At 41.8% G+C, this 72,089-nt stretch overlaps 2 protein-coding genes across 4 annotated transcripts in view; both read right to left on the bottom strand.

Moving 5' to 3' along the window:
* Positions 1-15,701: 15,701 nt before the first annotated feature.
* Positions 15,702-48,387, bottom strand: KCNMB4 (potassium calcium-activated channel subfamily M regulatory beta subunit 4). Its single transcript, XM_034771404.1, has 3 exons — positions 46,945-48,387; positions 28,802-28,929; positions 15,702-16,796 (listed from the first exon to the last, which is right to left on the bottom strand). Exons 1-3 carry the CDS (start codon positions 47,278-47,280, stop codon positions 16,628-16,630), a joined length of 633 nt encoding a protein of 210 aa, XP_034627295.1. The 5' UTR covers positions 47,281-48,387; the 3' UTR covers positions 15,702-16,627.
* A 17,251-nt stretch (positions 48,388-65,638) lies between these two features.
* CNOT2 (CCR4-NOT transcription complex subunit 2) overlaps positions 65,639-72,089 on the bottom strand; it is a 129,348-nt gene continuing 122,897 nt past the window's right edge. For all 3 annotated transcript variants that reach the window (XM_034771379.1, XM_034771389.1, XM_034771369.1), the window contains one exon: positions 65,639-67,290. In XM_034771379.1, coding sequence (XP_034627270.1) covers positions 67,204-67,290 — 87 coding nt within the window. In that variant the 3' untranslated portion in view covers positions 65,639-67,203. The remainder of the gene's footprint in view (positions 67,291-72,089) is intronic.

Below are 72,089 nucleotides of genomic sequence, written 5' to 3'. Positions count from 1 at the left end.
TTGGGAGGACTGGATTGCTCAGAGGCTTATAAATGGGCTATGGCCTATTTTGCTGCTAGATCACCAGTTCAAATCCGTTTGCATGCACATCCAAGGGAAGAACTTGACTCACAATGTTTTTTTTATATATATATATATACACATACATACACACACACACACAGCAGACAAACATTCCCTTACCTACACCTCCTCATTTTCGTTTCTTCTCTATTACTTAACTGTGTAATTAAATTATGCAACTCAGGAAAGTGTTTTGGAAACCAGATGGTATGCAAGATGCTATACAAAGTAATGTTGTATTTTAAAGTTTTATTGCAGGCCACGCTCTCCAATCTGGTTGGTATATGGCCACGGAATGAATTGCTTATTAAAGGCTGCTTGTGTGATAGTTGTCTGCTAGAGAAAATTAATAGCCCTTGAGCCTCCAACTTGATATTCAGAACTGAATAATCAATCACACATTTCACAGAGTACTGTTGCAAATCTTGTTCTGACCGCACAGAACAAGGGTCCAAGCTTGAAGTCGATGCTGACATCCAAGGCATGGCAGATGTCATGACAAAGAGGAAAATTGGTTCTTAAAGCAAGAGCTCACTGAGCCAAAGGACAAACCACATGTAAGTCTGGAAAGCCAGGGAAAGGCCCAGCAAGTGAGGATAAATAATATGAAGTGGGAGAAGCTACAGTACAGCTCTGAAGGTGAGACTGTAAATTCGTGAGCCTTTCCTTGGGTCCTCCATGGGCTTTTAATTTATAAAGCTGAAATTCATTAGGAATAAATTTATAAATCTATATTGTAACTACTCTTTTATCATTTGTTTTCTTCTGTGCAGAGAGGGACTATAGACCTCTAAATACTGGTACCGTATTGCATACAAAAGAGTCTCCCTTCCCCCACCATTCTAAGCTTTTCTTGACATTAGACTGATTTTCTTTACATATATGAGCACTGGAATAGTTCCATTGGGGAGAGCAACAGCAGGTGAGCTAGCGTAAACCAGTTGCCCATATCTGTCAGCATTAAAACACCTTGTCAGCTAGACCTAAGTACGAAGATTAAAATGCTAGTGAGCCAGCCAGGCTTCCACCACTGATGGAGCTGCACCAGTGGCAGCACTGGTGGGAAATTAAAGAAAAAAGTCTACCAGATTCACAGCCTAGGAAACGGACCCGTTGCTGACATGAACTGTCAGCACCAGGTCCTCAGAATCAGGGTTAAGAATATAGATGGGCCAAAGCTCTTTTCAGGACCCATACAGTCTACCAATTTGCACAAGTTTCAGTCACGCTGTCTGAAATGGTGCTGTAAACTGTTCTCTGCCCTCTCTACAACAGTAGTTAAAACAATGTCCGTTTTAGATGGGACCCACTATTGACAACCATTATCACCAGCAGGTCAATTTCCTAGCATAGATGGAGCTAAGCTGACTTCAGTCTCAGAGAGGCTCATGTGCAGAGAGAGTTTAAACAGCTAAGCTAAATAACAGCAGATGTTTAGAAAAGGGATAACAGACAAATGTGTGAGTCATACAGTGCATGTAACAAACATCATTAGACAAAAAAGGAAAGGCAGCATTAGACTGAACGGTAAGAAGGGAATAAAATAAAAGCAAAGGAAGCGTACTGTCTTCATTCCCTACGAGACTGCGAGTGCCCCCCTGGCTAGTGTTATGAATACTGCAGTTTCAAAGTCAAAGCCACATACATATATAAAATGCTGTGTTAGATGGAGCTTTTGCTCTAAGGTGAAACTGGCAAGCTGGGGTGTTCTGCTCCTTTGGGAGTAGCACATCTGTGAATAGGGCAGGTGTCCAGTGAAATGGGCTGGGCACTCCACAGCGACACTCGGAGGGCTCAGGGGTTGGGGTGCACCAGTTGCTAACCTGTAGAGGGACAGCTCAGCCTGCATGTGCTTGTGTTGCCTGCGGCTGGAGTTGGGAGGCTGACACATACACAAAGCTTCCTCACGCTAAAGGCAGGTTGTAGCAAGATGCCTTGCAAACCTGGGTACCCTTGGGAAGTGTCACACGGTAGTAGCAGGGCTTCTTTAAATTGAGATTATGCGTTTTTTTAAAGAGATCCAAATCATCAGAATTTCTTTGTGATACAGTAATTAATATTACCAATGCCATTGTTTAACTCAGTTTGAGAACGCTGCAAACCAGTGAAGCATAACGCTTGCATAGAATTTTAAATTGATCAGTTAAAATAGATTTTTTGACAAATTTTAAAAAAGAATCACTAATTTGATGTTTGATTTTTTTTTTCTGAGACATCACTAAAACTCAGCCATCTTGATAACCAACCTAGAAAACATAACCTAAGGGAAGAGGATTATTAGACAGACATGGCAGATAGAGAAACAATACAATGAGGAGGAACGCAACTTGGTACAGAATGTCTTAGTGCTTGTCTTCACTATGGGGGTAAGGCGACCTAAATTATGCTACTCCAGCTACGTTATTCAAGTCGACGTAATTTAGGTCAATTTACTCCGGTGTCTTCACTGTGCTACATTGACAGGAGCCGCTCTCTGGTCGACTTCCCTTACTCTTCTCCCAGAGCTGGAGTTCCGGAGTTGACTGGAGAGCGCTCTGCCATCAATTTAGTGGGTCTTCACTAGACCCGCTTCATCTATCCCTGCTGCATTGATTGCAGCAGCGTCAATCTCCCCATAGTGAAGCGAGCCCTTAGATAAGAGGTGGGCAAACTATGGCCCGCGGGACCCTCCTACCCCGGGAGGCTAGCCCCCAGCCCCTCCCCTGTTGTTCCCCCTCCCCCGCAGCCTCAGCTCGCCTCGCTGCTGGTGCAATGCTCTGGGTGGCGGGGCTGTGAGCTCCTGGGGCAATGCAGCTGCAGAGCTGGGGCCTGACCTGGTGCTCTGTGCTGCACGATGGCGTGGCTGGCTCCAACCGGGCAGCGCGGCTGCCTGTCCTGGTGCTCTGGGTGGCGCGGTTGTAGCGCCGCCAGTGGTGCTCCAGGCAGCGCAGTAAGGGGGCAGGGAGCAGGGCGGGTTGGATAGCGGGCAGGGGAGTTTGGGGTGGTGGGGTCAGGGGTTGGGGATGTGGATAGGGGGTCGGGGCGGTCAGAAGGCGGGGACCAGGGGGCAGGGGTCCCCAGGGGGCAGTCAGGAAGGAGAGGGGGGGTTGGATGGGGCAGTGAGGGGCAGGGGTTACGAGGGCAATCGGGACAGGGAGGAGGGGTGGTTGGATGGGGCAGGGGTCCTGGGGGCAGTCAAGAATGAGAGCAGGGGTTGGATGGGGTGGCGGGGGGCAGTCAGGGGCAGGGGTTCTGGGGGCGGTCAGGGAGAAGGGGTGGTTGGATGGGGCAGGGGTTCCAGGGGGAGAGTCAGGAATGAGAGGAGGGGTTGGATGGGGTGGCGGGGGAGTGGTCAGAAGCGGGGGTTCCAGGGGCTGTCCGGGAACAGGGAATGGGGGGGGGGGTTGGACGAGGCAGGAGTCCCAGGGGGCTGTCAGGGTTGAGAAACAGGAAGGGGCAGATAGGGGGCGGGGGCCAGGCCACACCTGACTGTTTGGGGAGGCAGAGCCTCCCCTAACTGGCCCTCCATACAATTTCAGAAACCCGATGTGGCCCTCAAGCCAAAAAGTTTGCCTGCCCCTGCCTTAGATGATTAACAGCTAATTATCAAGACAGACAGAACTCAGTATCAATGAATGCAGAATGTTGAGGAGTTTGGTAAATCTTTGCCACACCATTCAGTGTGTGTGTGTGTGTGTGTGTGTGTGTGTGTGTGTGTGATCAGTATGATTAAGAAAGAAACAACAAAGTGAAAGGGGAAAGATGTGCGTTATAAATGAAGGAAGGAAGGAAATGAGACTATTCTCAATCCATATAATTAAGAGACATAATTAAAGTTGCAACCAGCTTCCATTATAAAGTCCTAGGTTTGCACACGTATCACTTTGGCATGGGTTCTAAACTATCACATTTACTCTAAAGGTAAAAAGAGAGAGAAACTTTCTTAAAACTTTGCAGGAACAAACCATTTTTGAGTAATTGGTCATTCAATATAACCCTGATTGGAAATGCAGACTTTTATCTAACTTTCTTTGTTTCAGTTTTGCTCAAAAATGGCTTGTTATTGCTCAAACTTCCCATACAGTGAAAACTCCTTGACAACTCCTGCACCTACTGTAAATTAGGAAAATAGGTTATAATCGAGCACATTTATTAATGATTTCTTTTTGTGAATAGTTTTGGGTCCCAACTGATTTCAATGGGAGTTAGAGACCCTGTCCTGAACTCTTGGATGTCAGTTGGCAGTTTTCTGCCATTGGATTCAATCGGAACAGGAGCAATCATTACCCTGGTCTACAGTTTTTGATAAGTCGTCTGCTTCAGAGATAAAATGTGCTATTTATTATGTATTTTGATGTGCTGAATTCAAATATGACAATTAAAACAACTGATTGGCTACTGTTTCTAAGATATTTAAATTTTTACATTTTATGTCTATGTATATTGTGTAGATAGTAGAGTTTTAATCATAAATTGTAAACCTAGGTCTTCATGTGTTTATGGTTGCTTTACATGATAATATTTCACCTGTCCTGTTTATGTAACACTTTAAAAATCAGCAAAAGGGTTATATAAATAAAATTTATTATGAAACAAAAGGCAAAAAACTATTATGTACATAGTTTAGTCCTATTCAGTGTCTACTCAGCGCTTCTTGGCTCGTCGCTTGTATTCATTAAATGGAGCATCTTTTGTCACTGTCCAGCAATAGTCTGCAAGCATTGATGGGCTCCATTTGCCCTGATAGCGTTTCTCCATTGTTGCAATGTCCTGGTCAAATCACTCGCCGTGCTCGTCGCTCACTGCTCCGCAGTTCGGTGGAAAAAAATCTAGATGAGAGTGCAAAAAATGTATCTTTAGTGACATGTTGCAACCAAGGTTTTTGTATGCCTTGAGGAGGTTTTCCACCAACCACCTGTAGTTGTCTGCCTTGTTGTTTCCGAGAAAATTTATTGCCACTAACTGGAAGCCTTTCCATGCTGTCTTCCTTGCCACGTAGTGCATGGTCAAATGCATCATCTCGAAGAAGTTCACGAATCTGAGGACCAACAAAGACACCTTCCTTTATCTTAGCTTCACTTAACCTTGGAAATTTTCCACGGAGGTACTTGAAAACTGCTTGTGTTTTGTCAGTGGCCTTGACAAAGTTCTTCATCAGACCCAGCTTGATGTGTAAGTGTGGTAACAAAATCTTCCTTGATTCAACAAGTGGTGGATGCTGAACACTTTTCCTCCCAGGCTCCAATGACTGTCGTAGTGGCCTATCTTTCTTGATGTAGTGCGAATCTCTTGCGTGACTATCCCATTCGCAGAGAAAGCAGCAGTACTTTGTATATCCAGTCTGCAGACCAAGCAAGAGAGCAACAACCTTCAAATTGCCACAAAGCTGCCACTGATGTTGGTCATAGTTTATGCACCTCAAAAGTTGTTTCATGTTGTCATAGGTTTCCTTCATATGGACTGCATGACCAACTGGAATTGATGGCAAAACATTGCCATTATGCAGTAAAACAGCTTTAAGACTCGTCTTTGATGAATCAATGACAAGTCTCCACTCATCTGGATCGTGAACGATGTTGAGGGCTGCCATCACACCATCGATGTTGTTGCTGGCTACAAGATCACCTTCCATGAAGAAGAATGAGACAAGATCCTTTTGACGGTCACGGAATATGGAAACCCTAACATCACCTGCCAGGAGATTCCACTGCTGTAGTCTGGAGCCCAACAGCTCTGCCTTACTCTTGGGTAGTTCCAAATCCCTGACAAGGTCATTCAGTTCACCTTGTGTTATGAGGTGTGGTTCAGAGGAGGAGGATGGGAGAAAATGTGGGTCCTGTGACATTGATGGTTCAGGACCAGAAGTTTCATCCTCTTCCTCATCTGACTCAAGTGAGAATGATTCTGATGCATCAGGAACCGGCAGTCCTTCTCCGTGGGGTACTGGGCGTATAGCTGATGGAATGTTTGGATAATGCACAGTCCACTTTTTCTTCTTTGACACACCTTTCCCAACTGGAGGCACCAGGCAGAAGTAACAATTGCTGGTATGATCTGTTGGCTCTCTCCAAATCATTGGCACTGCAAAAGGCATAGATTTCCTTTTCCTGTTCAACCACTGGCAAAGATTTGTTGCACAAGTGTTGCAGCATATGTGTGGGGCCCACCTCTTGTCCTGATCTCCAATTTTGCAGCCAAAATAAAGGTGATAGGCTTTCTTAACCATAGTGGTTATACTGTGCTTTTGTGATGCAAAAGTCACTTCACCACAAACATAGCAGAAGTTATCTGCACTGTTCACACAAGTACGAGGCATCTCTGCTCACTTTGGCTAAACAGAAATGTGTCCCTTTGCAAAAATCAAACACTGACAAATAAGAGAGCACGACACTGTACGATTTCTAGAGCTGATATAGGGCAATTTGTTCAGCAGAGTGATGTAAGCTTCGTTATGATTGCATCATCCATGACTTCTAGGAATAACATGATGTAATTCATATCAGTATGATGCAATACCAGCTTCAGATTGCATCATTCATTGTTTTGCCTAAAAAGCAAGTACTGTCCAAACCCAGTCATAGATTTATTCATAGATCCAGTCAAAGATGTATTTTAGTCATTTCTAGTTTAAATTGAGATCCCTTCCCTTTATAACTCACTTATCCTCCGCCATTCCCAAGTCAAGGGTCGTATATACTGACCCAATAGCATATCTTGAAAACTAGAGCCAATCAACAATTTTAAGCATCATTTTCATTCTCAGTGACCCAGAATTAGTAAAGTTTGACTACATTTATTTCAGAAGTATTTTGGCTGTAGAGCAGTGTTATGGATGAAATTCACCGCTGTGCAAAAGGCCAGTACAAAGTCAATGCATCACTTATTCCCACTTTATTTTCTGTTTAAAAGTGTAAGTAGGGCTTAAGTAGGATGTAAGCCTTGTGCTAGCCTACTGCACATGGTGAATTTCACACCTATATAAATATGTTGTCCTCTAGTGGCTTGTTGCAGATTAGAAACAAATTCAGAGCACTTCTAGAGGTGACAGTTAACAGAGATCGCCTTGAACACAAGGGGTAAGAAGAGCCTTTGATTTGGTTGCTAGAGGACCAAAGATTCCAGGCCTGACTCTGCAGGTGTATGCTATTTGATTATGGAGAGTTAAGGTTGCTTTCACGGTCCCATTATAAGGCTGATGTTGAGTCCTTCTCATATTCAAATAAAAAGAAGAGAAAAATCCAAATGCTTTCAAATTTGTAAGTGTTAAACCACGTAGTCAATTGTAAGGTGTTCTGAGCTCTTTGATTAAACTGAGTAAAACTCCCAGGGAAATGTAAAACATAAATGCCACGCAGCCATGCGTAATCTCTACATACACATGCAAAACCCTTTGGAAAAAGAAACATTATCCCCTTAATCTTGCAGCTGGATCCCTGCAACCCAGGGAAAGCACCAAAGTCATGGGGCTCTGCCACCTGCACAGACGCAACTGCAGTATCAATGCCGGTTAAAGACACAAGCTGATCAGCCGCAAATGCAAGCCAACATCTATCCATCATATCCTGATAACCATGTACACCTTTCCTGCCCAAACTCCAGATGCAGAACTATTCTAAAACTAACCTGTCAATTGATAGCTCTGGTAACTGCCTTCTCCCATTTAACAGTATCACTTTAAAGAAAAACATGCCAAAATTGACACACAACCACATCCAGAGTTAAGGCGTTAATAAAATATGCAAATATACTGGAAAGGCAACTCGGTTTCCCAAGAAGTGGGTGATTTCAGTCCTAGACACCAATTCTTCTACATCAGAACCATGTATAATTAGCTTTGTGCCATAACCACTCTGCAGTCTACTATCAGTCACGGCTCTTCTTTTAGCATCTCTGCCTTCCAAGTAGCTTCCTCCCACTGCGTCTGTATTTGCTGTATCCCTCCTCCAACACTTCTAATTTATTAGCTCCTATTTTTCAAGATATAAAAGGCATTTTATCTCCTGCTCCTATTGCTAACCTGTTGTGGTCTCCTTTGTATTGTCTATCACTTGATGTTCAAAACTCCTCCAGATTCTGTAGACTTTAAAAATGCAATTAATTGGCTCTTTCTGTTGCCTTTCATATAATAAAGAAAAGCTGGTGAGGCACTTCACCACACACCTTAATGCAGCTGATGTTTGCCATTTACTATTGCTTTGTGTTGACAGTTCTTCAGCCAGAACTCCGTCTTTCATTGCTCGTAGCCAACCTGATTTGAATTAATTTTTCAAATGAGATTTTGAACCACAGTATAAAATGCTAGTTGTTTTACTTCATGGATAGTCCCATTATTCTCTAGGTTGGCTGTAAAAAATGTAATCGGGTTTATTGGACAATATTTCTTCTTAATAAATCCATGCCATTTGCTGGTTGTGATTCTGTTATCCTTGAGGTATTTTCAGATTAATTGTATACGGTCCATCATTTTAATTAGGATTGAAGCTAGATTTCCTAGATCTGGATGGATTGATTTAATGTTGGTACGGCATTTTCATTTTTCCTTTCTTCTGATACCAATTTTTCATGACTTTTCAAAACCAATTGTCAAGTGTTCAGTATATTTATTAGGAAATCTTCACAATCTGGGATGCATATCATCTGACATCAATATACTGACTGGTGTATATTCAATTGTCTTCTCTGCTGTTTATAAATAGCATTAATTCTGACTGTCCAGGCCTGTTTTCTTAAACAGACTGATTTAAAGGATCAGTTCAACAGCTCAGCCATTTTAATGTCATTCAGGATTTTATCACTTTCATTTATTAAATGGGCCCACATCCTGTCTAGCATTTCTTTTCTCCACGATCTAAAAGTCCTCTATATGTTCCTTAGCCTTTTGGGCTAGCAGTGAGTCTACTTTTTTGCTGTCCTGATGCCCCCCAAGTCTTAATTGCATTCTCATTTAGCTCCATCCTTCTCCTCCATTTCTAATATGGGGTTCTCTTTTACCCTAAGACTTCGGATTGCTCTCTCATGAGGATACATTCCTATCAACAGAAGCCTAGATTTTCAAAACAAAATTCAGCAAGGTTCTAGCCTACATCAGATATTTCCTGGCCTGACTTTGGTTAACTGCTTTTAGGCTGTATCATTCTAGGGTTATTGGGTTCACAGGGGGTTACATCAATTACGTCTCTCACCAGAAAATGAGCAGTGTCTGTTTGTTCCATTGTCATGACAACACTTCAGTTCATTAATGTTTCTTTTTTATCCTTACTCACGCTTTGCCTCACAATATCAGTCTCCTTTGTTATTATTCAACTGGAAGTAATTGTCAGATATTTTTGAGTTAAGAGAAGGCTCGTACTCTATTCCCTTACGGGATCATTTAACAAGCATAGTCAATTTTGAACTTGAGGTGGCTCTCCAATTTTAAGTCTCCTCTCATCAAAGCAGACATTGCACTGCTCAGTGATTCCAAAATCTTCCTCTCTCTACCTTTGATACAGTCTTTGTTTGGTCTCAACTATCAGTTTTTCCTTTTTCACTCACAATTGGCACTGGAAAGATCTCTAAGATCATCTACTCCAATCCCATCTTCCAGTCTTTTAACCCAGGACTCAATAATCCGACACTGTTCCACCAAATCTCTCTTTGGTATGTAATGCAAACGGTACTGCTCCTATGGCATGCAGTTACAAAAATTAACTTGCGAATTTCACAATGGCACCAATAAGCTTGGCTGAGCTGGCAAATACTATCCTGCAAAATCAAAGGAAGTCATAGCCATGTGTTAAAACGGATACTCTTTAAAACTCAGCTTGCAGCCCCACAAACTGCCTGCAAAGAGGCCCAGGCTTTGCATATTAGCCTCTTGTCAAGAGCCAGAAGGTTGCATATGAATTTTATATAAATTAAAAAAAACCACAATCTATAATATTTACTTATTCCTTGAAAAAGGACTAGAAATTGCTTCTTATTTCAGCCCACCATCAAGAACACCCAGGCTGGATTTGTTCTCAGGCTGCAGTTACAAAGACAGGGAAACTTCACTGGTCTCTGAACAACCCTGCTTTGGCATTCCTGGATTTTGAGAACAAAATGAAAGTACTAACTTTCTTTGAGACCTGTTCTTCCTGAAACTCTCTTCAAACCATGAGAATTCTGTCCATTTAAACTGCTTTGCTTAGGAAATATGTCAATTTGTGAAAGCTAGTATGCGACATCGAACCAGCTTGTGAGAATTGATTTTCCTATACTATTTCTAGAGAGCAACAAATGAAACTCAAAGCCAGAATGATCCAAAAAACTATGAAAGAGCTTGGCATATATTTTATACTGCTGTATATTATTAAAATAAAGACTCTTCCTCAGCAGATCACCTTTTATATAAACAGGACCAGAGAAGCTTCTAGTAGTCTTAGGCTCCTTGCCTTTCTGGGAAATTTATTTTCAGGATGATTAATCTATGCATTGCAGACTCTTTGGAAATGGATTGTGCATTTTTTAAATGTTTATTTCACATACAGTTATACAGTATGATGAATCATTCTATTTACTTTTCTCATTAGCTATTTAAATTAGGGTTATCATATTTTAATATTCTAAAAGGAGGACACTCCATGGGACCCTGGCCCCGCCTCCTGCCCCGCCTCGGCCCCTCCCAAACTCCGCCCCTTCACCAAAGTCCCTGCCCCAACTCCACCCCCTCCCCTGAATGCTCCACCCCCTGGTCCTCCCCCTCCCCTGCTTCCCGCGAATCAAATGTTCGCGGGAAGCCTGAGGCAGGTAGGCAGCTGGTAAGCTGGGGCTGGGGCGGTGGGGGGGTGCGAGGAGGCGCGGCCCAGTCCGGCCCCCCCGGCCAAGCGGCTCCCTCCAGCGGCCAGCGCCAGCCAAGAGGCTCTGGCCCCGGCGTCTCCGGCCTGGCTTGGGCCCTGGGGCACCGGCCCCGGTTCCGACCGAGCGTGCCGGCCCCGGCCGAGTGGCTCTGGCCCTAGCGACTCCAGCTCGGCTCGGGCCCCGGCCGAGCACTCCCAGCCCCGGGCCTAGCGGCTCGGGCCCCAGTTCCGGTCGAGCAGCTCCGGCCCGGCCCCAGCCCTGGCTGAGCGGCGCCGGCCGGCGGCTGAGCACGGCTGGCCCCAGCGGCGCCGGCTCTGGCCCCAGCGGCTCCAGCCCAGACCCAAGCCCCACGCCCCCTCCCTATTTTCCCAGACATGTCCAGCTTTTTGGAATTTCCTCCCGGATGGAGATTTGAGGACCAAAAAGTCGGACATGTCCAGGAAAATCCGGACATATGGTAACCCTATTTAAATTTACAGGATGTATGCATAATGAATAGAAAATGGTTTTCTGGAGTATGAGATTGCAAACCTCCATTAGAATGATACAACTGAATTAAACACTGCACATGTAGACAATCGCTTTTGTATCAGAACATCGGTTCATATGGTACACCCTCCTACCCTCTCCCAGTTAGGCATAAACATCCAGTCTGAGCCATTCAGCAAGGCTGTGATCTTCCAAGACAGTTTGATTGATTACATAATCATTCTTTCCAAGGTTTTCTTGTTCATGTTTTTTATGCTTTCCATTGGTACAGATGATAGTTAATCTGACATTTCATCTTAACAACTTCTTTAGATGACAAAATTAGGGAAGGCTTTTGTTTTAAGTTTAATAGAGGCTTGGCAGCTGCTCCATGCTGAGGAAAGGGACTGCTGATTTTCATGGAAATTAAATATGGAAGCAAACCTACTCCATGTTTTAGATGACTTCAGCTATGAAGTTTCGGTCACTTCTCTTGGGAAACTATTCCACAGTCTAATAGGTTACTTATTATAAACCCCTCCCTGATGCTTTTTGCACTATTCTAGATAATTCCTTCTGTTTCACCTAGGTCCCTCAAATATTTGTAGACAGTTTAAAGTTTGCAAAAATGAATATTTGTTATTCAAAAACATGTATTTACAATACTGACAAAAGATCTTTAGCAATCCACTTCTTTTATAAACATGCAGTCCACGCTATCCCAGCATCTATATTATTCCCTCACTGGTATACATTTAAACATTTTGAATACATCTATTACTCTTTGTGTCATGGATAGGAATTACATCTCTTGCTGCCAGGGACTTGCACTTCTTGAAGTTTATTTAATCGCTATAAAGAATGTCCATTTGCTAGGGATTTAAAGACGTTTAACCTATTTTTCCCTTTGGCATCTCTCTTATTAAACCAAGATCTTTCCTTTTGCTCTGTCATCTGGACGCTGGAGGATAAGCAAGCTATATAGACCCTTTGTTGTACCAAAAGCAGAGATTTGTTTGATATGCCTCACAGTTGTAGGTGTACATATATGGTACTGGAAGGATAATTTCTGTATGTCTGGAGCTGAGGCAAAGAGGACAAAAGAGGTGAGAGCAGCTTTAAAAATTCCATTATACTTCCACAGCATTAGAAACTGAGAAAATCCAGTCACATCATCTTTATGGTGTCTAATTCTCACCAAAGGAATTAACCACTCTGTGAAGGTAGGAATATCCAGATGACTGTTTTGTTGTAATGCTTGGCTATCACATTTCAGTTGATTAGAGCCCAGCTCGCAGTCCACTGGAATGGGCTATAGCTCAGGCCTTTGGTGTATGCCACTTTTTTTTCTGCTGGTGAGCTTTAGTGAAGTCCTCCCTCACCAGAGATTACACTCAAGAGACCAGAATGTTGTCTAAACCGGAACTCTTTATTGGGTAACCCTGTAACAACCCAAGGCAACACAGCTCACACAGACCACTGCTTAAGTAGTTCAAACTCCTGCTGCAACCTCCCGCTGGCTCACCAGAGCTGATTTTTGAGCAGAGACCCAGCCTTAAAGAGACAGACTATGCTCTCAAATTCCAACCCATTATGCACAGAACACACATTTTACTCAAAACGGGCTATATTTACACTACAGAGTGTGCATGTTTACTTTTGAATGCTACGCAGACAGTAATGCCTCTCCTGCTCATGTAAACCGAGTTAAGCTTCTTAACATAGCAGTTAATTTTTCTAATCCACCTCTGAATGTTTATTAACTTATTACAACTACAAAAACATGCAAAACACAATGTCAGAGAAGATGGGCTCAAACAAACAAACAATGTTCAAATCATTTCATATGAGGTTTATAAAAAATAAGCATAAGAAGCTAATGGATTTGAATATTATATAAACAAACTGGTGCACATGAAAGAGAATGCACATTTTTTATAAAGCTGTGCACTGGAGAGCATGATGAACCAGAGTCCTTCAAAGTAGTGGCAATATAAATATTGATTGAAATGGAGAACCAGTCTGATCTGCTTAAAATTAGATGCTTTCTTAGCAGGAGATCTCTGGAGAATATGCAACAAGTATTGGAAAATATACTAAACCAGTGATTCTCAAACCTTTGTACTGGTGACCCCCTTCATATAGCAAGCCTCTGAGTGTGACCCCCCCTTACAAATTAAAAACACATTTTTATATATTTAACACCATTATAAATGCTGGAGGAAAAGCGGGGTTTAGGGTGGAGGCTGACAGCTCACGACCCCCCATGTAATAACCTTATGACCCCCTGAGGGATCCTGACCCCCAGTTTGAGAACTCCTGTATTAATCCAATAGGGAATCAATAAAAACAATCTTAAGGTAGGAAATCCTGAGAGGCAGTCATCAAGAGTAGGGATTAGATGGAAATTTCTATATCACCAGCGCAAAGACTGTGATAGAAGAATTAATTCTTTCCTCAACTATTCCACAGCCTGTAGAGCATGCTGGAAAAAGACTTACTGCCTTTCTTTGCTTTCCAATTGAATTCTCTGTGTTTACTCATGCTGCAACTGCTCTGCAAGATGAAAGGTGATTTAGTATCATCCTGATAACTGTGATTTACTCCCAGTGGTGTCACAATTCTAGCTGGTTTACAGTTGTGATGTCCGAACAAACTCAGTTTGACTACAGGGATTCAATTCATGCCTTACCTTTGCTCAGGGAATCAGCCACAGAATTCAGTCACAAGAACTTTTATAGCAAAGATAGAGAGGATTTAGTTAATCTGGATCTATGAGAACCAAGCTGCTGCCTCAAACTCTGGATGAATCTCACCACATTTTTCTATCTCCTTTGGAAAAAAAAAAGATATTTTAATGTGCATCAAATGAAGATTATATAGACTGCCTGTAGCGAGTCATTCCCAGTGGGTGTCAATGGAAACATATATAAAGTGGGCTTGCCACTATTTCACTCAAATGGCAAAATTGCCCAAAGACAGCAATTTTCTCTGATTTGCAGTGTGACAATAAAACCCATGGAATGGTTCAGTTTGTTGCTAAGGTAGTGTGTTGCTAAGGCAACAGGATTGCAGCACATGAAACAGAGGTCATGGAATCTAGACACTGTCACTGAATAAAAAGATATGTCCTCTGCTAACTAGCAGGCTTGTATTTTCAAAAGGTGCCAAACTTCCATAGGCAGTTTAAAAAAAATCACAACCTCCATTCATCATGGCAATTTTCCCCCCCTCAGACTCAGACGGTACCTAAAGGAGGAGGATGATAAAAGGTACACTTCCCGGTGAATGAGTCTTTGAGCAGAGCATAATGTATACACCATTTATATAGCACTTTTCACTCCTAGCTTTCAAAGCACTTTATTGAGAAGTGTAACATTATCCCTATTTGACAGAAGGGGAAATTGAGACACAGAAAGATTAAGTGACATCCTAGAGATCAAACACCAGGGGAGTGGCAGAACTAGGAATAGACTGCAGGCCTACTAAATCACAGCCCTGGGTCCTACCCCATGCTGTCCACATTGTATGCTAATTTCCAAAATAAAAAGCTATTAACGTATTTGAATATTTGATTGTTATCTATACAATAACCACTGAAAGGATAATAGACAATGGGAATCACCTTATGACAACAGAACGTTTCCTAGGGTTTAAAGTCGTTGGCTTTTTCTTGTGGAAACATTTCTACAGATAATTGTCAAATGAGCCCGGAAGCAACAAATTAGATCTCTATATTTAAATCAACACTAAGAACGGCAGAGATTAAAAAAATAAAAAGCAGGTTTAGAGTTGCAGACTTGTTAATGAAGGTTAAAAATCTACTATATTATCATATGATGAACATCAGAAACATACTGAAAAGTGGAATCTCATTAATAAGACTTGTGGCAAAGGTAGAGACAGCTTTGCATTGAACTAAAATGTGCCTCCTACGTTTATTCTCTAACTCAACTAGGATAAATATCCCTCAGGTTTACGATGCTGAAAGTTGGAAATGGCAGGGTAAGATACGGAAAGTAGATATTGAGTTATTCAGTTACTACGACATCTTATTTTTGATGTTGAAAAACATCCTTTTGCTGAGACTGTTAGCGCTGTACACAGCAATGGAGTGACTGTGACAATGGTAGTTTAGTTACATGCACTAAGGGCCTGTAAAAAGTTGAGATCTTATTCTTTTAACCATCACTTGAACAAAGTGATGTAAAGTGACTGCATGGCTCATAGAACTTTCTAATTTAAGTACACCTCTACCCAGATAGAACGCTGTCCTCGGGAGCCAAAAAATTATAGGTGAAACCGCATTATATCAAATTTGCTTTGATCCGCCGGAGTGTGCAGCCTCCCCCCTCCGCCCCGGAACACTGCTTTACCGCGTTATATCAGAATTTGTGTTATATCAGGTCGCGTTATATCGGGGTAGAGGTGTATGTGATTAGAAGTGTCACACAGCATCTTAGTGGGATCTCTACTACAAAATAATGTGTGTGTGGTTTATATCACCACTTTGTGAAGCCGATAACGCTAATAGGATAACTCACAGAATACTACAGATCTGCTAAGGACTGAATGCTATTGAGTCAATAGGATTATTCCCAGCACTGTTTTCCTCTTTCAAATAAAAATCAGTTATTTGTTTTCCAGTTACAAGAGAAAAATTCCTCAGGGATCTTAATATTTTGCAAGATAAAAAACTGAGGATGAAAGAAGAATTTTGTCTACACCCAAATTAAAATGTCAATTTCAAAATGAAACTCTCCAGTACAGTGAAGAAAAATAAAATCAGTGGAATATGTTACTTTAGAACTTTACATTAAAAAAACTGAACTGAACAAAGGTAAAAACCAAAACCACCATCCTTTATTATTTCAGAAATACGGTCTATGATAAAGTATATAATATTTTAAATATCTAATACCAAATACTAACAACAAAGATTGTTTTGCAAAGATGAAATTCACCACCTTTCAGGTTTTCTGATATTGTCCCTCAGTACATCTAAGACCTGGATAAATTAGCCATTGTTCAAGTTTAGTCTAATACAGTACAGCATATTTGGTGCAGTTTAGAATCTTTTGGTGGAATATTCTTGTTTACTGTCATAGCAGAAGAAGCAATTAGTTGATATTTCATAAAGCTGTCCCCAAGAATAATCCTCAGGCATCAGCAACACCAAAGCCCGATAAGACCCTGGCAACGGGCATGTCTGGGTGCACTAGAGGTGCAGGTATGTTGAACTTGCCACTTTCGACTTTCTTACAACTTTTTCCTTTTCCTTCAGTGACTTTTCCATTTATGAGTGTTTCCTCTTTTTTATTGCCTCTGCTTTGATGGCCAAGCTCTTTGCACAGATTGTCAAGACCACAATTAGGACTCCTACCAGGAAAGTAACCAGAGGCCAGAGAAAGCAATGCAAGAGGACCGTCTCATCGTGGGTACGCCTAAGCAGCACATCATCTGGTCTGTAAAGGAGGGAGGAAAGAGAGGAGGAATAAATTATATATATCAAACAGGCATCAATTCATCCTTCAATGGAAGGCATTTGACCTGGAAACAATAATGTCATTTTATTTGTAACAGCGGTAGAAAATGATTAAGTGGATCATTCCAGTTCATCCACCACTTTAATTTGCAAATATATGATTAACATTCATGGCATTCTGCCAGGGTGCTTCATCTGAAGTATTTTGCAGAGAAAAACCCATTCAGATAAAAATGGTCTGGGATTTTAGGTTATCATATAAAGCAGTGAAAGATAGCACAATGTAACAATGTCGGAGCGTGACTTACGAAAAGCGGTAAAATGATCATTTAATACAATAAACCAGTACTCTAATATGCAGGTGTCAAATTGCATCAAAATGGGGTAATTACTTTAAAATGTAATTTAAGCATTCTAACTCATTAACTTTTAGCTTTGACCACACTGGGCATGGGGGTGTGGAGAGAATTATAATGCTTGAAACAAAGTATTGGTAAAAGTCAAATATAACATAGGCAGGGCCTATGCCAGTTTTAATTTAACTTCCCCTTCTCAAAAAACTCTGGTTTTACTACCACCCTGATTTGAGGCTGCTTGGAGATTTCACTCAGACTGCCTCAAAGAGCTGAGGCCACCTTCAGCCTTCAGGAAGGGGCAGTGAAGGAAGAATGCCTGATGCCTACGCTGCTTGGGATTCTTGGTCAAAAGGGGTCCAGACTATGGCGTCTTCTCCCAGAAGGTGTGGCCCTGTCAGGCTGCAGTCCTAAGGCGTGGGAAATGGTGGGCACAAGCTGACACTGTGTGGGTGGAGAGCACGGAATAAGAGAGAAACCCCCTTTTTCTTTCTTTCTTTCCAGGGTAAGATTAAGAGGAGGGCAAAAGAAGACTTTAAAAAGGAGCAACAGCTCAGAGATCGAAGCAGAGCAAGAAATCTCAATCTCAGCATAAAAACCTAAACAAAGAGCAGCTGACAGAGGCACTCTGTCAATGGGACTGTGAGCTGCAAATGCGAGATATGTTGTATGACATGCCAGGGTGCAATCCAGACCAGTGAAGGGCTGTGTCATCCCTGCCCTGCAATGCTTTGCTGGTGTAGCTCCCAAGCAAGCCACTCATAAACAGCATGTAGGTCACATCCTGAGTGTCTGTGTACAGCTGCAGTCCTGGGTCAGCAATGCTGACCCCAGCAGTCTGTCAGTAACACACCAGCCATACTCTGGCTTCCACCAGCCTGGGTTACTACCTGCAGGGTGACCCCAACACACTCCCACTCTCGAATTTTCCCCAAAACTGTGTGTTCTGCACTGTCCACTCCTCTCCTGGGCAGTCCAGGTATATTAGGTCAGTCGGCCTTCTAAGGGGATCGATATACAACAGTGTGTTACCCTAAATGGAGTTACTCACACAGTTCACAACACTGGATTAGTTTTGATTAAAGAATAAAACAAGTTTATTTAACTACAAGGAAACAGCTTTTAAGTGAGTACAAGTATAAGGCATTAAAGGCAGAAATAGTTACAAGAGAAATAAAATGCTTCCTACTACTAAAACTAAACAAAGTAGACTTGGCTCCTTACCATGTGTTTCCAGTAACACTGATGACCAAACTCTAAGGCCAGGATCTGATGCCAAAGTCCAACTGCTGTTCCTTGTGTCTTCTGGGGGGTGGGGGGGGGGGGGAGATACCTTGGAGTGGCTTTGCCCCTTACTTTTATAGTTCAGTCACCCTTTGAAATGTATTTTCCTGAGGGTTACCCTAGATAAAGTTCACTGCTGCTGTGAGGTTGGTGTCAAGGAGTCTGTTGGTGAAAGAGGTTCCATGGTGCTATTTGCTAAGATGCAGATCTTTGTTCCTGCCCTCCTTCCTTGCCAAAGAATGGCCACTTGACAAGTGACTGCCCATCAGCTCTGATGACACCTGGCTAGAGGGGTCAGCTTGTCCTTAGTCTCTGAGAAACAGGTTTACCCACTCCCCAGACTTGTCTGGTAAACACATTTCAGTCATGATTTCAGCTTATGGTCATAACTTTATATATATAATGTTGCTATGCACATTTCACCATGATATTACTGACCAGCAAGTTATTAGTTTTCAAAGCTCATACCTCAACTGCTAGAAGAGGGCCTCATCCTCCCTGATTGAACTAACCTCGTTATCTCTAGCCTGACTCACTCTTGCGTGCATATTTATACCTGCGTCTGGAAATTTCCACTACATGCATCCGACGAAGTGGGTATTCACCCACGAAAGCTCATGCTCCAATACATCTGTTAGTCTATAAGGTGCCACAGGACTCTTTGCTGCTTCTACAGATCCAGACTAACACGGCTACCCCTCTGATACTAGTTTTCAAATGATATGATATCTTATGAGGCATATTTTGTACAAAGATTACAATTATTTGGAGGGTGTGAATACAAGAGTGCATTCCATCACACCTTGAAAGTCATCAACCAGGTTAAGATGGGCCATTAAATACTCCAAAATCAGGGATTAAGGAGAGGAATAGATGTATTGACCAGAAAACCAAGTGGATCCAAAGAACTGAGCAGGAAGCTGATGAGCAACAGGAAGACCCTGACGAAAGAAACAGGCAATGAAGAGAGTATTCACAACCACTAAAGATGCAGACGGGGACCATCCAGGAATGCTGGAACCTGGTGTGGGATATGCTCCAGCTGGAGAAAAGAGAATGTAACCGCAGAGAGAGAAATTTGCCAAGTGTCAAAAGGAGCATACAGCATATGAGAATTAGCTTCTGTATAGGGAGAAGTGGTGCAGGCACAAGCTGGGAAATCAAGAGACTGTGTTGCCAGCATCTCGGTAAGTGGAGATGGGAAACCAAACGTCAATTCTCTATACAAGAGGGATTATAAATTGGTCCCCAAATAGAGGAACGGGGATGTAGATGTTTTCCCGAAGGCCTTTGGAGGGGGTGTACCTTAATCTCAGGAAAAGAGCAACAAGAATGATGCTGAATTTGCAAGTCAGCTGGGAAAAGCATCTCAAAAAGTGGCTGTAAAGGAATGGAGTTTACACTACAGAGGAAATGTTGCAGCTAATGGGAACAGAACAATTTTACGAACTGTGTACCTTAGACTTGAAAACTTGGATTGGTGATCCCTACCCTGAAAACACTGAGCCAAATGACCAAGCTAACTGATCACTAAGGGCCAAACTTGGATAGCCCTCCTCACACTGAGTAATACCTTGCCCCACTAAAATCAAATTGGGCTATTACTGGAGCAAGGTTCTTCTGAGTGTGGGTAAGGCTATCACAACTTGGCCCTATGGAACCAGCTGGCTAAGATTTAACTTGAAGCTGGAGTCATGCTTTTAGGAGCTCGACTCCAACAGTGACTTTTGTTAACAAACTGCATTTTTAAGTAAAACATAATAATTGAAGCCTAGAAATATGATGTAAAAAAAAGAGGAAAACAAATAAGGGAAAAAGCAACAATTTTAGAAAGAAGATCTGAATCAGAGTTAATTAGACAAATTAATCCAATATCAAAATGTCATTAGTGATTTGTTCTGAGATTTGTCCATGAAGGTAGAATTTCAACTCTTCTCCGCTTTTGGTTATCCTTGGGCCACAGAATCAGCCTGGGATGAGACTAATCTTGAAGAAAGGCTATTTAATTATCACACAGAGATGTTCCAGTTATCACTCACTGAATAAATCTGTTGTGTGTACAAAGGACTTGGGGGGCTTGTTTTAATAAATGTGTAATACATATGCAGATTGAGGAAAGTAAAATGTTTACAATCCCTGGGGCCTCTTATAGGAGATTCTGTAATAAATGTAAGTAATAAACTCTACTTGGGGAAAACATTCGTAATGCCACTCCTGACTTTACGATCCTGTCTGGCTTGGGGGATAGAGCCGATTTACTACAGTGCTTTATTACAGTGGGGTCTACTGGCAGCACTCATGGTTGTACCAATTATTAGAATTAAACACTCCCACTACTGCATCAACTCACTGTAGGGTTCAGCAAGAGTCGACGTACTTCTTTTATGTTGGCATAAAATCCTAAATTTTGGCTCTAAGGCACGTGCAGTGGGAAAGTGGAGCTATGCTGATGGGAGAGAATTGACAGGACAGCGATGTGCCTGTATGTGTACATGTAAACACACCCACCCATGCGCTTCCCTAGCTACACAAATACAGACAAGAGATGTCATGGGGGGGAGGGGGGGAAATGTTCAAAGTGCCCCTCCACTGACACTGATGATTTGATCCTTTAAACTATTCATTTTCTTATGCAATTTTTTCTGTGCTCGTAATACTATAATAGGGGAGGAAGGATGGCCTGGAGGTCAGGGCATTAGTCTGGGACATGAGAGACCTAGGCTTGATTCATTGCTCAGCCACGGACTTCATGTGTGACCCAGTGAAAGCCACTTAGGCACTCTGTGCCCCAGCTCCCAATCTGCAAAATCGGGACAGTAATACTTCTCTACTTCACTGGGGTCCCAGAGAGGAGACAGGCACCGCTAGGAAAAAAGCAACTACCCACTAAAACATCATGAAAAAAAGTTACACACTTATGGAGTTGGTCCTGGGATACATAGACATAGGTATATGGTAGGTTAGATACAGACAAATATAAAGTCTTGTTCGCTAATGGAAGCACATTCCCATATATGTCTGGGTACAACTGTGTGGTAGTTGCGATGAACAAGGCTCAAAAGTTCAGAGGTCTGTTGTGATAATTGGCTCCCCAACAGAATGTGCATTTTAGTGACTAACAAACCATGCATGAAGCACTTGCATGTACATATTAGAAAAATAAAGCAGCTACCGAGAAACCTTTCCTATGGTAAAGGGGAAGCAGGGGTGTCAGAAGCTGTCATTAAATCCACTGCTTGAAATCCCCTTCAAGTTCAATAATTTTCCCTAAAAGAGCAGAAATATGAGCTTAAGAAGGTGTAAAGGAGCCACACAACTAGGGGAAGGAAACAGAGAAAATTAAAAGAACAGCTGGTAGAGTGGGGCAGAGAATATACCGATTCTTGAATTTTTGACGAGATCCTGGCAATTACAGGCTGCTAAGCCTAATTCAGTACCAGGCAAATAGGTTGAAACAACAGTAAAGAACAGAATAATCAGACACATAGATGAACACAATATGTTGGGGAAGAATCAACACGACTTTGGTAAAGCGAAGTCATGCCTCACTAATCTATTAGAATTCTTTGAGAGTGTCAACAAGCATGTGGACAAGGGTGAGCCAGTGAATATAGTGTACTTGAACTGTTAGAAAGCCTTTGATAATGACCCACATCAAAGGCTCTTAAGCAAAGTAAGCAGTCATGGGATAAGAGGGAAGGTCCTCTCATGGATCAGTAGATGGTTAAAAGATAGGAAACAAAAAGTAGGAGGTGAGTTTTCATGGAGAAAAGAGGTAAATAGCAGAGTTTCCCAAGGATCTGTACTTGAACCAATACTGTTCAACATATTCATAAACAATCTGGAAAAAGGGTGTTAATAATGAGGTGGCAAAGTTTGAAGACAATATGAAATTACTCAATATAGTTAAGTCCAAAGCAGACTGCAAAGAACTACAAAAGGATCTCTCAAAACTAGATTACTAGGCAAGAAAATGGCAGATGAAATTCAATGGTGATAAATGTAAAGTAATGCACATTGGAAACCCTAATCCCAAGTAAATATACAAAATGATGGGGTCTAAATTAGTTATTACCACTCATAAAGGAGATCTTGGAGTCATCGTGGATAATTCTCTGAAAACATCTGCTCAATGTACAGCGGCCATCAAAAAAAGCTAACAAAATGTTAGGAACCATTAGGAAAGGGACAGATAATACGATAAGAAAATATCTTGATGCCACTATATAAATTCAAGGCACACCCACACTTGGAATACTGCGTGAAGTACTGGCCATCCCCCTCTCAAAAAGATACTTTAGAATTGGAAAAAGTACAGAGAAGGAAAACAAAAATGATTAGGGATGTGGAACAACTTCTATATGAGCAATTAAAAATACTGGTACTATTCAGTTTGGAAAAGAGATAAATAAGGGGCAGGGGATATGATAGAGGACTATAAAATGATGAATGGTGTGGGGAAAGTGAATAAGGAAGGGTTTTTTACTCCTTCACATAACTTAAGAACTCGGGGTCACCCAATGAAATTAATATGTAGCAGGTTTAAAACAAACATAAGGAAGTACTTCGTCACACAATGCACAGTCTACCTGTAGAACTTGTTGCCAAGGGATCTTGTGAAGGCCAAAAGCAGAACTGGGTTGAAAAAAAGAATTAGCTAAGTTCATGGAGAACAGGTCCATCAACGGCAATTAGCCAAGGTGGTCAGGGATGCAACCCCATGCTCTAGGTGTCCCTAAACCTTTATTGCCAGAAGCTGGGACTGCTTAACAGGGGATGGATCACTCCATAATTGCCCTGTTCTATTATTTCCCTCTGAAGCATCTGGCACCAGTCACTGTCGGAAGACAGGATACTGAGCTAGATGGACCAATTGGTCTGACCCAGTATGTCCATTCTAGTGAGTCTTTTCTTCTTAAACAGGAAAGGGTAGCAGTGGGGGCAGAAAGACATACATAAGGTGTGAATGACAATAATGGGAAGAGAAGGAGGAGTGCTATGCTTACGTGGTAGTGGGAGGTTGAGGGAGCACAGAGAAAGACCAAACAGGACAGAGGAAATCAGATTCTTGTTAGTCTTGATTGTGTCATGCTATGTAGTTTGTGGCCCACATACACAACTCCTTCTCTTGTTTGCTGGGTGATCTCTTCCTTCACTCATAGTGGTGTTCCTCCTCAGCAAGAGAATGATAAATAACTGCCCCTCCTAATTCCAGATCTTTAAATATGTAGGTGGGATAGTAAAATCACCCACATAGTAGATATCTCAGTTGCCCACATAACCCCAGACACTATTCTATTATTTCCTTGTGTGGGACGACTGTTCTTCTGGCTATCCTCGCTGGTTTAAATCCTGATCAGTTTCACTCATCCATATCAGTTTGCTACTTTCACCAGTTGTCCACCTCGGCACAGTAGGTACCAAATTCTGACAAGTGCTACCAACTGGACCAGGCACAAGGACTGGTCATTGCCATACATTTTGACAGGTGACAGGCACCCTTCAGGACTTGTTAGTAGCAGTAAAAAAAAAAAAGGTAATTGGTTTATTGTAGTTGGCTTTTTTTATTTGTTTGAAATGGAAAAGTACATCATGGTTAATGAGCATCATATGTTGTTAATGAAGCAAATTGTGAGACAGGAGTATCTTATGAATTCCTAAGCACCTATTCTCACACTTACAAACAATCTTCCTTCGTCTGTCGCTATTATTTTGATATGATCATCCTAGCCCCAGCATTGCCACTAGTCTTCCAATGTGCAAGACAATGCTTATTTTTGTGCAGCAGTCCCACATCTTGCAAAATTGGCTTGCAGGACAATAAAAAAAAGTCTTAATTTATTTTCAGCTGTTGCAATGTAATGTTACTGTGTGCTGCTGCTGCAGTTTCTACAATACCTGATGATGTTGCATTATGTCATGCAGCTCTGCATCCGTGTGAACACACACTAGCAATATTTTAAAGGAGATCTACATAGGCTTTAAAAAGAAAAATCCATAATATGGGTGGGTGTCCTTTTTGCTTCTTTAGGATGTATAAAGAAGACCAGATTTTTTTAAACGGGTGTGCCAGGCATTGTGCTTGTTTTTAAAATTAGAAAAATGAATATGTCAAGTCTTATCAGGTTTCCATGGGAAGGCCTCTTGGAGGGTCTGCAAGTTCTCACACCTTAGTTGAAAGTGTAGGGGTATAGAATCTCACAAACAAATGTATAGTGTTTTCTACAAGACCTACCACCATAATATCTATATACTTACATACTATGTACAAACAACATATAACAGCTCTTCCACACATGGGGGGGGGGGGGAGGCGGGGACTAACAAAAATTACACACATTCACGTTTTAAAATCAAGAACTACGTTTTTCTTTTTGTTCTTCATGTATTTTTCTGCTTCCCAACCTGTTTAATTAGATAAATAAAACCTAAAAATAATATACCCAACCAAGCATTTCCCTTTCTACGTATTTGACCTTTCAAAACTCATTCCTGTCTCTAAACGAAAAGATATGCGATCAGATCAATGCTGTATTAGTGAGTTTATTTGCACTTTGAACATCTCTAAACCACTTTGTTGTGAACCTCTGTGTGATCCCTTGGCACCCCCTTATTCCCACTGTCATGTAATTAGGATATGTTTTACACAAAGTATGCCCTGTGAGGTATCATTCTAAAAGTCTTGATCTGCTAGACATTAATATATTGTTGGATTGTATTTGCTATCATTATATGTGAAGTTATGAAGTTTGGCTACTTATGTGTTACTGAAACATGTTGTAAGGTTGAAAACACCCACCAGCAGTCTTTCAGGTACAACAGTGAAAAGGCCAAACAATGTTAATGGCTTATTGAGGAAATGCACACAAGCACAAGGATTACCCCAGGAACTGTGGGAAATGGGAGGAAGATATAAAAGAGGGAAATGACATCATGATGGTACCTCACTCTCCCTACAACACCACACCTGGAAATACCTGAGGAACAAAGACTGAACTGGGGGAAGTGATAGACCCAGGCTAAAGGGATTTCTAGCCTTTGTATGAAAACCTGGGAAACCCAAATTGCAAAGCAAAGGCAGCTTGTGCCTTAAGAATCTGCCAGCCCGTTTATCATTCAAGATGAGAATCTGCTAACTCATACCCTACCTATCTAGTATGTTAAGCTCAGTTTGTGGGGGTTTTTATTTACTAGGTAATCTGCTTTGATCTGTTTGCTATCACTTAAAATTTATCTTTCTGTAGCTAATAAACATATTTTATGTTTTAATCCAAACCAGTGTGCGTTTGACTCAGGTGTCTGGGGAAAATCTCAGCTTGGTTACCACAAGTGTGCATGGTCCTCTTCACATTGAGGGAGAGGCAGACCAAGTTTTAAACCCATATACTGGCCAGATTTGACCAGGGCAGGACGGTACTGCTCTGGTGTCCTAGGCTGGGACGCTGGTGGTTAGAGAACCTGCATGTGACTGCAGCTGGGTGTGTCCCTACCTGTGTGAATTCTGGTGAAAGTGCAAGCTTGGAGGGCTTTGTAACTTGTCACAGCAGCACAGTGTGAGAGGGAGCCCAGGCTGGTGGGTCAGAGGGCTCAGTGGTACCCAGTTCCAGGTGGCACCCCGGGTGGAACCCATCACACTCTCCTTCTGCTGTATGATCAATAAGAAGAGCAATGTCAAAGGCAAAAAACTATAATGCATCTCTGGTACTTGTCAATAAAATTTAACCTAATATAAAATGCAGTTATCTTAAGAAGCAGCACCCTAGTGGTGAACAATCTTGAAAGTAATGAAAGTCAGTGCAGTGAGATAGCACAGAACGAAGGTGTTTGTGCGCCAGCACTCTGGCTTCAGTGCATACTCCAGTCTGAGGTCTGCCTTTAGCTCAGAGAATCAGCTGGAAGGTCTCTGACACTTTTCTGAGACCAAGATCCCCATTTCCAGCCCATGAACTGAATCCACAGATCCTGCTTTAATCCATCCATCCTTCTTCTTGCTGTTTACACTCTTCAAATATTTATGGAATTGGGTCCCCTTCTTCCCTTAGGCCCTGGTCCTACAAACACTTATGCATATGCTTAACTTGACTCCCGTGAAGAACCCCATTGATGCCAATGGTACTAAAGGTAAGCACAGGGGTTAAGCACTTCCAGGATCAGGGCCTAACCCACACTATTCATATCAGGGTGGATAAAAATCAATGATTTTTTTTAAATTAAAAAAAAAATCTGATTTTTAAAATTTAAATCAAATTTTTTGATAAAATGCTTTTTGAGGAAAAAACCTATCTAAAAATAGTTTTAATTAAGATACATTATAGCTCAAAGACATCTCATCATGGAATAGGGATTATAAATTCTAATTCTATAGTATGAGACAATATAGTCATATAATGTTTAAGAAAAGTTTTGTAAATGAGTTCCAATAATTCATGGATTAGGGACCCAATTTTATGGAGTTCTGGGGGCTTCTGTATAAATTATTCAGGTTAATCTTTCTATCTACACAATGGGGCTCAGTCTAGAAGATACCATCAGAGATGCTTAGTTTTGCAGTTCTCAAACTGTGTATTTGTGTCTCTAGAGATAACATGCTTGTTAACAGCAAAAATGTTTTAAATAAATAATATATAGAGGTGAGAAATAACAGACCTCAACCCTATTGTCCCTCTGCAAATTTGTGTACACAGAATCAATCCCTTACCTCTCTCTAAAAGTGCAAAGTTTCAAAAAGTTCAATGAATAGATTGTTGGGCAGGATCTGGAGAAGTCGTCTGGAGATAAATGTGAGAAGGGAGGAACAGGCATTCTCTCACTAGAAGGGAAAACCTATAATGGCAGCAGGCCATAAAAGAGACCCAGTTTGGGAATATTTTAATGAAGTTCCTCTACCTGTGGGTAAAACAGGCATGTGTGCAAAATGCAAACAGTGCAACAAAGAAATGCAAGGCCATGTTGCCCAAATGAAACAACATCATGAGAAGTGTTCCTTCTTAGGAGGAAGCTGCGTTGAAGATGATGAAAGGAACATGTCTGAACATGCAGGAGCTTTAGGTTGGTAAACTTTTTTATGTCATACTTCTTTCTTAAGGACTGCCTGTGTCCTTTCTGGACTATTCTTGAATTCTCATGTTTGAGCAAAAAATATAGTTGTTATTCTATGGTATTATCATTTTAGATGCAGTTGTGATAAAAAATAAATAGCTGAAATAGGCAGATTTTCCTTTTACAATTTCACCTTTTAAGTAGTACTGAGTGTCAGTGAATGCACTGAGTAATACTAAATGAGCAGTATTGTAATAATTAAATAACTGCATTGACTTATTTTGTTTAGGAGAATCCATCCTCAACATACAGGATTCTGAAGACTATCGAACTTCAAGATCACCATCATTTTCTATAGTTTCAGAGTTATCTGCCAATGATAGTGTTTCAGTCTCATCATGTATGTCACATAGCCACAGTACATAACCTGTAGCAAAAAGAAAAAAAAAATCTCCATCATCCAAAAACAACCATAGATAAGTTTGTGATAAGAACCAGCAGATTACAAAAAGCAGATCCCATCCCAGCAGATATATAGTCATTTTTCATTGGAGGGAATTCAGGGAAAAGCAATCTGGCTGTACATTTCTGGTAATGACATGGTGCAGTTTTACAGATGCAGTCTCACCAAGGATGTATAACACTTACTCCTGGACACATCATGACCAGAAAGATACAGACAAACAGGAAAAGAGAAGAACAATAATCAATGCATGTACCTGAGAAGGGAAAATATATGCGGAGGTAAATTGACTGCTTTAAGCTAAGAGAGTTATCTATCCCTTGATACATGTATAAGTCCCACTACTGCTAATGGGAAATACAAAGACATCCAGAAAGAAGAAGAATTCCCTAAGTAGAGTTGCCTAAAGCCACAACTCTCCACTTTGTAAGTATGAAAGAATGAAAAGTGATAGTTGTGTGAACATACATTAATCAAATCTAAGGCTCATTTCCTCCATGAACACAACTCCTCACAGTGAAAATGGTAGAATTCCTCCCTCTTTTGGGAAGAAACACAAATTTGTTACAAGTAAGGATTTTGTCAGTTTTGGTAGCAAAACAAACTCAGCTTTTGCAATGTAGTGAAACTTTTTCTGGGGCAACTGCCTTTTGGTGTCACCAAAAAATTCAACAGCAAAAAACTAAAAATACTTTGTTCACCAGCAATGAGAATTCTCTCACACATTTTTTTACCATCAAAATAAAATGTTTTCAAATAGTTTGCTTCAAACAAGGCCGATGGAGAGCAGAGAATGGAAAGGTTTTGTAAATATTTCTAGCTATGCAAATGTAGGCAGTGACTTACCTTAGATGCTCGTTAAAATAACACGTAAATGGCTGTGAACCCACTTCCACTTTCCAGTATTCCTGCCAGTGAGTGACAATTTCAGAATTCTTCTGATTTTCTCTTTCACAGGGAGGAATGTATGAACACTGTCAAAACAGTTTCCAAAATGGAATTATTTCTGTACTCAACAATACAAGACAACATTCTCTCTGGATTTTCCTCACCAAATTCACACATAGTGATAAAGACTGAACGTATGGATGCAAGTCTTCAAACAGAAGGGAACAAAAAGTTAGATGATCATTAATTGCTCAATATTTATGTTTTAATGATCAGTTACAAAAGAATGATTTACTATGTGCTTTACTAACTTTACTACTACCTGCTCTCTCTCTCTCTCACACTCCTCCATCTTTCCAGGAAACATGCTAATGTTTCACATGTTGAAATTAAAAAAAGACAAAAAGGAGAGGATTAATTTTCAAGGGGGTTCTAGCTAGCTGTACTCATATTTTGAAAACTAGAAATCATTACAAACATTTACGACATGTACAATCACACTTTCCGTTTAACAATGTAAGAATAAATAAATAAAATAAATAAATGTCAAATTTTCACCAACAGATCTCAAAATGCTGTACAAAAGATAGGTATTACCCCCACATTAATAAATACAAGGTTTGCAGGAAACAAGCACAGGATGTTGAAATCCCAGTTCAGCATAACACTTTAGCACGTGCTTAAATCACACTGAAGTCAACAGGATTTAACCATGTGTTTAAGTGCTCTGCTGAACTGGGGCCCAGATGCCTGATTCAAAGTCTACTGAAGTCAATGGGAGTCTGTCCATTGACTTTAGTGGGCTTTGGATCAGGCCTTAAGTGACCTGTTGCAGGTCATAGAGGAACAGAACCAAGTGTCCTGCTTCCCAGGCCCGTATTTAATCACAATGCCTCCCTTCGTACCGCTTATACCTTAAACACATATTACTAGAATTAGTACCACAGTTTATCCTTTGGAGAAATATTTATACCTCAGTGCACAAGCATAATTCTTGTCATTAATAGGCATCCCATCCATCCAGGAGAGAGAGAATTCACCCTTTCATTTTTGAAATTCAATAGGCAAAGGTAGCACTACAAACACTTACATTGCTTTGTTAACATAAGCAATAGTGGAAACATTTTTATTTACCTTCCCTCCTGCGAGAGGGTACTGAGTGTGGACTCACATGCGCATAGCACAGTGTGAATGGTATGACCTGTGTCCCTTTTAAAATTGGGAGCTGTAGTCACAGGACATATGACTAGGAAGAACCATGTGACCAACAGGAAGCCGGATATAGGATTTACACACTCTTCTGTAGGGGTAGCAGACAGGAACCCCAGGCTCAGGGGAAGTCCTAGTGCAGGTCTCTCTATAGTAACCTGAAAGGACAACTAACAAGGAAGGGTCTGTCCTCCCTCAGAACTCTCATTTGAAAACAAACACAGCTGTGAGGAAAGGGTCTTGATTAGATGGCTGGTGGGCACTTTTCTTCCATCCCATCGGTGAGCTTATGCTTCCACTCTACCATTGAACTACTTCACGCTGTACAGAGCTGGAAGCCTGTCTCCATTATATCACTGTGAATTTTCTGCAGGTAAAAACAAGTTCTTAGGTATTCATCAATCTGATCAAGTAAAACTTGGTTATTTCTGTCAGCATCCACACTTATTTTTGATAAACTCCTATATTCTAACCTGGAACAAAGTGCAAATTCTCACTCGTTTGTTTCAAGTTAAAACTTGCCTTTTTCATAACAAAGCACCCCCATTTTCACAGCAACACATTTGCTGTTGCTGTCATGTAGAGCTCTTCACATCCTGGTGCTGAGAAGAGAATCCTACCCTAAGATTCTTTTTCAGGTTTGTATTTTTAGAAATAAGTAGCATCACAATGACTATTGTTCTGCAGATGCTGAAACAGAAAACAAGTGTTTTGTTGCTTTTTGTTATTTCAAATTTAAAATCAGTTCCCTTGGCCCACAACATTTCTTGGTTCAATAATTCAGTTTGGGAGTTTGTTTGGCAGTGACCTTTAGGACTACCACATCCACTAGAATTCTTTTAGGGCCTGCTGGTTGGTGGAAGGGTTAAGACTTGTTAGCTTGATAGCAGGGCGTGTTCTATTTATGAGGGTTATTGGGCATGAGGCTTCTGCGCCTTTCTGCCAGGCTGCGTAGACTCTGGTTGAAGCTAGGAGATTTTCTTTGGGCCATGAACTAGCATAGGCCCCTGCCATGGGAGTGAGGAGAAAGGAGGAGTGTGCTTGTGCTGCCTGCTGGGCTATGTTCATTCTGTTGCAGTAATGCCTTTTGCCTGGTGTAGCATTTGAGCTCTGTTGAAGAAGTTTGGAGGTCACTCCTTTTACCATTCTGTCATCGTCTGGGTCTGCTGCATTCTCTGCTGGATGAAATTTACAGGCACATCCCAGTGTTTGACAGGAAAAGTGAGCCACCACGATTTCCTGGGGAGAAAGTCCACCCCTCCTCCACCCTCCATGCATGAAATTCCTCTTTTCTCAATCTGGCTAAATTGACATGGCTCACCTGTACCAATCCCACTACTATAATTCTGAAGATGGGAATTGCCAAATGAGATAATAATGGCTATTATTTTTTATAAATATCATATGCACCCTAGTTCACCTGGTTGGGATTATCCTGCGTGAGTTCAAGGCATTAAATCAAAGGAGGATGGCAGAAGGGAAACAAATAGGTAACAACAAAACAATGGCAAAGATAAGGTATGTCCAGAGAATACCAGGGGTCCTTGAGGAAACAATGGGGAATACATCAATCAGCCAGGCCCCAACCAGGCTGGTAAGGTTTACTCTTCCCATTCCTGAGGCCAGGATCAAAGGGGACACTAAACCATTAAAGCATCCAAGGCTTAAAAGAGTAAAGGGGGTTGACTGAGTTGTTGGGGACAGCTGCTCAAGGAGCATCAGTGAGCACTGATAGGAATGCAATGAGACACAGAGACCATGCTGCAGCAGGACAGTCTGTGTCTTCCAACCCTCAGATGACGGTAACTCGGCTGAAGGGGGCTTACCAATATGAAGATACAGGTAAGGGGAAATATGTGTATAGCCTTTTTGTTTTATACCATTTGTTCAGTGTGCTACATGCCTTTGGGTGAATGACTAAATAGTGCTTTGTTCTGAAAAAATTGGTTTTGAGTCACTCTCATCAGCTGTTACAGGCTCCAAGACAAAAAGGGCTAGAAAGTGCCGGTGATGGGCTGGATCACAGAAACCCCCTTGGGGCTGCCAACTGATGTGCCAAGACTACTTCTGTCTCTGCTTTCCTTGCCAACTTGGGAATCCAGCACCCTGTCTTGTTGAGCCAGACACGCCAGTCTGCTCCAGCACAGACCCAGGGTCTGAACCACGTGCCCCAAAGCTGCAGACTTAACTGAAAGCAACTTAAGAAGTGTTCCTGTCTTTAACACTCAGATGCCCAACTCCCAATGGCGTCCAAACCCCAAATAAATCCGTTTACCCTGTATAAAGCTTATACAGGGTAAACTCATAAATTGTTTGCCCTCTATAAACACTGATAGAGAGATATGCACAGCTGTTTGCCCCCTCCCCCAGGTATTAATACATACTCTGGGTTAATTAATAAGTAAAAAGTGATTTTATTAAACACAGAAAGTAGGATTTAAGTGGTTCCAAGTAGTAACAGACAGAACAAAGTGAATTACGAAGTGAAGTAAAATAAAATAAAACAAGCAAGTCTGAGTCTAATACAGTAAGAAGACTGAATACAGACAAAATCCCACTCTCAGAGGTGTTCCAGTAAGCTTCCTTTTACAGACTAGTCTCCTTCTAGTCTGGGTCCAGCAATCACTCACACCCCCTGTAGTTACTGTCCTTTGTTCCAGTTTCTTTCAGGTATCCTTGGGGGTGGAGAGGCTCTCTCTTGAGCCAGCTGAAGACAAAATAAAGGGGTCTCCTAGGGGTTTAAGTAGACTTTCTCTTGTGGGTGGAGTGGAGACCCCCTCCTCTCTTCTATGCAAAGTCCAGCTCCAAGATGGAGTTTTGGAGTTACATGGGCAAGTCACATGTCCATGCATAACTCAGTTTTTACAGGCAGCAGCCATTGTTTACATGCTATCCTGAACATCCTCAGGTAGACTTATGTGGATTGGAGCTTTCCGAGATTCATTGTCCTTTAATTGTTTCTTGATTGGGCACTTAATTTGCACATTCCTTTCTCAAGTAGCTGACCAAATGCTTTACTAAGGCTACTTAGAAATCAAGCAAGTACACAGCCAATATTCATAACTTTGAATACAACAATGACACATGCATACAAATAGGATGAATAGATTAAGTGGATCGTAACAGGGGAGGGATAGCTCAGTGATTTGAGCATTGGCCTGCTAAACCCAGGGTTCTGAGTGCAATCCTTGAGGGGACTACTTAAGGATCTGGGGCAAAAATCTGCCTGGGGATTGGTCCTGCTTTGAGCAAGGGGTTGGACTAGATGATCTCCTGAGGTCCGTTCCAACCCAGATATTCTATGATTCTATGATAACCTTTACAGAGATATGTTACATGGCACATGTAGCATAAAACATATTCCAGTTATGTCATACAGATACATTCATAAGCATATTTCCATGAAGCCTTACGGGGTGCACCGTCACAGTGCCAAACCCAGTTTAGGTTGCAGCCTCTGAGCTTGTCACCTGTGTTACCCGACAGCCCCGAGATCCAGTCTAGGAGTAGTAGGACCATAGGGCTCCACCCAGAGAGGGTGGAAGGCAATGAAGTGCACCCCTTTGGAGGCAGGTTTAAGAGGAACTGGGGTCTGAAGTGTGATTTGCCCCATAACCGTGACAGTCAGTAAAATACTTGTTGCCCTGCTGCCAGATCTTTAGAGAAACTGCTGCCATCTTTGTACTATACAATTCAAGAAGTGGGGGGGAAATCAGTTGAGAGGCTTACCTCTTAGTGCCTGCTATACAGCATTAGTGAGAAAAGTTTGTCCTACCTAGCAACTCTTGGAGCATTATTAATTATTTGTAGGGCCTACAGGTCCCAATCAAGATCAGGCCATCATTGTGTTAGGCAAGGTCCAAATGCATTGTAAGAGACAGTCCTTGCACAAAAGAGATCACTTAGACAAGCCAAACAAAGGGTGAGAACGAAATTAGAGAAGGAAGTAAAGTGACTTGCCCAGGGTCAGTCCAATCCACCAGACCACACTGCCTCTCAGCTTCCAGTGGAAGTTGAATTTTCGGGACCTCCTTCACAACATCCCAGAAAATTGGGCCTGTTGCTTCCATTGAAGACAATGGCAACTCTCTACAGCTTCAAGGGGAGCAGGATGGGGACCATCATTTATGGAGAACAGTTTTTTATTTTAAGAAAATGTCACACAAAAGATGCCCAATAAGAGAGAGAAGTCTCCTGCTCTGCTGCTCTATCACTTCCTCTAAGCTGTGACAGGATGTCTTCCTGCACCAGTTATTTGATCACAGTACTGCTACTCTTCTCAGAAGAAAGTGTTGTGTTTTAAATAGCTGGAGTCATGCTGATAATTGTGTTCAGTGAAGACTAGCCAGAGAAAACTTAAACTCACAACATGATTATCTGCTAGATTTTTTTTTTTTGCCCACCCCTGCATATTTCCTTCCCTTTTTAATTACCTTGCTAGGACATTCCATTTTATAATAGCATTGGAATATTGCAGACAGCGACTTGTGGCCATCACGGCACGTCTCCTGGGACAAAGGGCTCACCATCACTGAGTACCTTATAACATGTGCTGTAATGGTTCCATAGTTTTATGCAGTTTGCTAAGTACTTCTGTACCTGTATTTTGTTTGTATCTTCCCAGCAGTATTGCTCATGAGCAAGAAAGGGAATGCTGCATAGTGGCTATAATGAGGCAGTAAGGCTTCCCCAAATAGAGTATTTTTCAGTGCTGTCACTTGTAATCAGATAAAGGAGATTCAGTGTAAATTCTCTAGTTTCTACTAAAATTAGAGAGTGTTTTACCTGAAATCAAGGACCCTGATTATCCTGTCCATTCCTCACAGAAACCGATGGAAGTTGTGTGCGCCACCGAAGGAATGATCAGGCCTTTGCGTTTTGAGTCAGAAAACTATCATTAGGCTTTGATCATCGTGCATCCCCCAAACGAATGGGTAGCCTTTAGATAAAGGTCAGTCCTGATTCTGCAGCCTTTACTGACATGAGTACTCCAAGTGGGTTGATTAATCTGGAGTGACCCACATGCTTTGCTGTTAGATAATTGCTTATAGAGCTAAATGCAAAATTCCCTCCCTCACCCTCCACATACTGCATGAAATCACAAATACTCTTAATTAGCAAGTAATATATCTAAGGTGTTAGAAACTAAAAAGGTGATTTTTGGATATCTTATGATAATGTGTGGCGTTATTACAAAAGGAGTAATGCCCATTTTTGGTGGAAGTTTTCCACCCCACCTTCCTTGACCTTAGTCCTATCTGAGTTTTGATGGAGCTGAAGGATAAACTATGCACTGAGTATGAAGATAATGAAGTGGAGAGATTTTTGGAAGTTCTGTTGGTGCACGGCTCCATAATCACACATCCTACAATGTATTGTAGCACATATCAGATTATATAATTCAACTACGGTCTCAGTTACACAGCATCAGCTAATGAAATTCCTCCCTTATTTCAAAGCTTTGTTTGGATAAATGACTTGGGATCCAATTCAATAAAAGTGTTAGGGAACAGATATAAAAGCTTGGAGTACGTACAGGTATTTTAGTAGAGCCCTACCAAATACACAGTCCATTTTGGTCAATTTCACAGTCATAAGATTTTAAAAATAATCAGTTTCACGGTTTCAGATGTTTACATCTAAAATTTCAGTTTTGTAACCGTGAGTCCCAACCCAAAAGTGGATTGTGTGTATGGGGGAGGGTCGTAATGCTATTGTAAGGGGGGGCGTGGGATTGCCACCCTTACTTCTGCAGCGCTGAAAGCAGCACCCCTGCCAGCAGAGCTGGGCAGCCCGACAGCAGTAGCTGCTGGTCAGATGCCAAGCTCTAAAGCCAGCACCACCATCAGCAGCAGCGCAGAAGTGAGGGTTGCATGGGAGCATGGGTTACCATACATCCGGATTTCTCCAGCAGCCTCCTGCCCAGTTTGGAGCCTGACGGCTGGGGCCACAGCCTCCCGCCCAGGTCAGGGGTTGAATACCACCCTCACTTCTGCACTGCGTTCAGAGCTGGGCTTCCAGCTAGAAGCCACAGAGCTTACTGCAGGGGGAGATTTTCAGAAGCGAGTCTGACCCAGCTCTGGGAGCAACCCCTGCAGGGGAAGAGGAAGTCCCGTCCCTCCCCAGTCCGGGTTGGGACTAGCAACTGGAGCTTGGCCCACAGTAGAAGCCGCCAGCTGGGGTGCCCCCAGCCCTGCAATAGTCAGATTTCACAGGGGAGATCAAATTTCACAGTCCGTGATGCATTTTTCATGACCATGAATTTGGTGGGGCCCTATATATTAATGTTCGTAACTGGCACATGACAATAGGTACACTCCCATTTGAGCCGCTCTTCAATTATCTTAATAAAATGATGGTTCTCTGCACTGGTATTTTGATCAGTTAGAGTGTGCTCCAGTGTCATGTGGGAGGTTCACATGCAGGTTCAGATGTTGCTGAGAGTCTTGATATGGTCTCTGGGGGCGGCTTACTGCATCCCTGAAAAAAGGCAATACCTTATGTATCACTCAATAGCAGGGCCGGCTCTGGCTTTTTTGCCGCCCCAGGCAAAAAAGCCTCCGGCTGCCCTCCCCCCCCCCCCAGCGCGGCAAGGGAGGGCGTGGGGGGTGGGGAGGCCAGCCAGAGCGCCGGGGGGAGGGCGGCGAGCCCCAGCTGGGGCTCCGCTCTCCCCGGCGGCGAGCCCCAGTCGGGGCTCCACTCTCCCCGGCGGCTGGAGGGAGGGCGCCGGGGGGAAGGGTGGCCGGAGCCCTGGGAGGAGGGCGGAGTGCCCGGCCGGGGCTCCGCTCTCCCCGGCGGCGAGCCCCAGCCAGGGCTCTGCTCTCCCCGGCGGCCAGAGTGCCGGGGGGAGGGCGGCAAGCCCCGGCCGGGGCCCCGCTCTCCCCGGCGGCCAGAGTGCCGGGGGGAGGGCGGCAAGCCCTGGCCGGGGCCCCGCTCTCCCCGGCGGCCGGAGTGCCGCACCGCGCCGCCCCCCTTCCAGGTGCCGCCCCAAGCACAAGCTTGGTGGGCTGGTGCCTGGAGCTGGCCCTGCTCAATAGGCACCTTATCATGAATTAAGGAGCAGAACTGAAAGGCTCTGAAGTGAGTTCTCTCCAGCCTGTAGGCCAATGATGACAACGCAAGAGAAATGGCAAGTGAATGAATGTAGAGTGTGAAGCATAAATTTGTTTAAATATGTTCTGGGTACTTGTACAATCTATATAAAAGCACAATACACAAATAGGACTAATGTCCCAAGAATTAGACGGATTCCAAAGCCACACGTAACTATATGTTTTACATAACTATATGACCCTCATCATGGTATCTGAGACCTCACAATCTTTAATGTATTTATCCTCTCCACACCTCTGTGAGGTAGGAAAGTGCTGTTATCCCCATTTTACTGCTGGGGAATGGAGGCACAGAAACCAACCAACTTGCCCAGGATCAGACAGGGGACTCTGTTACAGAGCGAGGAACTGAACTCACATCTCTAAACTCCCTGGCTACCATGCTGACTACTGGACCAGCCTTACTCTAAATGGTCAAGGCAGGCAGAGAGGATGAACAGAGAGTTGAAGTGACTTGCCCCTGGTCACATAGCAGCTCAGGGTATTCCTACACTGCAGTAAGAAGCAAGCTTCCTAGGCCAGATAAACAGGCTGACACTAGCAGAGCTTGAGCTAGCACGCTACAAATAGCAGTGTGGATGTTGCAGCTCAGGCTCTCAAGACCACCCTATGCCATGGATCTGAGCTCAAGTGGCTAGCCCACGTCTCTTGCTCGAGCTGCAAGTCCATGCTGCTATTTTTAGTGCGCTAGCTCAAACCCCACTAGCATGAGTCTCTCTACCCAGCCTGGGAGACTTGCTCCCAAAGGCAGCCTAGACATACCATCAGTGTTCAAGACAGAAGTGCAGGGGAAGGTTGGACGGGTCAAGGGATATGGGAGACTGACAATATGCTTGCAAGAACTGGGAGGAGAGGGTACTTACATGCCTTATAGGGGTGTGCCAATGTCCGTACAGTGCTTTGAACATATAAAGTGCTATTAAGTACGCTGAAACATCAAGCCCTAGATGTATCAAGCTGGGCATTCAACCACTAAAACACCTAAAATTAATGGACTTAATCTCACTGTGTCTCAATTCCCCATTTGTAAAAACCCTACCTACTTCACAAGAGTCCAGAGAAGACAAACTCATTAATGGCTGTTAGGCTCAGCTACTGTGGTGAAAAGATCATAAGGAAATTAATAATTCTGTATCCAGTGCAGGGTTTGGATGTGTGCACTAAGTATGGCCTGGGCCCACAAACTGAATAACGAATATAAAGAAATAAAAAAACAAAACAGCTGCTTCATTCTCTGCGCACAGTCCATCCTGTGCACTGAATGAGGCAGGGGCCCTGTGTAAAACAAATGGTATGTGATCATACAATTACAGACTGTACCATAATGCATATACAGAAGAGGGCCAAGTTAAGGTTGCACAGGCGACCTTAATTCTAGCATTTCCTAATTTTGGAGTGCTTGACCTTTGCAACCTTAATGTTTTCAGTGCAGTTTTTTGGTGATGTAATACACTATGCCCTAGATAGTTGTCTGAGTTGGTATAGCCCAGAAGTGGGCAAACTATGGCCCGCAGGACCGTCCTGCCTGGCCCCTGAGCTTCTGTCCCCTCCCCTGCTGTCTCCCCTCCCCCGCAGTCACACCACTGCGTGGGCAGAGCTCTGGGAAGCGCAGTTGCGCGCTCCTGCCGAGCAGAGAGGTAGCGTGTCTGGCTCCAGCTGGGTGGCGCGGCTGCCAGACATGCTGCTCTGAGCGGAATGGTAAGGGGGCTGGGGGTTGGATAAGGGGCGGGAGGTCCCAGGGGGTAGGGAGCGGTTGGATGCGGCGGAGGTTCTGGGGGATGGTCAGGGGATGGGAGGGAGGATTGGATAAGTGTGGGAGTCCCGGGGAGGCCTGTCAGGGGGTGGGGGTATTGATAGGGGTCAGAGCAGTCAGGGGACTGGGAGCAGGGGGTTGGATGGGGGCGGGGTCCCCGGGGCAGTTAGGGGCGGAGGGTCCCAGGAGGGGGCGGTTAGGGGACAAGGAGCAGGGGGGGTTGGATGGGTCGGGGTTCTGAGGGGGGCAGTCAGGGGGCAGGAACTTGGAAGGGTCAGATAGGGGGCAGGAGCCAGGCTGTTTGGGGAGGCACAGCCTTCCCTACCCAGCCCTCCATCCAGTTTTGCAACCCCAATGTTGCCCTCGGGCCAAAAAGTTTGCCCACCCCTGGTATAGCCCAATATTAGGGTGGTGCAGCATACTCCATCCTCTTTCCCCCACAGTATACAAGTCATGGCTAAGGCTAATCCTTCACTTGATCCCCTTCTGGAACATTGTACACATGGGGGAATAACTAGTGAGCTATCCTTGAGCTTTCTTGAGCAGTTCTATCCAGCCATTATATGGGCAAGGCATGCTATTTACTTCTTTCCTTCTTCCCAGCCACTTACGGCACCCCCACCTTCATGGCCAGGAAGAATCTAGACAATTTGTGTGTGTGTGTGTGCAATATATATATATATACACACACACACACAGACACACACACACACACTATATTTTATACATAGCTAAAGATAAACACATGTATTCATTCACATAGGATCTTTTCTAAAATAAGTATAAATCAGACAAGTTATTTTTTGCATCATGCTCAGTTGCAGGCATAAAGATAAAAAATGATTCTAAACAAACGAGTAAGGAGGCAGATGTCAATTTATTTTTTAGCTGCAAGCTGACATATTCCATTGTAAATTTACACAACTAAATGTATTTTTTGGCACTCTGCACTATATGTATTAACAATAAATTCAGAGTTTGGGATTAGCAGCAGCATAACTGGTACTGGATCCTGGCTCCATAGTTAATCTATTCTGCTTGATTAATGGTACAGAAGGCCTAAGTCTTGATATTTTTTGTACTTGTATTTTATATGGAAGGTCTCCAATGCCCCAAGCTGTTAAACTTTGGCATGAAAATGGTTATTGATATTGGAGCAACTAAAGAAAGTTTATGATAAGTATTATAATTAATTTAATCTGAAAAATCCATCATCCACAAATCAGGCACACTGAAAACAAACATTTAAATTGCTGTAATCCTATACAGTATTTTACATTCATATTTCTGGATTTACTCTGACCCAGCTGCCTAATCTTTTAAGAATCAAAATGAATCTGGGATTGTGCAATTGTATGATTATTCCCTGCAATACAACTTTTACTTTATTACATACTGGTTGGAGAAAATTTGAGGAGATCTCTGTTCAAAATATACAATACTTGCTAGCATGGCAATATAGATATCTGAAGTTATGAATCTAAGCTCAAATGCTAAACTACAGAATTTAGAAAATACTTTTGCAGCCCAAAAGGACTGAAGGGCTAGGTTGCCACTAATTCAGTTTTGTTGTGTAGAAAGTTTATAATGAGACCAAAGCACACATTTTTCACACTACTGATTCATACAGAAGGTACAAATACCCTAGTGAATAATTAAACCAAGGTAAGGAAAATAAAGGATCTTTTAATAAACTTTAAGACCATTAAAAACAAGTTGTTCAGGATTTTTGCTATGGTTAATAAGAGTATACCCAGTCGATTAACATACTGGGTGTCTACTGCTGAAAACCATAACTTTGATAAAAACATTTGGGGTTAACACAGCTGTCCGATTTTAGTCAAGAATATTTTATGAATGAACAATCATTAAACTAAACCACACTTATAATCTGTTAATAAGGCTATTCTAGATTAGCATAACATTCAGAAAGCTTTTAAAAGCCTATGATATTTGATGACAAAACTAAAAAGAAGCTATTGCCCCAAGACAAAGACATTAAACTTAAAAAAATAATCTGCTACGGACACAAACCATGTATGTCACTACTTTTAAAGTAAACTATTATGCCAAACCAAAACTCAGGTTTTTGTTTTAGTTTTTGACATGAGTTTCTAAAAGTAGGTAAAATAATTGAAGAGCATTTCCTTCTATGCCTTAAATTTAGTTTAATTAAATTACTAGACATATATAAATTCTACTCTTACTGTCATCTAGTAAATTAGCATCAGTCAGCAGCAGCCTATATGCCACAATAAGAGACTAAGGAAGTTTAAGATGCAATAAAAATTTTAAGCAAAACTAATGTAGATGTATATTTATTTGTTTATTCAAGTTTCTAAACTACACTTATAGGTGCTCATACAATGTTCTGCCTGCCTAGCCCCATAAACTAAAAATCACCAACCAAATAACGGGTTGCCCATCAACATACCACCTCAGCCAACCCCATCCTCAACAGCCTTGGAGAGCAGAGGAAAAAGAGGGTCTTACCAAAGGTTAACAAATCAGTGCACTGATAGACTAAGATGAGAGCTCCAGTTGGAGTGCCTCTGCTGATTTCAACAGTGGCTGTAATATGAAAGCAGCCTCTGTTGGAGCTTTGGATCAAGCCTTTTTTTCCCTTTTGGGGGCTGCTTATCTAATGGGTAACATCCAAAAAGAATCTGAAGTAAAGGGGCCTGGAAAATACTGTCCTCTGTGGATGCTTGAGCAAAGTCAGTGTTCTACAATGTAATATAACTAGGGCCATAACAAATTCACGGTCATGGAAAACGCGTCAGACTGTGAAATCTGGTCTCCCCCAGTGAAATCTGGTCTTTTGTGTGCTTTTACCCTATATTATACAGATTTCATGGGGGAGACCAGCATTTCTCAAATTGATAACCCAAAAGAGAGTTGCAGAGGGGTCGCAAGGTTACTTCTGTGTTGCCTTCAGAGTTGGGCGGCTGGAGAGTAGTGGCTGTTGGCCAGGCGCCCAGCTCTGAAGGCAGCGCCTCACCAGAAGCAGCGCAGAAGTAAGGGTGACAATACCATATCATGCCACCCTACCCTTACTTCTGCGTTGCTGCCTTCAGAGCTGAGCAGCCGGAGTGGTAGCTGCTGACTGAGGGCCCAGCTCCGCAGGCAGCAGCACAGAAGTAAGAGAAACAGTACCGCAACCCCCCCCCCCAGTCCTTTTTGGGTCAGGACCCCTACAATTACAACACTGTGAAATTTCAGATTTAAGTAGCCAAAATCATGAAATTTATGATTTTTAAAATCCCATGATTGTGAAATTGACCAAAATGGACTGTGAATTTGATAGAGCCCTAAATATAACTCAGGGGCTTTTCCTAGGTCAGGGGTCGGCAACCTTTCAGAAGTGATGTGCCGAGTCTTCATTTATTCACTCTAATTTAAGGTTTCGTGTGCCGGTAATACATTTTAACATTTTTAGAAGGTCTCTTTCTATAAGTCTATAATATATAAATAAACTATTGTTGCATGTAAAGTAAATAAGGTTCTTAAAATGTTTAATGACAGGTTTCAGAGTAGCAGCCGTGTTAGTCTGTATCCGTAAAAAGAACAGGAGTACTTGTGGCACCTTAGAGACTAACAAATTTATTAGAGCATAAGCTTTCGTGGATAACAGCCCACTTCTTCGGATGCATACAGAGTGGAATAAATATTGAGGAGATATATATACACACATACAGAGAGCATAAACAGGTGGGAGTTGTCTTACCAACTCTGAGAGGCCAATTAAGTAAGAGAAAAAAAACTTCTGAAGTGATAATCAAGCTAGCCCAGTACAGACAGGTTGATAAGAAGTGTGAGAATACTTACAAGGGGAGATAGATTCAATGTTTGTAATGGCTCAGCCATTCCCAGTCCTTATTCAATCCTGAGTTGATTGTGTCTAGTTTGCATATCTATTCCAGTTCAGCAGTCTCTCGTTGGAATCTGTTTTTGAAGTTTTTCTGTTGTAATATAGCCACCCGCAGATCTGTCATTGAATGACCAGACAGGTTAAAGTGTTCTCCCACTGGTTTTTGAGTATTATGATTCCTGATGTCAGATTTGTGTCCATTAATTCTTTTGCGGAGAAACTGTCCGGTTTGGCCAATGTACATGTACAGCAATGCCCCTCTGCCATCCCCTCTGCCTTTCAGGGCATAAACAAAAACTGGCAGTAAACATGAGTGTTCGAATGCCTTCCTCCAAATTACTTCCCTCCATCATCGTCCTAGGATGATTAAATACTTTGGTCCTTTATCTTGCAACCCCTGAATGAACATTAACTAATCTTCACAACACTCCTGTGAGCTAATCAAATATTACTGTTCCCCATTTATTAAATAGAGAAAGACCAAGAAGATAGAATTTCCTAGGCTACCCAACAAGTCAATCTCTGTCAAGTTCTTCATCCACTGAAGTAGTTCACCCTTGTACTATCCCTACTGTGATCCTAGTTTACTCTTTTGGGCTGAGCATATCACAAGTGTTACAGAAGCCCTTATAAGTTTTCTGCACTTTAACTTCTCATTCTCTCTAGCAAACTAATTCTGTCAGATTTTCAGGAACTTTCTCCCTTTTGTAAAGATAAATTATACTGAACAAAATTTCCTCCAGTCAACCAGAATGCTGGAAAATTGACTTACTCATTAAGAAGTGCTTTATAAAAAACACACTACAAAAAATTGAAGGGTCGATGCCAAATCACATTTCAAATAAATTTCCTTCCTCATTTTACCTAAACAGTACTTCAACATCTTAGTTTACTAAATTTAAAAGAGTGAAATATTAAACAACAATTCTGTTTTTATTCAGTCAGTTTCACTTTCAAGTTCTCTGCTGCAATATTTAGAATGCAAACATTGCTGACCAATGCTTGCTTAAAAACAACATTTTCTGCTGTCTTAAAGAAAACCATAAGCTCTTTGAGGCAAGATGCTAATGATCCTGTTCTGTAGAGTCCCTTGCACTTTTGGACATTGTAAAAATACATAAGAGCAATAATAATTGTGATGTTGAGCTTCTGCTATGCCTATTTCTATAATTTTGTTCAAATTTGACATAAAAGATCAAGTTATTTATGAATATACAAGCAAAAATTGTCTAAAAGCCATTTGCCACTAAAAAAGTAATAGATTAACTAAAACACAGTTTTCTTGTATATTTCCTATTTTCTGATTAGTTGCATTGATCCAGCAGTTCTGAGATCTACCCTGGTGCCATCCTAGAATCCATCTGGAAGATAAAAGAATCCAAGTAGGTGTTTTAGAAAATTTAAAATCTTCCTCTCTCAAACACACACTTGGATCCATAGCAATGTCAGGAAAACAAACACTTTTGCCAAGTAATGGTGCGTAACCACTTCAAAAATGAATATCATGGCTTCAGTGAGTTTTCCTAGCTGATGCAGAGACCATTATTGAAGAACAAACTTGAATTCTATTAATGTTCACTTAACTCAAATCGTAACTTTGGATCCCTAAATTAAGCTCACAGAAAACGGCCCATGCAGTTCAGGTGTAATAAATCTTTAGTCTCCTGAATCTTCTTTGCTTAATTTCTTGTATCCTTCATTCAGATAAGTTCCTCAAAGCTTCTGTCTGCAACTAATTTAGTACTGAGAAAATGAGGTACTTACCTCACTTATGGCAGTGCTATATTATACTACCTTAGTTCATCAATGGTGTTTCCAGAAATTTCAAGTCTGTTGCAGCTCTCCTTGTCTGAAGAATTCTTGAACACACTAAGTAGATGTCCTTTGTGGACTGCGTCAGACATTCTAATCTCTTGGCCATTGCTTAAGAAGAGTAGTCAAGCATGACTTCTTGTGTTTGCTCCAAGAGATACAGGAGACAAACAGGTTGATTGCCAAAAATATCCCAAGCATGCACATATTACCAAGCTGTGGATTAAGCCACATTATGAAGAGAAACATTAAAAGAATACCGACAGAGCTCCCTACTTTCCATGCTCATGGATGTAACATTTTCCAGATTTTCTTCAAGATTCTTTACGTTTCCCTTGATGCATAGCTGAATCGGTATCCTAAATGTTTTTGTTAGCACTGAAGTAAAACTTTTTTTTGTGTTTTGTAACTGACACAGTGTAGACTTTCAGGGAGCAGAGTAGACACACTTCATTCACTCTCTCCTTGATGTACTTAACTCTTCATGCACCACCTTTGTTTCTTGTCTCCTAGGCCTGGTCTATACTACCCGCCTGAATCGGCGGGTAGAAATCGACCTCTCGGGGATCGATTTATCGCGTCCCGTCGGGACGCGACAATCGATCCCCGAATCGGCGCTCTAACTCCACCAGCGGAGGTGGTAGTAAGCGCCGCCGACAAAAAGCGGCAGAAGTCGATTTTGCCGCCGTCCTCACAACGGGGTAAGTCGGCTGTAATACGTCGAATTCAGCTACGCTATTCACGTAGCTGAATTTGCGTATCTTAAATCGACTCCCCGCTGTAGTGTAGATGTACCCCTAGTGTTCTACGTTTTAAATTTAACTTCCAGGTTTCCATGCTCAGTGTTGGGTACCCATTCATTAAACACCCTTGAATATTTGGCACTCCTTTGTTCATCCACAATGGTATTCTTATGCACAACAATGCGTTGGAGACTTGCAGCTTTGAGACATAGCTATGAATCACACCATACTATAGCCTGCCAGCTAATCTAAATCAGGAACTTTTAAGTAGGAGCCGAACGTAAGAGACAAAAACTTTAAAGCAAAAACATGAAGATAAGCATTTGCTTTTGTAGCACTTGAAATATAAAAAGGGGATAGTAATTCTCATAGCATAAATACACACTCAATGCTTACCTCTCTGCAATAGCTGTGGGTTTTTTACCCTTCCTTCCACTTGCTTATATTAACTGTGTGCCAACTTAGAAAAAAGTGTTCAACTCCTTTGCTAGCTACTACACTTAGGGTAAACGGGAAGGGCAGGAATCGTATTTTACAAATATAGCCACAGAAACACACCTCAGAGCCCAGGAGAACGTTTTTTTGTTTCGTTGGTTTAAAGATGGGGTTGCAAAGGTTAAATCTTACCGGCATGTTCTCAAAGCAAAGAATACACTGGCCTTCCCTTCCACATCATTTTTCTTGTTTAATTGCTAGTTGCTGAAGTTGTGCGTTTAACTTCTTTTCCAGCTGGCTCTCCCACAGTGGGAGCTTTTTCAATCGTTTCCCTGGAATGGGGATTTCCTTAAATACGGAGCAGCCGGGTTGGAAGGAAGAACCTCGGCTCTAAACATCTACAATAACCGCGAAGGAAACGCAAACCAGCTGACTAAGTGCGATTCTTTTGCTGTCCCCAGCGCGCCTCCTTCTCAGGACCCCTGCCCTCTCTCTCCGAGCAGCCGGGGGATAGATTGCACCCGGGCAGGTCGCAATCTGTTGTCAATGGTGTTTCTCTCTGGCCGTGTGTGGCGGTCCTGGTAGACCGGGTCTCAGCCACAAACCCGGCGTTGTTATCCCCGCAGCCCTGATGGATTCCGCGGCTTCAAGCGCCCATCAATTATTGGCTCTTTTACTGGACACGATTAACATTAACTCCGGGCTCTTCTTCTCATTAGCCCTGTGATCGCTTTCAAAGAACCTGTGAGCAGGTCCGGCCATGCCGGGGGCGGGAAGAGGAGCTGCGAGAGACCGGGCGACGAGCTTAGCCACGAAAGAAGTTAACTCTGGAGGTAAAACTTTGCTGTCCTAGGGAGGCGGGTGCGAAGCAGGCGGGGAGGAGGAAAGGCTCCAAAGGCTGCAGCGTCTCAGTCAGATACTGACAGGAGCGCGGGGCTCTAGCAACAGGCGGCGGCACAGCCGGAGCAAAGAGGGGGCAGTAGGACGCGAGTGGCTGATCTGCTTTTGCTATTCAGGCCATTAGATCCAGTGTCCGTGTGAGTTCCCCACCCCCGGGATTCGGAGACAAACCCCAAAGCACGAGCTGGCTTCCCTGCCTCCGCAGCTGGGACGTTACAAGCGCCCCGGGGCCTCCCCCTGCCCTTCTCTCCCTGGCACAAGTTTACCTTAGGGTTGGTGATGAGCTGGTGCTCGTCCTGGTGCAGCAGCGCCCTGGAGTTGGACTCGGAGTTGTTGACGTAGATCTGGAGGCAGGGGTACAGCGAGGTGCCCTTGCAATCCGTGCCACACGTGAACGTGCATTCAAACATCTCCCCGATCTGTTGCACCGAGAGCACCGTGCAGTTGGCAGCTTTGCCTTGCAAATCTTGCAAAGCGGGGTTGAGCCAGCAGAAACCCAGGATGAAGAGCGACACGATGCCGGAGACGATCAGGAACAAGCCGAGCCGGATGCTTTTGTCTTCGGCTTCTGTGTACTCGTAAGACACCCTGATTTTCGCCATCTCCCGCTAGACCACCGGCAAGCGCTGCCCCAGCCTGGCAGCAAGAGCAGCAGAGGGTGTGAGAGGAGGAGGAGGAAGGGGGCGATCGGAGACAAACTCCCTCCACTCCAGCTGCCAAGCTCCCCTCAGCGGGGGTCTGGAGCTCCCCTGCTGAGGCGAGACGCCGCCGTGCAACTCTTCACTCCCCCCGCATAGTGCAAGGCGGAGGGTGCCAGTCACCAGTGCAAGCCCCCTCCTCTTCCCCCCGAGCTAGAGGTGTTTCCCGGACCTCTCGGCCTCTCTCTCCGCCAATGATCGGGGCTGGCTGGGAGCCTGACAACATCTGCCGGGGGCTAAGCCGCTTAGCGGGAGCTCGCTCGCTGCTCCCCCAGCAGCCCCTCATGCCTGCGAGACTCGCCTGCTCAGAACTGACCCCGCTGATCCGCGGCAGCCGGCTGATCCAGCCCCCGGGCGAGGCAATCTCCTCTCGGGACAGCTTGGCCCGGGATTATCTGCCCCCGGAGACGTGTTCCAGGAAGCGCCTGATTACTGCTCCGGATTAATGCCATCGAAAGGCGCTCCTGAGCGGGGGCGAACACCAGCCCCACCCGAGGGAGGGCCGCGGAGACGGCGGGATCAGCGCCGCACGTGTGTGGGTAACTCGCTGGAACCCAGCCCTCCGCGAGGAGGGGCCGCTGGGGAGCAGCCTCAGCCGCGACACACTTTTCATTCAGCGCTTTGAGCGGCGGCGATGCTGGGCTGGCTCGAAGCCCGGCCCCGCCCAGCCGCACGGGTGCGGAGCGCTGCCGCTGGAGAGGGACCCAGCTTCCAATCCGGGCCGCGCCTCCGCGTCCCCCCCCCGAGCAGCAAGCGGCGCGTTCAGCGCACGGGCCCAGAAACCAGCCCCCTCGAGCTCAATGGAGGGCTTCAGTCCTACCTCGGCTTGGCCTTGTCAGGCAAGCGGGACTGCTGAGCCCGTGATTGACCCGAGCTGGGAGCAGCCCGGCCCAGGCAATCAGCGTGGCTACAAGAATGTCTCCCCCGGGCGCCTAATCTCAGGGCAGCGCACAAGCGGCCAGCTACATAAACCGACCCCCAGCGGGGGTGAGAGCGCTCAGCTGATCGCTCCGAAGCACGTTGGGCGCCCGGCGGCCTTTGCACACGGTGCTTTGGAAAGAGGCTGAGGGCTGGCGGCACAGCCAGAAGCACAGGAGTAGGGTTTGGCACATAGCGTTTGCCCAGGAGAACAACCCCCACCCCTCCTCCACCTCGCTGGAAGAGCCTCTGGGTGGTGGCTGGGGTTGCCAACTTTGGCTGGGCGGAGTCCTGGAGGTTTCATCACATGACATCATTTTTAATTATTCATCTTTAATTCTTGAGGGGTTGCAACCCTAGTGGTGGCACTCCTTGCTGGGCAGAGGGATCATGAGACAGACCCACTCCTCCCCCCTCAGCGGTGTTCCTCTGCTGATTCAGCAGCAAAAGGACCTACCTGCTGTTGGGAGGGAGAAATACACACACACAGTTGTGGACATGCCCACTGCCCTTCACCTTACCTACACTCAACATGGAGATGGAGGGAGATCAGAGCTGCTAAGGTGTGTTCCCCCCCCCCTTTTTTTTTTCCCCCTCACACAGCCACATGGGCATTGGTTTGATTTTCTAACAGCTCAAACTCAGCTTCAAAAATTAAAATGCTTTACAGGGCTGTGCTCAGAACATAACTGCAGGAATGCTAGAACGACAATTTTGACAATTTTTGAAAGTCTAAGGTTACCTTCGGTCACCCACAGCAACTCCACTGCAGAGCAGATTGCCTGATGTAACTGGTAGAAGTAGCAGTTACTGTTTTCCAGTAACCAGGCTTCAGCTTTCCTCCAATTTGTGAGATTAATTACGTCCTTTGCATTAGAAAGGTGTCGGAAAAGCAAAGTCTTATTCAAGTAAGTTAAAAAAAAGTGATCCTGCTGAGTCAATGTGAAATCAGCAGGAGAAACATTTCTATTTGCAAATCTGTTCTAGTCCAGCGTGTACTCCACAGGAAAACCTAGCAACCAGAGTTAAACATAGGTTGTACCCTGCCAAAAAATGTGACAGTCCAGAAGCCTGGTAAGTCAAGGACAATGATGAAATAAATTCATTAGCAGGAAGGCCCACAAACAAAGACTGGGAAAAACCAAGTCCTGCTAAAGAAAGTACTGCTACAGAAAATTGTAGCAAGCGTGTGCATTTGAGTAGCTATAAGCAAAAGTGGAATTAAAAAAGCATTTTATTTTTGCATAATACTGCAGCAAAACAGCAAACATTTATCTTCTAGACACCATTCTCGGTGTCAAGTTGTCTGGTGTTGCAAACAACCCTGAGTGACAACCTCAGGGCAAACTGCCAAGAAGCAGGGCAGAGACCACAAACTGGTGGTGTGTTTTATATTTAGATTTCTCTAACTTAACCAAAAATCAAGTGTGAACTCCTCAAGCACTACAACCGCTTTACCGCTCAAACTCAGACAAGCCTGTCTTTGTGATAGAGCAGGGGTCGGCAGCCTTTCAGAAGTGATGTGCCGAGTCTTTATTTATTCACTCTAATTTAAGGTTTCGTGGGCCAGTGATACATTTTAATGTTTTTAGAAGGTCTCTTTCTATAAGTCTATAATACATACTTTACAACAATAGTTTAGTTAAGTAAGGTTTTTAAAATGCTTAAGAAGCTTCATTTAAAATTACATTAAAATGCGGAGCCCCCTGGACCAGTGGCCAGGACCCGGGCAGTGTGAGTGCCACTGAAAATCAGCTCACGTGCCGCCTTCGGAACGCGTGCCATAGGTTGCCTACCTCTGTGATAGACGATCCCTCCTTACACCAAACATCACAACAACATTCAGTTTACTCCTAGTCCCAAAGGACCAGTCACTTACCCCAGGTCAAGTGCACCCTGATCTCACCAATGTTTGTAATCTATCCTATAATTAACTGAAGTTTTATTAACTAGGAAAAATGGGAGTTATTTACAAGATTAAAGCAGATAACCATACACACCAATGAGTTACAGTCTTAGGTTTCAAAATGTAATAGAAGCAGCTGTAATGTTCAAGGCCTATATGACCTTTAGGGCTAACTATGCTAAACAGCTGGGGATCCCTTGCTTATGCTTAGAAGTCTTGCCCTCTTCCTGAAGTCCAAGCAGCATAGGGATAATTTCTTCTTGACAGGGATTTTTATTCCCTTTCCCCAGGTCAAACTGTGATAGGACCAGGGTTTGTGTACATCCCCTCTTCAGGGGTGTGCGGGGAGCAATAAGCAAAGTCCTTTGTCCACTGATTTTCCACACTGGTTCATCTAGTGTCTACAGAGCTTCTTTTGTGGAGCAGGAAATGACCCCTCCTGTGATAAACTAGTATTTCACACTTGGTATTACTTCTCTCCTGACTGTGGGGGACAGCAAACACTTTTATAGTTAGAGCAAAACATTTAAATATTACCTTATAACAGGGCCAGCTTTAGGCCGATTCAACCAATTCCCCTAAGAGGGCCCTGCGCCCAAGCCCCTATACAGCGTTCCGGCAAGAGCCGGTGCGCTGTACCAGGGTGGCTTGGCTTCCCCAGGGGGCAATTTAAAGCAGGGGCTGGAGTCCCAGGCCCTTTAAATTGCCACCAGAGCTCCACTGCTTGAGCCCTGGGGTAGGGCTGTGGGGCTCAGGGGGCTATTTAAAGCTCCAGCTACCTCTGCCGCCCCGATCCTTTAAATAGCCACCGGAGCCCTGCCGCTTCCCCAGGGCTCCGGCGGCTATTTAAAGGGCTGGGGCGGTAGAAGCAGGGGAGCCCCGGGCCCTTTAAATAGCCCCCGAGCCCTGGGCTGCTGCTGCTGCTACCCCGGTGGGGGTGGGGGCACTTACCGTACAGGGTGAGCTGTACCCCCTTTACCTGCACCCCCTGCCCACAGCCAGCCCTTGCTGCACCCCCTGCCCTGCCTGCAGCCAGCCCTGCACCCCCTGCCCTAAAGCCAACCCCTGCCGCACCCCCCTCCCTGAAGCCACCCAATCCCGCACTCCTCTGTCTCCAGCCCTGCCAACCCATGCTGTACCCCCCAGCGGCCCTGCCTGAAGCCAGCCAACCCACCCCACACATCCCTGTCTCCAACCAGCCCCGCACCCCTTGCCCTGCCTGCAGCCAGACCCTACCTCCAGTCAGCCCTGCCTCCAGCCAGCCCCATGTCCACTGGTGCCCTGCAGTTCCCAGGGCAGTAACCCTGCACACCTGCTTCAATGAGGGGGTCAGGGAGCAGCTGGGACCCACACATGTGCACACCGGCACACCCCCAGGGAGTGGCGGGGACCCACACTTGTGAAACAGAGCTCATTTCTAGTTCAGGCCCATCTTTTTAAAAAAGAACTTTAGGTAGGGTTAACATACATCCATATTTTCCCGGACATGCCAGGCTTTTTGGTTCTTAAATTGCCATCAGGGAGGAATTTTTAATTTTTAAAAATATAGACATGTGGTAACCTATTGGTACAAAAAAATACGTACTGTGGCACATCCCTTAAATCAGAACTTTTTATAGGGAACCAGTTGCTAAGAAATGAAAGGCTTTTTTTTACGTTTGGGTTTTTTTAAGTCATCTCTGCTGGGGTCCCACCGAAACTGTTCGAATTGGGCCCCACACTTCCTAAAGCCGGGCCTGCCTTATAACATGGTATACAGATATTATAAGTGAGATTAATGCATGCAGCAACTCATCAAACATTTCATAAAGTCCAAATACACATATATAAATCTAACACCTATTTTATCAATGCTAACACACAGTTGAGCCAGATGGTTTCCAGCTATGCCTTTATCAGCATTAAGTGAGGCCTATGAACCTTGGCATGAGCTGGCACCTGGTCTGCCAGTGTCAAATTCTGCTCCTTCCTTGTGCAGTACCTTAAGTGACTGCTTGGTAAAAAGTTCTGGGTGGTTATGGGGGCATGCAGACCAGCAAAAAGAGTAGTTATGGGGTACATATGTAAATTTAATTCTAAGTGCAGTCAGATCGAGTGTTTCTGATTAATGTAGCTTTATAGTCACAGAGAAAAGTAGCCTGCCCCAGATGGGTCCAACCCCACTGAAGATCCAGTTGTTAATACAGCCTGCGAATAGAGTCAGTGAGGCATCCAGGGTAGCAAGTTCATTACCCTGTCTCACTGGCCACTGCTTGTTCATGGTATTTGCTTTCAACCCCATACAGTTTATTGCAGTAGTTGATCCTGGAAGTGACAATTATGTGGACTACTGTGGCCAGGTCCAGAGCAGAAAAAGGGCAGTCTCATGGCTGGCTGCAGCTATTGAAAGGCGCTTCTAGTTACTGGTGCCAGTAAGGAGTCCTTTGGGACCCCCAAGACTCCATCTACACTGGTGCTCAGAGGATAGACACCTTTGAAGAAGGGTAATGTTATGATTAGGGCTAGTACTTGAAAACACTTTCCTCTTTCCACTCTCACTTCCCATGTCTTCCCTGGATATAACTAATATGGGTTTTACTGTTACTCAGGCACTGGCAGTGTTGAGTAACGGGGCCGTGCCTGATGTGAAGTTACATCATCAGTACCAGCAATATGCAGAAGTACATACAAGCTTCTTCTACGGGATTAAATATAGATGTTGAATAGGAAGAACAGGGGTGATTAGTGCAGGACACTAGGAGTGGATGCTCTTGAGGTGAGGAAGTAGCAGTCATCACAAACCTCTATGGTATGTGTCCCCCTAGGCACATCTGTATTCACACCCTACACACTGCTACAATAGTATCTGTACAAAATATGCCTTGTGAGGTAACATATGAAAGCTAACACCATGCTAGTTATTAATATAATTGTAAAATGCATATGCTAACATAATATGTGAAGGTTATGAATTCCCTTGGTATGATCAGTGGGGCCCCTAGATGATCAAGGTGCTAAAGGAGACACAAGGAAGACAAGCCCATTAGAAAGAAGCTAAATTAATTCTTTGCATTGGTCTTCACTGCAGCGAACGTGAGGGAGATTCCCACGCCTTTTTAGGTGACAAATCTGAAGAAATGTCCCAGAGTGAGATGTCAGTAGAGGTGGTTTTGGACCAAACTGATAAATTAAACAGTAATAAGTCCCCAGGACCAGATGGTAGTCACCATCAAGAGTTCTGAAGGAACTCTAATATGAAATTGCAGAACTACTAACAGCAGCATGTAACTTATCACTTAAATCAGACTCTGTAGCAGATGACTAGAGGGTAGCTAAATTAGTGCCAATTTTTAAAAAAGGTGATCGTGGCAATTACAAGTCAGTAAGCCTAACTTCAGTACCAGGTAAATTGGTTGAAACTATAGTAAAAATAGATCAGACACATAGATGAACATGATATGTTGGGGAAGAGTCAACACAGCTTTTGTAAAGGAAGATCATGCCTCACGAGTTTAGTAGAATTCTTTGAGGATGTCAACAAGCATGTGGACAAGGGTGATCCAGTGGATACAGTGTATCTGAACTTTCAAGAAGCCTTTGACAAGTCCCACACCAAAGGCTCTTAAGCAAAGTAAGCAGTCTTGGGATAAGAGAGAAGGTCCTCTCATGGATCAATAACTGGTTAAAAGATAGAAAAAAAAGGGTACAAATAAATGGTCAGTTTTCGTAGAGAGATGTAAATAGTAGGGTCCCCCAAGGATCTGTACTGGTGCTGTTCAACATACTCATAAATGATCTAGAAAGGGGGGTTAACAGTGAGGTAGCAACATTGGAAGATACTAAATTACTCAAGATAGTTAAGTTCAAAGCTGACTGCAAAGAGTTACAAAGGGTTCCCAGAAAAATGGTTGACTGGGCAACAAAACGGCAGATGAAATTCCAGGTTGATAAGTGCAAAGTAATGCAGATTGGAAAAAAATATTTCTAACTATGCATACAAAATAATAGGTTCTAATTTAGCTGTTACCACTCAAGAAAGAGATCTTGGAGTCATTGTGGATAGTTCCCTGAAAACAGCTGCACAATGTGCAACAGCAGTCAAAAAAAAAAAAGCTAACAATGTTAGGAACCATTAGGAAAGGGATTGATAAGATAGAAAACATCATAATGCCACTGTATGAATCCAGGGTACACCCACACCTAGAATACTACATGCAGTTCTTCTTGCCCTATCTCAAAAAAGATATATTAGAATTGGGAAAGGTACAGAGAAGGGCAAGAAAAATAATTAGGGTTATAGAACAAATGCCATATGAGGAGAGATTAAAAAGCCTGGGATTGTTCATCTTATAAAAGAGACCACTGGGTGGGGGGAGGGATAGAATAAAAGTCTATAAAATCATGAATGGTATGGAGAAAGTGAATAGGAAAGTGTTATTTACCCCTTCATGTAACCCAAGAACCAGGCTCACCTGATGAAATTAATAGGTAGCAGGTTTAAAACTAACCAAAGGAAGCACTTTTTCACACAACACACAGTCTACCTGTGGAATTTGTTACCAGAAGATGTGATGGCCAAAAGTAGAACTGGGTTAAAAAAGGAATTAGATAAGCTCATGGAGGATAGGTCCATCTACTACCAAAGATGGTCAGGGATGCAACCCCATGATCTGGGTGTCCCTAAACTTCTGACTGCCCGAAGCTGGGACTGGATGCCAGGAGAGGATTACTCTATAATTGCCCTGTTCTGTTCATTCCCGAAGCATCTAGCACCAACCAGTGTCAGACGACAGGATACTGGGCTAGATGGACTGTTGGTCTGATCCAGTATAGCCATTCTTATATTACAAAAACATGGCTAAGACAGCCTAGCCTGGGTAAAGGTGATAAACAGGTCTACCCTAGACAAAAGAATGTGACTTTACCTCAATTTACATATTAGCAGTAAACAAAACCATTGAGCTGAAGTGGCAGGGGCTCTCATGATCCTGAACTTGAGAGAGAGAATTAACATGGCTTCTGTACCCCAAAGAGACATAGGAGACTGAATCCCCAGGAGGTCTTCCTGACTTGTAAAACAAAGACATTCCTTTGGGGATATAAGGAACTAAGAGAGACTCCATCTTTATCTTTCCCCTCAGGAGACAAAGAAATCAAGCAATTTGATCTCTGTGATGCATCCTGGCCAATGAAAAGCAGGAAAGGAGACTAGGGGGTGAGAAAAACCTGCTTGAATAGACTGCATCTTGCTAGGTTAAGTTGTAATCTTTTAGATGTGTGTTTTCACTTTTATTTGGTTGTAACCCTCTCAACCTTTCATCTCTTTTGCATGGTATCATTTAATCCATCTTTTAAAATTAATAAACGTGTTTTACTTTTGCTGTTAACCAGTTCAGTACTGTGTTTAAAGGGTTGTGTGTATTTACCTGAGTTAAATTAATAAACTGATCTGACGCTTCATCAGAGCAGCAAACTTAATATCTTCTGTGAATGCACAGTGGTAGTCTGTGTATTGCAGAGAAAAATCTGAACATGGGGCTGGAGTTCACTGATTGTTACTTGCTAGGCAAAGGTTTGTGCTGAGAGAGCCTTGAGGAGTTTGCTGGAGAGGTGGACAGACTGGGTGGTAAGGAGCTGATACACTCTAGTCTTGGACAAATCTCTCACTTGCTGCGGTACAGAGGCAATACAGTGGTTCACAGCTCTGGGTATCCCCTTGAGCGGGTTACAATATGAGACTAACAATCAGGGCCAGCGCAGTGCGATTCTTTCTACCCTCCCAAATCACCAAGTCAACCATGAAGTTTACAGTCCTGATCAGCACCATCTCAGTGCTGTATCTGGTCTGAAATCCAATTCAAGGGTCTATGTTGTTGACAGATCAGCTGTTTGAAATGTGGTCTTCAGGAGCATTTCAATCACTTATGCAGAATATGGAAGAGTAGATGGTGATAAATGACAATTATTTTCATACAAACTCCAGATTTTTTGAGGGGGGGAAGGGGATTGCACATTTATAGACTGTCCCTCCCCCCCACACCCCAAGTATTGATCTCTTTGCAAAAGGCATTGGGTGTTTTCAGAGACCTATTGAATAGCTCACTGACAAATTTACATTGACCAAGCATTGCCTAAAGATACAGCTGTGAAAGAGCATGCTCAATTGTCTCCTACCTCACCTGTTCTGATTCCATAGCCTTTAGTGTAGGCACTTCTATACAAACAGAGCAGGAGTAATTCCAGAGCAGAAGCTGAGCTTACAGTTCTTCAGGTGACACGTACATTGGACAAAATACAGAAGTAATCAGAATAAATATGGAATAGCAGTGTCACTTTTCACTGTCACTTCTCTCATATGTCAAACCTTTACAAATAAGTTGATCCATAAGTTCTTCAAATGTTATATTCAGCAATATTTGGCACAAAGGCTATCAAGAATCTACTTTTGTGATATGAATATAAATGCTATTGAATATTATCCACAGTTGCACCACTGCACTCTTTATCCAGAGGTTAGCTCCTGTATATCACATACATGTTTATAATCAAATATTTTTCAGGAAAATTACTCAAATCCTAGGTGGGTGGCTTGCGGTCTTTAGTTCTTCATACTATCTGCTGCCATCTATTTTTATATTTCTAACATACTCCTCATTTTGGCTGGTTTTTATCATTATCGGTCTCCTACAATCATTCTGCACTGCTAGCATTTTGGGGGATGGTGCTCTCTTGTGAACCACATTGCTGCTCTTTGTGTGCAGGTGTATGTAAGTAAAATACTAAAACTTCTTACAATGATTCTAAACCCTATGTGGTCTGCATCCAGCCCTCTGGTCCCTAACAACTCATAGATTTATTACCTGTCATGTCTACCTTCCAAAAGGACAGCTCCCATGCTGACAAATTCTTTGTTCCTCAGCCTCCTGATTACCTCATTACATTGTGTTGTTCTTATATGAAAGCATGACTAACCCTCCCCCTATTAGTCTTCCCCTTTCAAACAATTCGCAATAGGAACCTTCTTACATTTGGTATTCAATTTTGTACCCTCCCCTGCTCCCTTCCAGTATCAATACCCATCCATGTGTTCTGTACTCAGTCGTTATAAGACAAGGGGTCTTTGCATGTAAGGGGGATATTAACTTTCTGAGATTCATCATCCTTTTCATTGTACCAAAACTGCATACATTCCTCAGTTCATCCACCTGCTAAACAAACAAAACTAACTTACACACATTTAATCAATTCTTCATCTTGAAGCCTTTTTTCTTACATATATTACCATTACATTGGTTAACCTGCTGGTAAAAGAACACTATTTCTTGTCTTGCAAGTACTGCAAAACCACTTACAGATAACTTTAGCTCACTGAACAAATGTGCCTTCAGAAGGTGGTGAAATGAGAATGGAGTATAATGCTGAACACTTACCAGGCCCTTTACCTTTACAAAGGGCTCTACAAATACTTACATTCCATACATTTTATTTGGGTCAGAAGAAGTTACATATACAATCATTAATGCCCCAATCATAGGATTTGTGATTGGCTAGAGCTCTGCACTTTCAATGGGGCTTTGCGTGGGCAGGCCCCAGCACCTCTGCAGTCCCTCTGAAGGGCTGAAGGTGCACCTGTACAGATTGTGATTGCAGGACAGTTGCCTGAGTGGTAGCACAAGTAATCTTGTCCAATTGGTCCAAATCAAATCAGTGTTGAAGGTTAACATTTATACTGCACTTTGAAAATAGATAGGTAAGTATTAATAAAGTTCCACTAGTCATAAGTAAATTAAAATGTTCAACAAAGAAAGGTAAACATTAACTATGAAATGTATATCTAATTTGTGCAGGTTTTTAATCCTTTCAGATGTCTAACTATATTATAATTACAGGTTTCAGAGTAACAGCCGTGTTAGTCTGTATCCGCAAAAAGAAGAACAGGAGTACTTGTGGCACCTTAGAGACTAACAAATTTATTAGAGCATAAGCTTTCGTGGACTACAGCCCACTTATTTATTGGTATGCATCCGAAGAAGTGGGCTGTAGTACACGAAAGCTTATGCTCTAATAAATTTGTTAGTCTCTAAGGTGCCANTGATTACATTTACATCTAAAATAGCCATTGTCTCTTAGACATATTGATAGGTAGATGTATGAATGAAGACGTTTGGAAGTAAAAGCCAGTAATTGACTGTGAGCTTTTTATGACATCCAACTGTAAAAGCTGATTGCCTCTGGAAACACTAGAGCAATAAGTCAACCCCAGAATAAAGGTTATTAACCTCAGCATGCAAAGGTGCTGGTGTGGGCTAGTGGGACATAATACACAAGAGACTGCTTTTTATTAGCACTTCAGGGACACTAAGAAAATATTAAGAACAGGAGTACTTGTGGCACCTTAGAGACTAACAAATTTATTAGAGCATAAGCTTTCGTGGACTACAGCCCACTTCAGAAGTGGGCTGTAGTCCACGAAAGCTTATGCTCTAATAAATAAGTGGGCTGTAGTCCACGAAAGCTTATGCTCTAATAAATTTGTTAGTCTCTAAGGTGCCACAAGTACTCCTGTTCTTTTTATATTATAATTTTTACACTTTTGGTACTGGAAAGACAGCTGGAAATGCCCAGTGAATGTGTTAATTCAAATATGCCTCAAGCTGTTTGCATTTATTAAGAGTATTAAGGAGAGGCCAATAGACATGTTTTCAAAAATTGGAGGAACTGAATATTTCCAATTGATAATCTACTGATATGGCCATGTATGTTGACAACTGGAAAATCTCACATAGCATTAACTACTCAACAGTTTCAGATACATTTCGTCTTTTTAATTTGTGGACAGACTGCATTCTACAGACAAATCTTCATATGAAAAGTAGAGTGCACTTTTCTGGCATCTGAAGACTGTTTGAGACAATCTACAACTATGGGCAACTGGGTAGAATGAGCTCTGTTAAGCAACCTGTATTTCTGTGTGTAGTTTCCTGTAATTCTCTGTAGAAGCAGCAGCAACGGTTCCTGTAATATTTGTCAAAGTGTATGTGTTTAGTGTAGCCCTCTTACTTCAGTTTTAGTTCATCCCTCTTACAACGGCCAATACAATCTTTTGTATAAGCCAAACTGAAATGGGCATCTTACTTATGTAGACAGTTATTGATTGGTTCATCTGAGAAACTGAACTTTGACTATAGGGGAGGCAAATCACAGATAGATGGGTATGAAGGTAAATGGCAAAGAAAAGGTCTTCCTCTTTATCCAAAGCAGTGCCACAGAAAAAACTGGTCCTCTACGTATACTCTTTTTTTTACCATATAATCCTAAAGCATGAGAGGGGACAATTTCATTAACAAGTGTCTTTGGTGTTTAAGTCAAAGCTTGAATATGAAAATAGTAAATATTTATAGAGGCTTTTATAGACAGTGCCTGGACTAATAATGTATAAAGGTATTTCTGCAATACTAGATTGACTGAACTCTTGCCATATTTCTTGAAATCTTTCAATACAATTTTTAGGAGCATGTAGATAAGCTTAGTGAAGCAAGGCTATAGAGAATGCAATGCTTATGATACCATAAGCAGTTCGTTTATTTGTAAACATGAGATATATAGATTTCATCCCATACCTTCGAAAAAAGTGACCATCAGGGCTCAGGAACAAAACGAGGCATCACTTTTCCCTTCTTCTCACAAACATGTCAACACAAGTGCCCAACTTTTCATTAGCTCTTGATCAGCAACAATGCACAGGCATATGAAAGAAGCAGCATATAATGTGACAGTTGCTAGTTTGCTTGTACAGTGGACAGTGCAGACTTTTTAACAGCTGTATACAATAAAACAATTGTTGAAATGCTCTGTGACATCTTCACAGATAAAACATGATAAGTTTATGTAAAATAAAATAGGAAACTTGGGCATATAAAAATCTAACAAGTTCAAGTTGAAATGTTTTATTTATTCAACTTGTAGTACTAGATTTTAAAGTCAGTTTACTTCATAACATTCAAGAAAAATGTGTCAGCTAAATCTAACTTTACTTAAAAAAGCTGAAAAGTAACTCCAATAGTAGACTGTTCTTAAAGGGCAAATTAAATCTACTGAGGTTATTCAAACCACAATTTAAAAATTAATCTGTACAATTTAACTTCATTATTATTCAAATGCCTAGATGTAAACTCTTTTGATGCCCCCAAAATGCTGAGGGAGGGATACAAATAGCCAATCCCCCAAATTCTCACCTTATGTGAAGAGTCTCAAGTGAGAATCCCAGAGAAAAAAGTTACGGTACAGTAGCCTGTAGGCAACTCAAACTCCTATTACCATAATGCTGAGCGTATCCTCCTTCAGAAAAATGTGGGGGGAAGTATGGTATCCAAAGAATAAGCTATTTCTGAAATGTTTAACTATTTTAACCTATGCAATTTTAATATAGTTAGTTATTTGGAATACAAAACTATGCAGCTCATTCATTAATTAGCATCACACTTCCCCTTCTTGAATAAGGTAGACTGCCAATGAAGTTTGCATTCAATTTCAGTCAGTGTAAATACACATTCCTGTGGAAGTAGTTTTAATTAAAGTTACTGGGAGATCACTAAAAAAGTAAATTTAAAATGTGTCCAGTATAGTTTAATATATTTAAAACAATTTTATTTAGAAACTGACTAACTTGTTTGAACCGTTGAGTCATTACCAACTAGATATCAATGCCAGGATCTAGTTGTCTGCTAAACAGACTTATAGAGACAAAAGTATTGAAGATTTCCAGAGTTACTTTCAGCATTGCCTCCGGGTCAGTACAAAAAAAATTATAATTCAAAGTTAGTGGCTCTTGTTACTGAAATGCAGCACATTTTAGAACTTCAGTTAAATACGAACTACAGTATATGCAGCAAAGAGCCCTGTGGCACCTTATAGACTAACAGACGTATTGGAGCATGAGCTTTCGTGGGTGAATATCCACTTCGTCGGATGCATGACATGTATGATGCATGACACAATGTATTCACCTACGAAAGCTCATGCTCCAATACGTCTGTTAGTCTATAAGGTGCCATAGGGCTCTTTGCTGCTTTTACAGATCCAGACTAATACGGCTACCCCTCTGATACATAACTACAGTATAGGACTCTTTGCTTATTTTAAACAAAATCTTCTGAAAATTGAGTCAATCGTTTCTTTGAAATAAGATTATCTACTGTAAAAAACTATGATAAGAATATCATGCGGTCTCACATGATTCTTATCGATAAACTAGGAAAATACAATTTAGATGGGGCTACTATAAGGTGGGTGCATAACTGGCTGGATAACCGTACTCAGAGAGTTATTAATGGTTCCCAATCCTGCTGGAAAGACATAACAAGTGGGGTTCCGCAGGAGTCTGTTTTGGGACCGGCTCTGTTCAATATCTTCATTAACGACTTAGATATTGGCATAGAAAGTACGCTTATTAAGTTTGCAGATGATACCAAACTGGGAGGGATTGCAACTGCTTTGGAGGACAGGGTCATAATTCAAAATGATCTGGACAAATTGGAGAAATGGTCTGAGTTAAACAGGATGAAGTTTAACAAAGACAAATGCAAAGTACTCCACTTAGGAAAAAAAAAATCAGTTTCACACATACAGAATGGGAAGAGACTGTCTAGGAAGGAGTACGGCAGAAAGAGATCTAGGGGTTATAGTGGACCACAAACTAAATATGAGTCAACAGTGTGATGCTGTTGCAACAAAAGCAAACATGATTCTGGGATGTATTAACAGGTGTGTTGTGAGCAAGACACGAGAAGTCATTCTTCTGCTCTACTCTGCTCTGGTTAGGCCTCAGCTGGAGTATTGTGTCCAGTTCTGGGCACCGCATTTCAAGAAAGATGTGGAGAAATTGGAGAGGGTCCAGAGAAGAGCAACAAGAATGATTAAAGGTCTTGAGATCATGACCTATGAAGGAAGGTTGAAAGAATTGGGTTTGTTTAGTTTGGAAAAGAGAAGACTGAGAGGGGACAGGATAGCAGTTTTCAGGTATCTAAAAAGGTGTCATAAGGAGGAGGGAGAAAACTTGTTCACCTTAGCCTCTAAGGATAGAACAAGAAGCAATGGGCTTAAACTGCAGCAAGGGAGGTCTAGGTTGAACATTAGGAAAAAGTTCCTGTCAGGGTGGTTAAGCACTGGAATAAATTGCCTAGGGAGGTTGTGGAATCTCCATCTCTGGAGATATTTAAGAGTAGGTTAGAAAACGTCTATCAGGGATGGTCTAGACAGTATTTGGTCCTGCCATGTGGGCAGGGGACTGGACTTGATGACCTCTCGAGGTCCCTTCCAGTCCTAGACTCTATGAATCTATAAAAATTCAAATCAATTGCACTGATCTAAAGATACAACATTGCACATAATGTATGGCAAAATAGCAGCAGGACTATAAGTTCCTGTGCTGGATAACACTGTGTCAATCAGCAATCTGTCAGTCACTAATACTAAAATACATACGGCAGACAGCTTTGGTATCTAAGACAAAATATTGTACATGAATAACCGTATACAGTGAGTAGCCTCACACGTTCAGTGGAACTACATGTGTGTTCAGTAAGACTCAAGTGCATGAAGTTACTCACATGCGTAAATATTTGCAGCATCAGGACCCATCGCTGTAATAAAACTCAGACAGGGAACTGAATGCTAAGATTGCTTGTTTTTAAACTCAGTTTTGGGAAAGGCCCAGTGGTTTGAGATAAGGCAGGAATAATTGTCTAACTGAATAGTCCCTTCAATACTATTTCTAGACAAGTGTGTAATGTCCATTTAATTTTTTTCCCCAACAGAGAAGTGATTATCCAAATAAACTGCAATAATTCTGCATCTGTTTCAGTGAAGAGGGCTTTATAACAAGCATTAACAAAACCACAACTCTAGAAATGACAGAACAAAAAGCAATGGTCTCAAGTTGCAATGGGAGAGATTTAGGTTGGATATTAGGAAAAACTTTTTCACTAGGAGGATGGTGAAGCACTGGAATGGGTTACCTAGGGAAGTGGTGGAATCTCCTTCCTTAGGAAGTTTTTAAGGTCAGGCTTGATAATGATTGGGGATGATTTAGTTGGGGATTGGTCCTGCTTTGAGCAGGGGGTTGGACTGGATGACCTCCTGAGTTCTCTTCCAACCCTAATATTCTATGATTCTATGAAATGTCTTTGAAACACTTCAAAGATCTAAATATTTCCAACTGTTTTGAGAAAGCCAGTTTTATATTGCTACTCAAAACTTATCTTGCACACGGTCCAAAGAGGGCTACATGTAATTACAGAAAAAGACTTAAATGAAAATAGTTGAAGATAGTAACCTTTTTACTCCAAGAATAATAATGTTATAGTGAATATAAAATCCTCTTCAACGTTTTTTGTACATTAGCTGCCACTGGATATACAACAAACCAGAGCGTTGTAGGATAGGGTATGCCTATCCTGCAACCTAAGGCCCGGGTTAGAACTCAAGTTAGCAGACCCTGGGTTTCTTAATCTAGGGTTTGAGCATTTACACTCATTTGTAACCTCAGGTTAGGAATTCATAAACCATTGGTCCCAACCTGGGGCTTCAGCATCTACACCACACTATGCTGGGCCCTCCCAAAATGTGGCTGCTCTAGCCTTTGTTCATGGTGCAGGGTGGGAAAACTTGACTGTCTATCAAAACTTGACTGCCAGAGAACAAAGAAAGTTGGCCAGTGGGATACTTTTGGTGGACTCCCAGAGCATGAGTCCAGTGGGGCTACATCTATACTGCAAAGCAACTGGGGCTTGAATCCTGGGTCCCGGCTTGACTCAGGCTTGGATCCTCCACCCACCCTGGGAGCCTGTGTTAGTGTGATGTGTGTCTCGACAGAAGAGGGGTTAGGTTGAGCCTGAGTTCAAATCCTGGACTTACACTGGAGTGTAGACATACACTGTAGACCTATCCTGTGGGTAATAAAATATCCTCAGTACCAAGTCTCAGAGCCTGGGGCAGCTGACTCAGGCTGTGGGGCTAAAAATCGTAGGATAGATGTTCAGGCTGGAGCCTGGGCTTTGAGAACCACCCCTCTCGCGGGGTCTCAGAGCGTGGGCTCCAGCCCAGGCACAAAACGTCTACACTGCAATTGTATAGCCCCGTAGCCTGAACCCCGTGAGCCCAAGTCAGCTAACCCGGGCCAGCCATGGCTGTGCCATGGGTCTTTTATTGAAATGTAGATATAACCATAGTATCCCAAGTCAATTCAGTCACCAAAAATGTTTTCAGTAAGTTTTTTTTTTTTAAACTGTTCTGCTTTTTATTAAGGAGCCCTGTAATAGTTCCTGGAGTACTTCAAGTTTTATATCTTTTGTTTTGTATTCAAAGTTCCTTCTCCTAGTTTGGCACAACATGATACAAAACTAAAATAACTGAGGAGTTACAAATCTCTGTATCCCCTTTTTTAATCACTAAGAAGCAGGATAAATGAGCCAAATCATTTATTCCCTTGGAAAGGATAAGTCATCAGTTCCTGCACTGACACTTGTGCATTGTATTTGATATTAATTTTAAGCACATCAAGCTTCTGAATTAGTGTAACTGAATGCAAAGTCTTTACAAAAGTCACCGTTTGGAGGATGCGGTTACATTCCCAATTCCAGATTAATGATTGATTTTAAAATGTCATCAATTTGCAGCATGTAAGATTTTGTTTTATTTTGTTAATTTCACTAACTGTCTTGCTCTTTACTCTACCTTTGTTCATTTCACCAAGACTGATATGGTGCAGGAAAAAATATATTAGACCACAAATAATCACATCTAAATTAAAGTTATATGTATTCTTAAGATACTTTTAAAAACCTAAATCTTGAAGTCCAAGCAGGCCCTTTTAAAATTAGAAATATTTACCATGAGTGAGCATTAAACTGTTGTGATTTTTTTCAATATATCATTCCTCAGTTTATAGTTTTTGTTTCTTAATAGTTAAATGTTTGATTCTTTTCTTAGCTAGGGAAAATCATAGGCAACTTTTTTTCATCAGTGTTTATAACCATTTAAATTATGACCATCACTTTCCTTTCAGATTGAGAAAGTTGTTTGCTTTAAATAATAAAAAGATGATATATAAGTAGTTTTATATTTTTATGTCTCTCTTATCCCAAAATACATATAAAAATGTAGAATTTAAAGTTGCTATACACCTGATACAGAAACACAGCAATGTCATTATTGGTCAATTTCCAAACATTATATGATAAATGCCAACAAACTCTTTTGTACTACATAGAAAAATAGGTTAAAAACTAAAAAAAAAAAAATCAAAGATTCACTGACATTGTTTTGCTGTCTTTTCTTGCTTTGGTAACCGCAGGTTTTTTTTAAAAACAGTTTGCATCATCAGATGTAATATAGTCCACAAGTTGTTGAACGTAAAATAGCTGTCACATTAAAATAAGGGACACACACTACCCAGGTTGGTTTTTTTTTTTTTCCTTTAGTCTAGAGAACAGTTACAGTACTTTCCAGAAATGGTGTATTCAGGTTTTGTTTATTGAGGTCTGAGCCTCAGGAAGTCATATGCATCAAATGAAACATACTTGTCTGTTTGAAGTGGTAAAATATCAGCTTGGAAGTAAAGCTGTGACGAGTTAGGATCTTTTAATTCTAAACCAACAAACCCATCACAAAAAGAAAAGTATTTTAATACAAGCTTTTCTATCATTTCAAATGTTACCCAACCCCATTTGCAAAAAAAAATAATTTTCTATTTTGTATTAGTTTGTTTAATGTGAAAACAAGATTGACCATAATTTTTGGCCTACTGACGAAAGGTATATAATCTCTTAAATTATTTATCAGCAGCTAAAAGACTCTTCAATGTAAGTGTCTTAACCACTGTACAGCTTGATATTTTTAATACTTCAACAGTTATTTTCATTTTTCATTGTTGAAGAAATGATTTCACAATCTCAAATCAAAGTCAACACTGCAGTGAGGAGAGCTTTTCTACTTTATTACAAAGAGAAGAAGCCTTTATGTGGTCAGAAAATACAAGATTGATTTTTTTTTTTCTCTTCCTATGAAACGCTGCTGTTCAAACAGCCAGAGTGAATTGTCTCAGTTCACTTCTTTAAGTCCCATCACATTCACTTGGGTATGGATGTCCTTGGCTGCTGAAAATCTGGCCCTTTAGTGCACAGGGCGACAAAGCAGTCCCCTGACCAGCAGTTCCAGAATGTCCCGTTTTCATATATTGCATCCATGCACACCTCCTAAAAATGAGGTACAGCAGGGCAAACATTTTCCAAAATAGATGTCATATATATAATATATACACATTCGTACATACATACCTTTATTCATGTGATGTCCAAAAATTTAAAAAAAATGTACACATTTATTACAAAATTGTAACAAAGACTGGACAGTGTTTTGCTCATTCTGGAAAGATGAAGCTCAGTAATACACAACCCTGGAAACTAACCAGAGGTTGTGGCAATATCTTTCTTCTAAACAGTCAGATATTCTTGCATTAATCTTGGCGAAAACTGCCTTTCAAAAACATAAGGGGAAGTAAAATGAAGGAAGCAGACCTTGCTCATCTTTCCAAATGAAATACGAGAAGGATCTTCACATAAAAATGCACAAACATTTTTTATTACCAATAGTGCTACAATGAACAATGCAAATTGTCTAATTTTGTCTTTTTGCTTTTTTTTTTTTTTTTACATTTTGGAAACTAAGTGGTAAATTTTTGACAGTGTATTCGCTTGTCTTTAGACCCAAGCTTGTCTGCTGGCAAAAAATAAAATAAAATAAACAAAAACAAATTCAGACCCTGCTCAAACTAAAGAAAAACAAATTACAAATTTAGTTGTTGGGCAGCACATAATTAGTAAGGCAGGACCTCAAATGGTGACCCTTTGCATGAGCCAATTGCCAGATCCTCAAGGAATTAAAACCAGGATGCCTGAGCCACATCAGTTCTGCAGTTATGTTGAGTATTGTGCTGAGACAGCCATACCCCAAGAAAAGGGAAGTCTTTAGAAGGCTTGCTGAGCAGGGTTGTAGTTGAAGGTTGATGGCAGATGAGGCCTTTCTTCTAATTTGTCATATTCCAGATGGAACTCCTACAATTAAACAAAAAAGATTATTTAATTGTTGATATTTCCCTTGCATATGCAAATGTCTGTATCCATGACGAGCAACTTCTCTTTAAATAAAATGATGCTTTTAGAAATAGCTTGATTTAACTCCTATTATATAAATGAGGCAAAAAATACACTTTTTGTGACCATAGTTAGTTATTTAAAAAAAAATCAATATAATATAGTGCAGTGTCTGCAATAGCACCGTCTTACCCATTTTTTAAATGGCAAGTTAGCTTCAGAAACCTAGTTGTGAGCACTTAAAACTATTAAACATACAGACAAGACACAAATGTGCAGGTAAGTCAACTAAACTTTTAGTAAAGCTATTTTTCAGCAATTCAAAAGATCTTTCCTAAGATTTACTTTAGATGCCACAACGCTGAGTTCTGAGGTATTTTGTGGCATATCACCATGCCAACTGTTGGTGGAACGCAAATTAGTCAGAAATACCATTAGGCCAGGTTTCTTCTTCATGATATGAAATGTAAGAAGAATAAACCACCATGTAAGGAGATTTAAATCGACTTAAGAATCACAGATGTAAAAGTATCAGAGGGGTAGCCGTGTTAGTCTGAATCTGTAAAAAGCAACAATGGGTCCTGTGGCACCTTTAAAACTAACAGAAGTATTGGGAGTATAAGCTTTTGTGGATAAGAACCTCACTTACATCTGAAGAAGTGAGGTTCTTACCCACGAAAGCTTATGCTCCCAATACAGATGTAACAAAGCATTCCACTACCGTTTATAGCTGGGTGAAGTGTTAAACTTCAGGTGTATCCATCCTTCCTTTAGGTTTGCTGAGCCATATATAGAAGCTCTTTACTACTACACTACACTTCAGTAGTGGCTTTCTTCTAAAGACCTCAAAGCACTTTATAAACCATTATACTGAATATTAATAATGCTCAGCCAGTGTATGAGGCTCTTACAGCTACTAATTCATAAATGCAGAGTTTCTTTCTCATTTATACAATTCCTTGCATTATGTGGGCATTTGATTTGCTTAATAATTATAAAAATATTCCAGCCATTCAAGTATGTGAATATATTCTAAATGGCTAGCAACCATGACGAATCAGATTGCTGGGATACCTACCATTTAAATACCTCTTGACAACTCTGCTATGAATATGCAGTGCTCTGCGTTTATTACAATTCCACTGCATGATCTTGAATTGTGATCACCAATTTGTGTTCTCACATTGGCATCTTCAGCATACAACTTGGGTATATGCAAAAATATACATCAAACTGGGCTTAAAAAAAATCATTTTTTAACCTTTTAGTAGTTTGACAGCTCCCCAAGCCCCTTTCATTGCATTTGCATTCAAAAAGTGAATTGAAAATTTAGTACAATACTTTAAGGATACTTTCTGATAACTCAGTAATGATCATCCCGGGCTAAATAAACACTTCTGCCTTCAGCGTTGTAATTTATTGAGCTTATTATCTCAAAAAACAAACCACCTACAGATTCTAAAAACTTATCTGGGTAGAGATTATGTCAACTCTTACTGAGGAACATACTCAAAGTATTGAAAAAATTAATAAAGCCTCACAACACCTTTGGGAGGTAGTTAAATACAGTATTATTTCTATTACCGATGGGTAAAATGAATTAGAATACAAATCAGTGCAGGAGTTGGGACTAGAGTTCAGGAGTTCTGAATCCCAGGCCTTTGATCTTTAAGGGGAAACAAAGTTACCTGGCATAGAGAAAAAATTCACCATGGTAATGAGGGAATTTAGGGAATCATGCTGAGAATTAATTGAATCTATATCCCCCAAATAAAGCTCTCCACAAACCTCGAGAATCCCAGCAGCATCTACAAGACCATGGCCATGTGCATGAAAGCTTTGTCTCCCTACTGTGGCTCTGGCCCGCACATTCATCCCATCCTCCACCCCAGCTTCCTGGCTGTGGCAGCTCCTGGGGACCTGAGGTGGAAAATATTTAATATAGCGTGCCAGTGTATTAGTGTTGGTGGGTAAACTCCACCCCACCCTCCCATGCATGTCCATGGATAGGGTGGGGGTAATGAGCTCTCTTTCTTTTTGGGGTGGGGGGGGAAGAGAAACAAGGGATACCAGTGTGGGGAAAACACTTCCACACATGGTTCTTGGGAGTATAATTTAAGATAGAGTCTTTAACTCTGAAATTCTCCTGTCTTTCACTTTGAAATAAGAAAAATGCCCCTCAAATTACCTTCTCTCCAACCTTCCAGTTCATGATTCTCAGAGTGTTATGTTCTGCAGATGACCAGAAAAGGCTCTGCAGATCATTACCAGTATATGGACTACAATTGGGGAATTGCTATTTTAACAAAACTTATTAAGCAAGGAAACAGGTGAATGTTAAACCCTCACATATTCTGGAGTGCATTCAAGACTACATGTAGAGAGCGGCCACTTGAATTAATGCCTGGAGTCTAAAGGAAGGAATCTTACTGGCTCATGAGGGTTCCTTTAGAGCCATATGGATTGAGATTTGTTACTGTGACAGATTTTTTTAGGAAATATTAACACCTATAGGATGCAAATTTTGTAAGCATTAAAACAGTGTTTGTCAGTCATTTTTTTGCTGCTTCAGGTATGCTGAAGTATTAAAAGATCCCACATTCAGAGTGTGTAATTACACTTAACAGTTATTATATTTAACAATATAGGGGGAAATAATTCACTGACCAAATATTTTTGAAAACCAAAAAGTAGTGTATTTATTGCACATAGAAAAATACTTTCATACATGTTATTTTACGTTTCACTTTAGTTAGTAGTGGCCATCATAGATTTGGATATGAACAACTGCATTGATCATTTTTGTATTTATTAGATACAAAGAAATGGAAAAATTCCAGCTTGTCTATTAAGCAAACATTGGTTAAATTAATTGCTTTTATTTTTCATTTGGAAACAATGATTTTTTTAAATACCTTGAATTAACCAAGAATAGGGATTCCATACTTAGGGGGGAAAATCCCACAAAGCATATCCAACGCTAAAGAAATTTTCTGTGAAGTGAATCTTATTTTTCATGTGTCATTCTGATTACAGTCACAAAGAGTGAGTTATGTCACAGCAGTCAATGTATTTATACAAAATATTTAGTAGGTGTGAACACCAAATATGGAAGAGAACTGTTTAAAGAGGATTAATGGAATAAAAGAGAGCAACGGCAAATGTAGGCTAAACAGGCTAAATGTAGGAAAAATGATGAAGTCTGTTGGACTGTGAATCAGTCTACCAAGGGAAACACTGGAAGTTCCATTACTAGACACAGTTTTCAATTTGCCTAGAAACAATACTTGCTACAAAATGGACACAAAAGACCCAAACAGAAATTAGGAACTAGAACCTACTACTCTATAGCATGTCTTTGTCATTAAGTTAAATGTTGTTCCATTAATAATTAAAAAATATTTAAATATTAACCGTAAATATTTGAAAGGATATTTAGTATAGGCAGCATCCCTTGCTAAAAAAAAAGAATACGTTTTCTGATGTCTACATTTCGCTACCATAAAGAATTCAAGCTTCTAGGAAGGAAAAATAAAACAAGGGTTTTAATTTTGTTTCTTAACAGGGATCACCGTTCCTCATTTTTGAATAGAGAAATTATAAAATTTTAGTTAAGAGAATTTTCTTTTAGTAATGTGTAATCATTGGCGGCATTGCTGGGTCTCATTGTCTTCACTTTCCTGTCTCTTGTTGCTGAGCCTTTCAGCATCACCCCAGCAGCTTCAGCAGAGGAAGCTATACAGTGAGTATTCTTTTGCTTTACCTGCTCAGTATAAAATCAAAATTTCTCTAACAATATTGTACTTTCTACATGGAATAGGATGAAAAGCCATAAGCATATCATAGTTGTGATCAACATTTCCTTAATATTTCTGTTTACAGTGAATATGAAGTAAACTTCTTCATTATTCAAGTTCTTGGGCTATTTAACTAAATGTCTATGGAGAATTCATTTAATTTGAATTTCAAAACAATCTAGGATGCTGTCTCAATGCTTATTCAATTTTCACTCATTTCTTTTTTCAGTCTGTTACGGAAGGTGAATGTACAGTAACACTCATTCTTTATTAAATTAATGTTATTTGCTATTTCACGGAGTAGGATTATGTATAATCCTTTTTATTAGATTGTTAAAACCAGTCTAGGATGTTGTCACAGAGTTTTATTAAATTGCAAGTATAGCCTATATTTAAAAAAAAACAGTCTGGCACTTTTAGTAATATCATCCAAAGAATGCACTTATACATTAAAACAAGAGGAAAGATTATAAAGCACCTAGAAAAAATAATTTATTTAAAGTACAGATGTAAATGATGGTAATTTATTGCAGATAATTCTAACCTGACTGCAGTAAAGCCACATCCATGGATCAATTAAGTAGCAGTTATTAATATGCTCTTCTGGCAAACTGATATTCTCAATATTAGGTAATAATGTATCTGTTACAGTAAAACAAAGTACAAGGAAAATATCTTTTAAAAATGACTCCATGTGGTTGCAATTGATCAGAATACGTTCTCCACGGTTTTTGATATTTGTACTGCCCTGGAATTTAATTTTTCTAATGGGATTTAGAAGTATAGTCACTTGGACAACTAACCCTTCATATTAAAAACATTTAAATTTAATCATGTCCTTATTATCCTAAAACTCTTAGGAAATTCTGACTCCAAAGGTTAATATTAGAGATCGCATTTTTACTACACAGACTTTACTACACAGACATATACTTGCCCTCCATCTGTGCCTGAAATTCCCAC

The sequence above is a fragment of the Trachemys scripta genome, chromosome 1 (genome assembly GCF_013100865.1).
Source record: "Trachemys scripta elegans isolate TJP31775 chromosome 1, CAS_Tse_1.0, whole genome shotgun sequence".
NCBI lineage: Eukaryota > Metazoa > Chordata > Testudines > Emydidae > Trachemys > Trachemys scripta.
Note: the sequence above shows the minus strand (reverse complement) of the source record. Positions and strands in the feature narration are given on the sequence as shown.

Bases quoted from the DNA above. Each gene is read 5' to 3' on its own strand.
- KCNMB4 (XM_034771404.1), bottom strand. From the start codon at position 47,280: ATGGCGAAAATCAGGGTGTCTTACGAGTACACAGAAGCCGAAGACAAA. The intron at 28,930-46,944 runs GTAAACTTGTGC...CTGTTTTGACAG, and splicing joins AGCTCATCACCAACCCTAAG to TGTTCATACATTCCTCCCTG. The intron at 16,797-28,801 runs GTAAGTCACTGC...CCTCCTTTACAG, and splicing joins TATTTTAACGAGCATCTAAG to ACCAGATGATGTGCTGCTTA.